Below are 72,089 nucleotides of genomic sequence, written 5' to 3'. Positions count from 1 at the left end.
GTCTCATTGAGATAAAATCTTTTTTTCAAGAGAGACCTGGTCCAACCAAGACTGCAGCTGAGGGGAACAATGTTTGAGACAAATATCAGACATACTGTAACACCTTACAGACATAGACACACCATAAAAATGTTGGGGTCGTAGTCCTCTGTAGCTCTACCAGCTGAGCTACAGAGGACTACTCCAGGGAAACAAATGGCACCCTATTCCCTTTATAGTGCACTACTTTTGACCAGGGCCCATACAGTGCCTTGCAAAATTATTCATACCCCTTGGATTTCTTCACACTTTATTGTGTTACAAAGTGGGATTAAAATTGATTTCATTGTAATTTTTTGTCAACAGTCTACACAAAATACTCTGTATTGTCAAAGTGGAAGAAACATTTTAACCGTTTTTAAAGATTAATAGAAATTAAATAACTAAATTATGGTCGTTGCATAAGTATTCAGCCCTCTGAGTCAATACATGTTAGAAACACCTTTGGCAGCGATTACATCTGCAAGTCTTCTTGGGTGAGTCTCCAAGTGCTTTACACACCTGGATTGTGCAATATTATCCCATTATTCTTTTCATAATTATACAAGCTCTGTCAAGATGTTGGGGATCATGGCTAGACAGCAATGATGCAGCCACCACCATGCTTGAAAATAAGGCGGCAGTTACTCAGTGATGTGTTGTGTTGGATTTGCCACAAACATAAGGCTTTGAATTTAGGCCAAAAAGTGTATTCCTTTGCTGTGTTTTTTGCAGTATTAATTTAGTGCCTTGTTGCATACAAGATGCATGTTTTGGAATATTTTTATTCTGTATATTTGTATTCTTTTTTTCACTCTGTCATTTAAGTCATTATTGTGGAATCACTACAATGTTGTTGATCCATCCTCAGTTTTCTCCCATCACAGCCATTGAACACTAACTGTTTTAAAATCACCAATGGCCTCATGGTAACATCCCTGAGCAGTTTCATTCCTGTCCTGCAGCTCAGTTCAGAAGGACGACATCTTTGATGTGTCTGGATGGTTTAATACATAATCCACAGCATAATTATTAACTTGACCTTGCTTAATTATAGATATATGCAATGTCTGATGTGTTATTGTTACCCTTCTTTGGGGCTTTCAAAAAGCTCCCTGGTCTTTGAATCTGTGCTTGAAATTCATAACTTGACTGGGGGCCCTTACAGATGTGGTATGTATGGGGGACAGAGGAAAATTCAAAAATCACATCAACCCCTATTATTTCACACAGAGTGAGTCCATGTAACTTTTATTATGTGATTTGTTAAGCCAAATGTTACTCCTGAACTCATTTAGGCTTGCCTGAACAAAGGGGCTGGATACTTGTGCAACAACTATATTTTAGTTATCAAATGTTTATTAATCTTTAAAAAATGTTACAATTTTTCTTCCACTTTGACATTACAGAGTATTTTGAGTAGATTGTTGCCAAAAGTTAAATACATTTTTATCACACTTTGAAATAAAATAAAATGTAAAGAAATACAAGAGGTATGAATACTTTTGCAAGGCATTGTATGTAGGGAATATGGTGCCATTTGGGATGCTGTCAAAATATTTGTGATGACTAACAGGAATTGAGGGCCCAGCATTTCTGCCAGAAGCACTGGGACAAACAGCACTGAACCACATTCATCAAAGTCTGTCGATTGTTAATTTGAATTTTGTTCGGTTTGAGTGAATTTGACAGAACAAAATGAATGTAAAATGTGTCACAACAACTGAAACCGGAAAGCAACCAGGTTGTAATGGACCATTATAAATTACCAGAAGAAGAAAAACAGACAGGTCAAGTATTGGCTTTTCTGCAAATATGTTGACGAAGACTTGATGAATCCATTAACTGAAAGTGATGAAGTGGAGATTATTTTCTTTATTCTTTAGGAACAATATAGGTGACTTCATGTTAACTAACTCAAAGTAACCCTCTATTATTGAGATTTTTCACTAAATGAATAAAACATATTTTGAAACTCTTATTAAAAAGGGACAGTCCATATTATAGTTGCCTTTGGTAATATATGCTTCGGTAATATACACGTACCTCCACTTAGTGGTCTCTGCATTAGTCACAATCCCCCAGTCTCTGAATTCATTTTCACTGGAGTTAGTAACAGTGTTATTACAAAGGTATAACAGCAACTGTAATGTTTTGTGTTACTGGGCATAGTACTGCAGTGTGTGCCAAACGGCTCTGAGCTTTAAAACCACTTCCAAAGAATTACCTGATACTTAAGGAATAATCAACCGTAAAAGCAGAGGAGGGGAATCGTCCATCTAGAAGACACTTATGTGGAGAGTGCATTTTGTGGCACTAAAGTGGCCATTACTAATCATTCAGATGATAAGAGATGTTTCATATTGTTGAATTAAACCTGTAGTATAATGTCATTAAATATGCAAAACATGTGGCATGGCTGGTCTAGAGGTAATGCTGCAGCCTCTGGGACACGTCTAAAGTTTCGGAATAATTTCCAATCCGGCCTACTGCCCTTTGACACAGCCTCTATCTTTCCCCACTGTCATTGTCTCTCTCTATCTGTTCAATACATATATATTTTTAATATGCTTTCTTTTTAAACATAAAAATATAAACAATTTAAAATATGCAAAACATCATATTTGTTTGGTGATAGGGTAGAGAAAACCTGTGGCCCTGTACATACATGAGAGCGGGGCATTGACAGACAGACAGTGACCTAGAAACCCCTCAGAAGCCAAGGCTCTGGAGCCCAGGGGGATCAGCTGGAGATGAGTGCTCCCTCCACTCCAACATCCAGATGCTCCTGATGCCTGCTGAACATACATGAGAGTGTCAGTTCAGCTGCAGAGTGTGAATACGTCACCAGGCAGCAATGTGCAAACAGCACACAGACACTCAGGTGTGGGCGGAAACACAACAAGAGAGCTGGGGACTGAAGTAGGGTGTGCCTGCATTGGCGGTGTGAGAGAAAGATCGAGAGTGAGACAGGGAGGGAGGGAGCGAGCGGAAGTTGTGGGCGAAGAGGAGGAGGAGGCCGAGAGACAAAACGTTGCTAGTGAAAGGCTGATAGAAATGCGGCGAATAGAGAAAAAGAGCGAAGGGCTGCAGAGGAGGGAGACACAAGGACAGGAGAGTGGTGGTGGGGAGGTCAGCGTGTGTCACAGAGAGAGAGAGACACTGCACAGCCGGCATTAAAGACTTCAATTAAATGGCATAGAGACAGAGGAGAATGGCCACAACACAGCAGACATTGAGGTCAGAGCAACTGACAGCGTGTCTGTAGATGATTGTCTGCTCAATTATGTACATACACAGTATCAATTATAAGGGCTATTATGTACTGTATAATACATGACCATATCATATCAATGGGAAGTATGAAATGTGGTCAGAACAAGGTAGAGGGATGGAAAGAATGATGTCTGGTCTCATCGGCTACCGGATGTTCACTTCAAAATAATTTCCCATCTAGGCTAAACGTTTCCTCATCTAAAGACGTTAGTTTCCCCATCAAAATGCAAAACAATGCTCATGTCAGGGTTTTCAGAGGTTGAGAATCAATCAAATACAAGCATAAACCGCCCCTAACACCACTCCACTACACCCCTCGCTCCTTCCATCCCATCCTCAAGCAAAGTGTCACAACTTCCGCCGAAGTTGGTGCCTCTCCTTGTGCGGGCGGCTATCGGCGGTCATCGTCACCGGCCTTCTAGCTGCCACCGATCTACATTTTCTGTTTTCCATTTGTTTTGTCTTGTTTGTACATACCTGGTTCCCATCACATTATGATTATTTCCCTATTTAACCCTCTGGTTTCCTCATGGTTTTGTGTTTATGACTGCTGTGAGCTGGTTTATTTCCCTGCGTGGAAATTAGATTGTTTCTTTTCGAGTAAAGTTTGTGTCCTGCGCCTGACTCCGTCCTACCGCTGCACACTGACACCTGACACAAAGTGTGAGGAAAATCTAACTAATACACTTTCCTACTGCATCACCAGATTGCTGTCAGATATCTACTGATAGCCACAGACTGAGTGACTGGAAATTACTGGAGGTGCTGTGTCACGATCGCCAATAAAGTAGGACCAAAGCGCAGCGTTGGGAGTGAACATGATGACTTTAATGTTGAAATAACGACAAAACAAAACACGATCCGTAACGTCCTCAGTACACCGACTGAACATAGAACAAAAACCCACAACTAACACAAGAAAACCTACATCTTAAATATGGCTCCCAATCAGAGATAACGAGCCGACAGCTGACACTCGTTACCTCCGATTGGGAGTCATTGAATACAAACAAGGAAACACAACCACAACCTAGAAATAGACACAACAGAACTCCCCACCTAGAAATAAACGTGACAGACATGCAACCATAAAACATCACCCAAAACCCAACAAAACAACATACACCCTGGCTCAAATACACAAGTCCTGGAGCCAGAGTGTGACAGTACCCCCCCCTAAAGGTGCGAACTCCGGGCGCACCAGCATACAGTCTAGGGGAGGGTCTGGGTGGGCGTCTGTCCACGGTGGCGGTTCTGCCCCTGGTCGTGGTCCCCATCCCACCTTAGTCACCACCCGCTTCCCTAGCCTCCTCCACATTACCACCCCCCAACTACACCCCACTGGGTTAAGGGGCGGCACCGGACTAAGGGGCAGCACCGGACTACGGGGAAGTACCGGACTAAGGGGCAGTACCGGACTAAGGGGCAGTACCAGGCTGAATGGCGGATACTGGCTGGACGGCTCTGGTGGCTCCTGGCTGGTCGGCTCTGGCGGATCCTGGCTGGACGGCTCTGGCGGATCCCGGCTGGACGGCTCTGGCGGATCCCGGCTGGACGGCTCTGGCGGATCCCGGCTGGACAGCTCTGGCGGATCCCGGCTGGACGGCTCTGGCGGATCCTGGCTGGACGGCTCTGGCGGATCCTGGCTGGACGGCTCTGGCGGATCCTGGCTGGACGGCTCATGGCTGGCTGATGGATCTGGCTGCTCATGGCTGGCTGACGGATCTGGCTGCTCATGGCTGGCTGACGGATCTGGCTGCTCATGGCTGGCTGACGGATCTGGCTGCTCATGGCTGGCTGACGGATCTGGCTGCTCATGGCTGGCTGACGGATCTGGCTGCTCATGGCCGGCTGACGGATCTGGCTGCTCATGGCTGGACGGCTCTGGCGGATCCTGGCTGGCGGAAGGCTCTGGCTGATCCCGTCTGGCGGAAGGCTCTGGCTGATCCTGTCTGGCGGACGGCTCTGGCTGGACAGGGCTGACGACGCACCCCGTAGGCTCGGGGCGTTGAGCAGGGACAGGCAGAACCGCACTGGGGACACACACCCCTGGCCCTACACGGGGATCAGGAACGGGCCGGACCGGACTGGAAACACCCCCCAGTACCTCTCGCCGTGCCTCCACACTTTCCATCCCCTTCGTAACCAGTGGCCCCCTTAAACTGGCGGCCATATCTGCCAACCTCTTGCACTCCTCCGGGCCGTACACCTTCTGCCCCGACGTCGTGAGCCCCCCCCTAAAAATTTTCTGGGGGTCTCTCCTCTCGGTGGACCAGGCCTCCATAGTCCTCTCCCAACCTTCGCTCTTCTGGCTCCACCACCCGTTATCCAACTGCTGCTTGGTCTCGTTGTGGTGGGTTTTTCTGTCACGATCGCCAATAAAGTAGGACCAAAGCGCAGCGTTGGGAGTGAACATGATGACTTTAATGTTGAAATAACGACAAAACAAAACACGATCCGTAACGTCCTCAGTACACCGACTGAACATAGAACAAAAACCCACAACTAACACAAGAAAACCTACATCTTAAATATGGCTCCCAATCAGAGATAACGAGCCGACAGCTGACACTCGTTACCTCCGATTGGGAGTCATTGAATACAAACAAGGAAACACAACCACAACCTAGAAATAGACACAACAGAACTCCCCACCTAGAAATAAACGTGACAGACATGCAACCATAAAACATCACCCAAAACCCAACAAAACAACATACACCCTGGCTCAAATACACAAGTCCTGGAGCCAGAGTGTGACATGCTGTCTGCACACCCTCCACTCTCTTGGACTGTGCTCAACTGATTAGGGGATGCAGGAAATCAAATTAGACTCAAGGACTGTGTTGACTGCAGTGTTTCCACTTCCGACAGACAGGTTAATGGCCGCTTTCAGGAAATGGCTCGCTCTCACTGGCCACCGTGGAGGGCTCTAGTCTACACTGAGAGGGAAAAAGTTGGAGTGTTGGATGGGTCTCAAAAATTCCAGCTCTGAAATGGCACCATATCCACAACTTTTGACCAGAGCCTTTTGGGTTCAAAAGTAGTGCACTATATAGGAAATATGATGCAATTTCAAGTACAGCCCATGTGTGGGATTCCCTTGAATGAACTCCCATCATAGTCCCTCAAAGTAATTTTGGTAGGCTACCACCTGCAGGGCTTCTGGTGTGAATGTCTCCCTTAGTGGTGGTGGCTGGTCAGAATGGACTACCGATCGATTTGGCTGTCTTTGACACTTTTTAACATCACCTTTTTGAAACGTATTGGAATCCTTCATGAACGCACTTTCTCCCTGCAACACTTACAGGGATAGTTTTAGCTTATTGAATTTTTATTTGATTGAAGTTTTTTGCATACATTTTTACAAAAGTGAAGCCGCTCCGAAATACCCCAAACCAAAATACATAAATAACAATCCCCACTTGTTTGTTCCCTGAGCCCTCCCCATCTCTTCCCCATACCCACCCACATGCCTACCCATCTCCACCCCTGCCCACCCGTCACCCTTGCTTAACCTATCCTAACCTGATGTGAGTCAAAAACTAAATAAGAAACGACAATAAAAGCTAAAACAAGCAAACAAGACACACAGACACACAAGACAAACATTTGACAGGTACTGATAGGGACAGGTAGACAGGACAGGACTGACAGGACAACATAATAGGGCAACAATATGTGATTATACAGACAGTAATCACAATATTTCACATTGTTCGTCCGCATAATTTAAATCTAACATTAATTTGCATGAGACAAAGCCCACTTGATCAATAGTTATTGCTCTAGTATCTTATGGTGCTATTGGTGCCAATGACATCTATAGTGCCACCAACTGGTCTGGTGCAGCCATCTAAGGTTGCAGTGGCTTTATATTCACACAGCTTCTAAGGACATATACATAAGGTTTACGTACCAAATTTCATTGCCCCATGTCCATCGGTTCAGTTCTAGTAGCCAGTTGTCATTGACCATGGTGGAATCATCTACACAGCTTGACCTTACCTGTTTTAGGCATTTGTCCCCCAAAAAAAGAAGAGAAAAAAAGGTCTGTAACACCATGGGCCAAAAAAGGTGACTGAAAAATGTGTTGTATGATGCAAGTTCCTTTACTTTACTAAATGAAATTAATTATTATCATTATTATTACAGTGGGGGTGTCACGCTCTGGTTCCGGGACTTGGTATTTTAGCCAGAGTGTGTTAAGTATTGTTGTGTTTGGGTTGGTTGGGTGGTTATTGGTTGTTTCTGTGTTTGGTTGAGTGACTCCCAATCAGTGGTAACGAGTGTCAGCTGTCGGCTCGTTATCTCTGATTGGGAGCCATATTTAAACTGTCATTGTTCACCTTGGGGTTGTGGGTTTTTGTTCATTGTTCAGTAGTTGTCACTGAGGACTTCACGATCGTGGTTTGTTTTGCATTCTCGTGTTGAATTATTAAAGTCACGATGTTCACTCCCAACGCTGCGCTTTGGTCATACTTCTTAGGCGATCGTGACAGAAAAACCCACCATCAAAGGACCAAGCAGCGTGTCCAGGAGTCGGCAGCCTGGATGTGGGAGCAGCGTCGGAGGGACGAGAGGCACCCCCAAGAAATTTTTAGGGGGGGGCACAGGGCATGGACGACGGGGCTGACAGAGGCAGAGAAGGGGCGAATTCAAAAGGCCACCAGGTTACGGGGCCCACTGGTCAAAGTAGGGAGAGGAGATGTAGAGGCACGGCGAGTGGTACTGGGTTGTATTACCAGTCCGGTCCGGCCCGTTCCAGTTCCCGGGGTAGAGCCAGTGGTGTGTGTCCCCAGTACGGTCCGGCCTGTTACGACCCCTCGCACCAAATGGACGGTGTGCGTCGCCAGCCCAGCCCGGCCTGTTCCTGCTCCACGTACTAAGCCTACGGTGTACGTGGCCAGCCCAGCCCGACCTGTTCCTGCTCCACGTACTAAGCCTACGGTGTACGTGGCCAGCCCAGCCCGACCTGTTCCTGCTCCACGTACCAGACCCACGGTGTGCGTCGCCAGTCCAGCCCGGCCGGTTCCTGCTCCACGTACTAAGCCTACGGTGTACGTCGCCAGCCCGACCCGGCCTGTTCCTGCCACACGCACAGAGCCTACGGTGTGCGTCGCCAGCCCAGCCCGGCCTGTTCCTGCTCCACGCACGAGACCTACGGTGTGCGTCGCCAGCCCAGCCCGGCCTGTTCCTGCTCCACGCACGAGACCTACGGTGTGCGTCGCCAGCCCAGCCCGGCCTGTTCCTGCCACCCGCACCAAGCCTACGGTGTGCGTCGCCAGCCCGACCCGGCCCATTCCGGCTCCACGCATCAAGCCTGTGGTGCGTTTCGTCAGCCCTGTCCGGCCCGGGCCCGCTCTCCGCACCAAGTCAAGGGTGCGCTTCGTCAGCCCGGTCCGGCCCGTTCCTGCTCCCCGCGCCAAGGCAGTGGTGCGCGTCGTCAGCCTGGTAAGGCCCATTCGTCCTCCACGCACCAAGCCAGGGGCGCGCGTCGGAGGTCCTGATCCAGCAAGCTGGGTCAGATCGGACCGGGGGCACTACGGGGGGAGTGAAGTGGGGTGGTGGTCAAGCCCGGAGCCGGAGCCGCCTCCGAGGAGCAACACCCACCCAGCCCTCCCCTATTTGGGTTTTGAGGCGCGGTCGCAGTCCGCGCCTTTAGGGGGGGGTACTGTCACGCTCTGGTTCCGGGACTTGGTATTTTAGCCAGAGTGTGTTAAGTATTGTTGTGTTTGGGTTGGTTGGGTGGTTATTGGTTGTTTCTGTGTTTGGTTGAGTGACTCCCAATCAGTGGTAACGAGTGTCAGCTGTCGGCTCGTTATCTCTGATTGGGAGCCATATTTAAACTGTCATTGTTCACCTTGGGGTTGTGGGTTTTTGTTCATTGTTCAGTAGTTGTCACTGAGGACTTCACGATCGTGGTTTGTTTTGCATTCTCGTGTTGAATTATTAAAGTCACGATGTTCACTCCCAACGCTGCGCTTTGGTCATACTTCTTAGGCGATCGTGACAGGGGGAAAAAAGTATTTAGTCAGCCACCAATTGTGCAAGTTCTCCCACTTAAAAAGATGAGAGACGCCTGTAATTTTCATCATAGGTAAACGTCAACTATGACAGACAAATTGAGGAAAAAAAATCCAGAAAATCACATTGTAGGATTTTTAATGAATTTATTTGCAAATTATGGTGGAAAATAAGTATTTGGTCACCTACAAACAAGCAAGATTTCTGGCTCTCACAGACCTGTAACTTCTTCTTTGAGAGGCTCCTCTGTCCTCCACTCGTTACCTGTATTAATGGCACCTGTTTGAACTTGTTATCAGTATAAAAGACAACTGTCCACAACCTCAAACAGTCACACTCCAAACTCCACTATGGCCAAGACCAAAGAGCTGTCAAAGGACACCAGAAACAAAATTGTAGACCTGCACCAGGCTGGGAAGACTGAATCTGCAATAGGTAAGCAGCTTGGTTTGAAGAAATCAACTGTGGGAGCAATTATTAGGAAATGGAAGACATACAAGACCACTGATAATCTCCCTTGATCTGGGGCTCCACGCAAGATCTCACCCCGTGGGGTCAAAATGATCACAAGAACGGTGAGCAAAAATCCCAGAACCACACGGGGGGGACCTAGTGAATGACCTGCAGAGGGCTGGGACCAAAGTAACAAAGCCTACCATCAGTAACACACTACACCGCCAGGGACTCAAATCCTGCAGTGCCAGACGTGTCCCCCTGCTTAAGCCAGTACATGTCCAGGCCCGTCTGAAGTTTGCTAGAGTGCATTTGGATGATCCAGAAGAGGATTGGGAGAATGTCATACGGTCAGATGAAACCAAAATATAACTTTTTGGTAAAAACTCAACTCGTCGTGTTTGGAGGACAAAGAATGCTGAGTTGCATCCAAAGAACACCATACCTACTGTGAAGCATGGGGGTGGAAACATCATGCTTTGGGGCTGTTTGCAAAGGGACCAGAACGACTGATCCGTGTAAAGGAAAGAATGAATGGGGCCATGTATCGTGAGATTTTGAGTGAAAACCTCCTTCCATCAGCAAGGGCATTGAAGATGAAACGTGGCTGGGTCTTTCAGCATGACAATGATCCCAAACACACCGCCCGGGCAACGAAGGAGTGGCTTCGTAAGAAGCATTTCAAGGTCCTGGAGTGGCCTAGCCAGTCTCCAGATCTCAACCCCATAGAAAATCTTTGGAGGGAGTTGAAAGTCCGTGTTGCCCAGCAACAGCCCCAAAACATCACTGCTCTAGAGGAGATCTGCATGGAGGAATGGGCCAAAATACCAGCAACAGTGTGTGAAAACCTTGTGAAGACTTACAGAAAACGTTTGACCTGTGTCATTGCTAACAAAGGGTATATAACAAAGTATTGAGAAACTTTTGCTATTGACCAAATACTTTTTTTTTCACCATAATTTGCAAATAAATTCATTAAAAATCCTACAATGTGATTTTCTGGAAAAATACATTCTCATTTTGTCTGTCATAGTTGACATGTACCTATGATGAAAATTACAGGCCTCTCTCATCTTTTTAAGTGGGAGAACTTGCACAATTGGTTGCTGACTAAATACTTTTTTTCCCCACTGTATGTATATATCTCTAACATAAATCTTATCATAACACGAGTCGACACACAGCTGAAACACAACAGAGACGTCTTTATTATTTTATTTTCTTGCGCACACACACACTCTCTTTCCTAACACACTGTCACGGATTCTGCCGAGGCTGCTCCTCCTCCTTGCTCGGGCAGGCTTCGGCGTTCGTCGTCCACGGAGTACTAGCTACCACCGTTGGATGTTTCGATGTTTGTTTGGTTTGGTCTGTCTGTTGCACCTGTGTCCGTTTGTGTCTAATTATGTGTCCTATAAGTTTTCTGCTTTGTGTATGTGAGTTTGTGTGTTGTTGTCCGCCTGTCCGTTGATGTCAGAGTTTTGTACTCATTTAGTTGGTGTTTTACGCACTGCTTGTGTAATCGCTCGCCACCAGTGTTTGAGGTCCGTTTATTTTTGTATTGTATATTTGACTAGTAAAGTCTGTTTGACTGAGCTTCTGTGTCCTGCGCCTGACTACGACACCGCATCCACATCAGCCCCATTGACACACACACACATGAAAAGAATGCATCCATTCATACGGTCCTCTAAAGCATGCTACCGTCGCTCCTTATTTCTCATCGTTCCTTCCTAAATTTCTGCTACCTCGAGTTGCAGATATTCAATGAGAGGTTACTTCGAACACATACCTCGTCAACTATATGTCGAGGGGTAACATGCAAATGAATGTATCTTCCACAACTCCAGTTCCCAGAACTGACCCGAAAGTTCACTCTAGTGACTTTCCTAGGATTTACGGCCCATCCTAATGATCGCCTCTTTTGAGGGCTTCCTTAAATCAGCGACGTCCTAGTCGTATACTTTTTCCTTATTTCCTGGCCTTATTCCTTCATGCTATTTCTGGACACTCCTTTTAATTTTATTCAAGCCAAATATCCGTGTGCCCAGTGTTAACAATTCCTATAGACACTCCCCCCTATTTGCGTTGTTCCCAACGCAAACAAGTTTAGAAATGTAGAACGGATTCTCATCACACAGCAAATAAGAGCAAGGTGCACACACAAGTTTTTAAACGGTACACCTCCTCAACGCACACACACAGCACACGAACTGACCAGCGCCCAAAATTGTGAGAAATCTCACCTTATCTGCCGGCGTCTTGAGCGGGAGTCACTTCGTAGCTCATGAATGGAACGCTGAGAAAAGACGCAACACGTCCCAAATCCTCGTCGCCATTCTGTGGTGTCGAGACAACGATGCTGATATGCTGTGATGACAAGAAATCCGCTGACACTGTCCTTGATTATAATGGTGTATTACATCAAAGATTACAGTATCAATTTACAGACTCCTGCAGACATCTGGAGAACAACTGACCCAATCTCTAATATGTTATTCTCCCAGTCCTTTGTTCCAACCATGGTATTTATAATATGTAACATAATATGGGTGGTTTTTTATAGACCAATCCCTGGCCTTTACACATCCGAATCTCCTCTGTCTTAGGGGGCCCCTATAGTAATGTTTTCCAGATGTTTCCGCTAGCAGAGACAAATTCCTCTAACACACCATTTGCAAACGTCAGCAAAATCATAATCTGTTTAGATACTACAACGACAATATGGTTTTCTGTGAATAGCTTCCATGTCTAGTTGTAATGTTAAGTTAGTTCAGAAGAATTAAGCCGCTTAACTTAATGACCGTTGTGTGAGCTAACGTTAGCTATGGCGCAGCCATGATGGCAATGTGGCGCAGTGACAATCTTAGTTTGGGAGAACCCTGGCATAGTGACCATATCTTGATTTTAAATACTTTAAATGAGCACTTCCGAGGTTTGCGGTAATTCCCGGGACTCTCGGGATAAATATGAATTATTCCCGGTATTGAAACTTGGTAGATTTTCTGGAAAATATTAATCCCTAGTGCTAATATTTTCCTTGAGTAAGAAACGTACATCACTGAATCATGCAGCAACACTGAATCCCTTAAAGGGAAATTTCACCGCTGCTCTATTTCGCTATATGTCCATTAATACTGTTGTTGATCCATCCTCAGTTTTCTCCTATCACAGCCATTAAACTCTGTAACTGTTTTAAAGTCACCATTGACCTCATGGTGAAATCACTGAGTGGTTTCCTTCTTCTCCTGCAACTGAGTTAGGAAGGACGTGTGTATCTTTGTAGTGACTGGGTGTATTGGTACACCATCCAAAGTGTAATTAATAACTTCACCATGCTCAAAGGGATATTCAATGTCTGCTTTTTTTTTTACCCATTTACCAATAGGTGCCCATTGGGGTTTGTGGTTGAATCTGTGTTTGAAATTCACTGCTCGACTGAGGGACCTTACAGATAATTCTATGTGTGGGGTACAGAGATGAGGTAGTCGTTCAAAAATCATGTTAAACACTTATTGCACACAGAGTGAGTCCATGCAACTTATTATGTGACTTGTTAACCTTTTACTGCAGTGGGCTAAATCAGGGTCACAGAGTGTTTCTTGGTAGTCTTAAACAAATCTAGGCTTAAAAAAAGACACAGGTACCATGTCAGATATAGAGTTAAAATGTATTCAATTATGGGTTTCTATCCCAGTATTACACTTTATATACATCACAAAAGACTGAACTATAACAAAACCGTTTGACATAGAAACACTGGATTTTCAGTGTTAAAAAAAGTAATGTTTATTAATTATACAATTTTGAAAAATATGAATAACATTCCACCCATGAGGCCGCTAGAGGGCGATTTCGTCATTTGACTACAGGAAAATTAAGCACATTTTTACTCCTGAACTTGCCATAACAAAGGGGTTGAATACTTATTGACTTAAGACATTTTAGCTTCTAATTTTTAATTCATTTGTACATTTCTAAAAACATAATTCCACTTTGACATTATGGGGTAATGTGTGTAGGCCTGTGACACAAAATCTCAATTTAATCCATTTTAAATTCAGGCTGTAATACAACAAAATGTGGATAAAGTAAAGGGGTGTGAATACTTTCTGAAGGCACTGTGGCTAGACTGGAAAAACACCTAAATAGTGTCTAGCGGTGAAGTTTCCGTTTCATCATGTGCTTTCATATCACAGCCAATTGCTGATGTCCCAATGCCACCAGGTCTTATATGCACAGCAGAAGCAGGTTAAAGTGAACCCATTGGGAACTTCAGAGCACGTGAAGGGGAGAGACTGTGAAGGTAAGGTTAACCCAGAGTCATATACAGTGCCTTTGGAAAGTATTCATACCCCTTTACCTTTTCCACATTTTGTTCCGTTACAGCCTTATTCTAAAATGGATTAAAAACTATTTTTTCCTCAGCAGTCTGAACACAATACCCCATAATGACAAAGCGAAAACAGGTTTAAAAAAAATAGAAAACGGAAATATCATATTTACATAAGTAAAGACCCTTTGCTATGAGACTCGAAATTGAGCTCAGGTGCATCCTGTTTCCATTGATCGTCCGTGAGATGTTTCTACAACTTGATTGGAGTCCAGCAGTGGTAAATTCAATTGATTGGACATGATTTGGAAAGGCATACACCTGTCTATTTAAGGTCCCACAGTTGACAGTGCATGTCAGAGCAAAAACCAAGCCATGAGGTCAAAGGAATTGTCTATAGAGCTCCGAGACAGGATTGTGTCGAGGCACAGATCTGGGGTAGGGTACCAAAAAATCTCTGCAGCATTGAAGGTCCCCAAGAACACAGTGGCCTCCATCATTCTTAAATGGAAGAAGTTTGGAACCACCAAGACTCTTCCTAGAGCTGACCGCCCGGCCAAACTAAGCAATAAGGGGGAAGGGCCTTGGTCAGGGAGATGACCAAGAACCCGATGGTCACTCTGACAGAGTTCCTCTGTGGAGATGGGAGAACCTCCCAGAAGGACAACCATCTCTGCAGCACTCCATCAATCAGGCCTTTATGGTAGAGGCCACTGGTGTCCCCCAGGGCTCAGTTCTAGGCCCTCTCCTATTCTCGCTATACACCAAGTCACTTGGCTCTGTCATATCCTCACATGGCCTCTCCTATCATTGCTACGCAGAAGACACACAACTAATCTTCTCCTTTCACCCTTCTGATAACCAGGTGGCGAATCGCATCTCTGCATGTCTGGCAGACATAACAGTGTGGATGACGGATCACCACCTCAAGCTGAACCTCGGCAAGACGGAGCTGCTCTTCCTCCCGGGGAAGGACTGCCCATTCCATGATCTCGCCATCACGGTTGACTACTCCGTTGTGTCCTCCTCCCAGAGTGCGAAGAGCCTTGGCGTGACCCGGGACAACACCCTGTCGTTCTCCGCTAACATCAAGGCGGTGACCCGATCCTGTAGGTTCATGCTCTACAACATTCGGAGAGTACGACCCTGCCTTACACAAGAAGCGGCACAGGTCCTAATCCAGGCACTTGTCATCTCCCGTCTGGATTACTGCAACTTGCTGTTGGCTTTGCTCCCTGCCTGTGCCATTAAACCCCTACAACTCATCCAGAATGCCGCAGCCCGTCTGGTGTTCAACCTTCCCAAGTTCTCTCACGTCACCCCGCTCCTCCCCACACTCCACTGGCTTCCAGTTGAAGCTCGCATCTGCTACAAGACCATGGTGCTTGCCTACGGAGCTGTGAGGGGAACGGCACCTCTGTACCTTCAGGCTCTGATCAGTCCCTACACCCAAACGAGGGCATTGCGTTCATCCACCTCTGGCCTGCTGGCCCCCCTACCTATGCGGAAGCACATTTCCCGCTCAGCCCAGTCAAAACTGTTCGCTGCTCTGGCACCCCAATGGTGGAACAAGCTCCCTCACGACGCCAGGACAGCGGAGTCACTCACCACCTTCCGGAGACACTTGAAATCCCATCTCTTTAAGGAATACCTGGGATAGGATAAAGTAATCATTCTACCCCCCCTTACCCCACCCCAAAGAAAAAAAAAAAATATATATATATATATATATTGTAAAGTGGTTATCCCACTGGCTATAAGGTGAATGCACCAATTTGTAAGTCGCTCTGGATAAGAGCGTCTGCTAAATGATGTAAATGTAAATGTAGAGTGGCCAGACAGAAGCCACTCCTCAGTAAAAGGCACATGACAGCCCGCTTGGAGTTTGCGAAAAGGCACCTAAAGACTCTCAGACCATGAGAAACAAGATTCTCTGGTCTGATGAAACCAAGATTGAACTCTTTGGCCTGAATGCCAAGTGTCATGTCTGGAGGAAACCTGGCACCATCCCTACGGTCATGCTGTGGGGATGTTTTACAGCGGCAGGGACTGGGAGACTAGTCAGGATCTAGAGAAAGATGAACGGAGCAAAGTACAGAGAGATCATTGATGAAAACCTGCTCCAGAGCGCTCAGGACCTCAGACTGGTGCGAAGGTTCATCTTCCAACAGGACGACGACCCTAAGCACACAGCCAAGACAACGCAGGAGTGGCTTCGGGACAAGTTTCTGAATGTCCTTGAGTGGCCCAGCCAGAGCCCGGACTTAAACCCGATCAAACATCTCTGGAGAGATCTGAAAATAGCTGTGCAGCGACACTCACCATCCAACCTGACAGAGCTTGAGAGGATCTGCAGAGAGGAATGGGAGAAACTCCCCAAATACAGGTGTGCCATGCTTGTAGCGTCATACCCAAGAAGATTCGAGGTTGTAATTGCTGCCAAAGGTGTTTCAACAAAGTACTGTGTAAAGGGTCTGTATACTTACGTAAATGTGATATTTCCGTTTTTTATTTGTAATACATTTGCAAAAAAATCTAAAAAACAGTTTTTGCTTTGTCATTATGGGGTATTGTGTGTAGATTGATGAGAGAAAAAAACAATTTAATCTATTTTAGAATAAGGCTGTAACGTAACAAAATGTGGAAGAAGTCAAGGGGTCTGAATAGTTTCTGAATGCACTGTACATCTAGATAGTTGGGCCAATGCGGTTTCTGTCTGAACGTTCCGAGAGCGCTACTTTCTCCTCCATAGCGTTGCTAAATGATGATTGATCCTTTCGCATTGTGCTGTTTATTTCTGATAGTTTTCTAAACTGATGAAGAAGTCCAGTGAAAGCAGATATGCAATTTGTTTGACAACACAGTCCAGCCTTGGACACATTATCCCCAATGTGTTTCAATAAAAATGACTGTTCAATTTGCTGCTCTGTTTTGTTTGTTTACAGCGGGTCAAATGGAATTGTTGGAGGCGCTCTCGTATCTCCATAATTTAGAGAATAAAGGCACTAACATGGCATCCGTTCTAAAACATGCCTCAACTATCTTAATTTATGGTTCTGGGTTAACCTATTGGGAATTTACTCTCAGAACATTCACAGCACATCAAGAAGAGAAACTATGGGCAGAGGAGTAGCCTCTACAAAACTGCAGGATGTTCACAAGGCAGGGCATAAGATTGAGTTGAGAGCAGACCATCAAGCCTTCAAAAGCCTTTGACTTTGTCTGCACAGATGCAAGCACTTATGCAAATTAAAATGGAGGGAGTATTATAAGAGCAAATTACTCGACTCTCTAGCATCCTCTCACCCTCCCTCTCTCTCTCTCTCACCCACTTTCTCTTTGTTGTTGTCTCTGTGTCAGAGTTGGAATCGTTCAGCTTTGTTTGCTTCCTTATCCTATTGTGCATGTTCCTGGACCGAGAGGCGTATGAAAAATAGGCTAAGGTTAGGTATGTCCATAGAGTACAGACAGACTGTGTTACTAGAGCAAAAAGCAATAGCACCATAGCATTGAAAGTGAACTTCATCCAATAAAGAGTATCTCATGTCTATGGCACACTGAAGTACTAGTATTTTGCTCCATGATAACTAATCTCAGAGTAACCTACATTTAAATTTGCTCTATGCAGAAATTGCTCAGCCATTTCCTGGTTGCTAAAACTCTAGTAGTTCACCTAATTTTAGTTTATGTGACAAAATAAGCTAGTATAGTGTAGTGAATCATTGTACCATCTAAACCACTGTGAAATATATTTTCCATAACCAAAAATATTGTTGTTTCAGCTGTTTGAAGCTGGTGTACAAAACCGAAACTAAAAGAAGCAAAAACAAAACTTAAGAACTGGAAGCATAGAAGTACCTCACATAGAACATATCCTTAGACTTGCTTTCAAGTAGAATGATAGATCTATAACTCACATTTCTATGTGAATTGGGTCATTGCACAAAAAGTTACATTGTTAAAACAACAACAAAGCAGTCACCCTGCCACTGTTTTGGTAAATGACTGAGTGGATATAACCACTCTAAAATTCATAGACAGAGCTATGGATGCAAGGACTGACCATACTTTCACAGAGGAAGTTGCAGATATGTGTATAGGCTGTGTACACAATAACACTGTTGTATCTGTGTCAGAGGTGATCACTATGGATGTTTCTGGACCGAGAGGCGTATGAAAAGTAGGTTAAGGTAAGAGTAAAATGCAATAGCATTGAAGGTGAACAACATCCAATAAAGAGTATCTCATGAAGAAGATAAGTAGCAGGAGCATTACTTGTGATCCCCCAGACACAGGTGATCAAACCCAGACACAGGTAGGACAAAAGCTATTTAATTGTCTCTCCACTGTATATCATGATGAAGGCATAAGCCAATACTCATTGGTGTATATAATGTTTTAGCCCGTACATTAAAGGCTTTTAAACTTTCAAACCCACACGAGTGCCTGGACTTTGATCAGAGGGTCCCAACCTAGGGTCCGCGCCAGAAATACAATTGCCGATTGTTTATAACGATCTAAAACTATGCTTACATCCACGATGCTTTAGGCTAGAAACAAGCAGCAAAATGCTAGAGGAAGACGCAACTCTGATGCACATGAGAATACATACAGTTGTTCTTCCTTTAAAAGGTTTGAGCATATGCCGTGACCGTTTGTGGTAGATGGTGGCAGATTGTGGTAAATTGCATCATTCTGTCATTGCACCACACTATCACAAGGGGGAGTTAGAACGCTGATCTATCAGTAGTCTAAACTGTGGCACAAATTGACTATCTTGTGGTCCTCTGTAGCTCAGCATGGTAGAGCACGGCGCTTGTAATGCCAGGGTAGTGGGTTCGATCCCCGGGATCACCCATATGTAAAAATGTATGCGCACATGACTGTAAGTCGCTTTGGATAAAAGCGTCTGCTAAATGGCATATTATTATATTATTATCTTTTCGTAAATTAATGGAGGTGTAAATGTTTCAGTCCGAGAGTCTCTCTTCTCTGGCACTTGAGCCCTGCATCAGGCAAAAAATAAATAATAGCTGCCGGTGGTCCTGGAGTTGAGAGAGAACTTGGGTAAATACAATGGCGCAATTACACTTGACATGTGGACTTTCAAAAAATAGGCACGTGTGCTTTTGGTTTCTCTCCCTCTAAAAACAGAAATAAATTATTCTAAATGAATTATTTACCACAGTGAGAAAGAGTGATAGCCCCTTTATATAAAGTGAGTTTCCTTTTTTGCTGATGTGAAGAAGAAACTGAATGAAAGAGTCCAGCGAGGACAGGGAGGGGAAAAAGTTTGCCCATATTTTTAAGACCTGAGCTACTTCATTTATTTATGAAATGTACATTCACACCTCCATTAATTTACAAAAGGATAGTCTAATAGTTCGGCTAGGTGTGAAAAATCCCCCAATTTGTGCCACAGTTTAGACTACCAATAGATGCGGTCAGTCAGAGTTGATTCCTATTGTAAAGTATTGCCTAATGGACAAAAAAGGGCAAACTTGAAATGTATTCAATGCATAAGCACCCTAAAGTTTTACATTTCTATCTCAATATCACAGACAAGATTTGCCCTAATGAAAAATGCATCAACCCCCTGCAAATATATAAATTTATTATAATCCACATAATAATTGCTAAAGACAATCAGAAAGAATGTGTCTTTAACCATGCATTATAATTTAGGCAATTTTAATATTTGTTTAGGCTTGGCATATTTAGTAGGCTATTTCGCAGCATAAAGCTATATTTGTCAGCATAAAGCTGAGCGACTCACTCATTCATGGATTTGGATCTAAATAAATAAGTACCAACAATCTTTCTGATAGTCTTTAATAAATAAATGTTTTGACCAAGTGAATCTGCTCATATTGTGTGTGTTGAATTATATGAAATAAATCAAATAAATCCTTTTCATAATGAATAATCAGATGTGTGTTGCAAGATTGTCATTTTTCCTATTATTATTATTTTTTTAAAGATTTTATTTGATCTTTTTAGAAAATACAAAACATACACATACAAACAACAACTACATCACACCTGCCCAGGCCCTCCTGCTCACATCCCCCATCTCCAGCGCCCGCATCACTCTCTGCCACATGGCCTCAAACTGTAGCGTTTTGTTTCTCTCCATCGCCCACTTTTTGTTTGGGTTTTTTCTTCCTATTGATGGCTGTCCACCTCCGTTTATGCTGCTGTATTTACAGTGCATTCGGAAAGTATTCAGACCCCTTGACTTTTTCCACATTTTGTTACATTACAGCCTTATTCTAAAATTGATTAAATAGTTTTTTCCCCTCATCAATCTACACATAATACCCCATAATGACAAAGCAAAAAACTTTTTTTTGAATTGTTGCACATAAAAAAAATTCAGAACTGAAATATTACATTTACATAAATATAATATAATAATATAATATGCCATTTAGCAGACGCTTTTATCCAAAGCGACTTACAGTCATGCGTGCATACATTTTTTTTTTTGTGTATGGGTGGTCCCGGGGATCGAACCCACTACCTTGGCGTTACAAGCGCCGTGCTCTACCAGCTGAGCTACAGAGGACCACATAAGTATTCAGACCATTTACTCAATACTTTGTTGAAGCACCTTTGGCAGCGATTACAGCCTTGAGTCTTCTTGAATATGACGCTACAAGCTTGGCACACCTGTGTTTGGGGAGATTCTCCCATTCCGGTCTGCAGCTCCGCTCAAGCTCTATCAGGTTGGATTGGAAACGTTGCTGCACAGCTATTTTCAGGTCTCTCCAGAGATGTTCGATCAGGTTCAAGTCAGAGCTCTGGCTGGGCCACTCGAGGACATTCAGAGACTTGTCCCGAAGCCACTCCTGCCATGTCTTGGCTGTGTGCTTAGGCTCGTTGACCTGTTGGAAGGTGAACCTTCGCCCCAGTCTGAGGTCCTGAGCGCTCTGGAGCAGGTTTTTGTCAAGGATCTCTCTGTACTTTGCTCCGTTCATCTTTGCCAGAATTGTGCTGCCTGTCTAAACACAGCCAGTGTGGGCTATAAGAAGCATGGCTTCACGAGTTGTAAAGACCTTATCACATAAGACTTCAAATAGACTATCATTTATTATCTATAAAGGTTGCCATCTAAGGAAAATTCAAAACCCTTTTAGTGCAACTATTGCCTTGGCTTAAACAAACTAAAAATATATTCTTAATTTTACAAAACAGGGCTCATGGGAGAGGTTTTAAACTTCATGACCCACCTGTCATCAAAATCCCTCTTCTCCGAAGACATCAGTAAATGCACTAGCTAAATAAATATTGCCATAATTCTGCTTTGATAAACAGACCGACAATTGGTTTCTTGGATTGAGCCACTTATAAACCCACTGGTCCCTCTGCTGTGTGTATTTTGTTCCCTTTAGTGTCCAATAACCACAGCCAAGATAAAAGTAACATAAGATTGATTCTCTTCTGCAAATTGAAATTCAAAGTGGCGCCCGTAATTTATGAACTATTTTTGCCTGATCGGCAATTCAAAACCAAATTTAAAGAACAACAAGAGTGGATTTGCAGGCAATTTGACAATTCACCTTAGAGCACTGTCATTATTTATTTGATTTCTTAATGTAACATTAATGTAGACATGTTTTTGCTTTTAGTCACATGAGAAGCTTGTGTGGCAGTGGCACACTTTGTACTGAAAACTTCTCTATTGATCAACTGATGTTTTCATACTGAAGTACTAGTATTTTTCTCAGTGATGACTCACCTTAGACTGTAACTTGCTCTTACCTACTTTTAACACTTGCAATGGTCACATATACCATGAACAAAACAAATAAGTATAGTAAAGGCAGCCAGTAGTTGGAGGAAAAGGCATTAGCAAATGTTAGTTAACTTCAAAGCTTGGGGCTGTGTGATCATTTTACTTTCTTGAAGTATAATTAAATGTAAAATGTTAGGCCTATTTGTTTCTCTGTTCATATTTACTGAGTCAATGCAGATATAAACAGTAGATAAACTGCCTGAGGAAACCTATTCATCAGCATACTCATCAGGAGTCTAATAGCCGGGTAGCCATGGAACATTCTCACTTCCCCTGCCTAACCCAACCTTGTTAAATCTCTGGTCTCTACATGACTAATTGAACACCCCCAGTCTGTGCCATAGTCTGTCATATAGTGCTAATGTCCAGTGGAATCATTAATAGATGAAAAGGACAATAACAATATTCTAGTCCTATTTGGGGGTTTCAAATTAAAATGATGATTTGCGGTAGTAGTAACTTGGTCTGATTGGCATCTGGGCATTGACTCTGTTAATCACACGAAACAGATGTCTTGGAAGTTTTCAGCCATCTGTCTCTATCGTATGTGCCCTGTGGAATATCCTATCCCATTCCCTGTCACAGTTTGTAAAGCAGTTCCACTCATACTGTATCCATTTTTCCTCCCATGCAGCCATCTGCAGTGGAACTGTGTACAAAGTCTACACACTACTGTCCTTGTCTTGAAGTGACTGGGTGAGAATCATAATAAGTGTTCAATGCCTGTGAAAGTCATTGACATTGGTATTGAGTATCTGGGCGGATTGATCAATTCATAGTCTCCCATTCATTTTTTATTGATTGATTTGTTATTTCAGTGTCTTGCATCTTTCAGATGCCCAGCCCATGTGAGCGTAGGCCTACTCATATTCACTAAAATGTCACTATTCTTTCCTTTTCTTGTGCTGGCGAGACACTGGTCAAACACTTTTGTGACCTCCACTTCTGTGTACTTTATCTTTGCAAGGACTGATCCAACTCATGGTTTAGAGTCAGAGGGAAAGTGCCTATTCACAAGCTCTTCACTGCCCCCTCAGGTTCAAATGGTCAGCAACATGCACTTCCGTCTGCCCTTAGCCAGCTCTCTGCTTCTCTGAATGATACCTAGCGCTCTCTCTCTCTCTCTCTCGCACTCTCTCACACAAACACATGCACCAACAAACGCATGGACAACTAGTTCAAAAACCGATATGCAGTTAGATAATTGTACTGGTCTATATGCACCCTATTGTGAGAGAAGATGCTCACCCAGGGACAGGAGGAGAAAAGGAAGAAGAAAGAAAGTACCACTTACTGAGCGTATCTACAGAGCCTTGATTAGGCCCAAACTACTTTACATCATTTACATTTTACATTTTTTACATTTTTAGTCATTTAGCAGACGCTCTTATCCAGAGTGCATTCATTATTTTTTAAATATATTTTTTCATACTGGCCCCCCGTGGGTACTTGTCACAACTTCTCGAGAATCATTTGTAAAGGATGAATTGATTGTTACTGCTAGTTACTCGACAACGTTACGAAACCAGCCAAACTAAGTGCTGACCTTGATCACACTTGAGTAAAAGTAAAAGTTACCTTAATAGAAAATGACTCAAGTAAAAGTGAATGTCACCCAGTAAAATACTACTTGAGTAAAATTCTGAAAGTATTTGGTTTTAAATATACTTAATATCGAAAGTAAATGTAATTGCTATAATATACTTACAGTGGGGGAAAAAAGTATTTAGTCAGCCACCAATTGTGCAAGTTCTCCCACTTAAGAAGATGAGAGAGGCCTGTAATTTTCATCATAGGTACACGTCAACTATGACAGACAAATTGAGAAAAAAAATCCAGAAAATCACATTGTAGGATTTTTAATGAATTTATTTGCAAATTATGGTGGAAAATAAGTATTTGGTCACCTACAAACAAGCAAGATTTCTGGCTCTCACAGACCTGTAACTTCTTTAAGAGGCTCCTCTGTCCTCCACTCGTTACCTGTATTAATGGCACCTGTTTGAACTTGTTATCAGTATACAAGACACCTGTCCACAACCTCAAACAGTCACACTCCAAACTCCACAATGGCCAAGACCAAAGAGCTGTCAAAGGACACCAGAAACAAAATTGTAGACCTGCACCAGGCTGGGAAGACTGAATCTGCAATAGGTAAGCAGCTTGGTTTGAAGAAATCAACTGTGGGAGCAATTATTAGGAAATGGAAGACATACAAGACCACTGATAATCTCCCTCGATCTGGGGCTCCACGCAAGATCTCACCCCGTGGGGTCAAAATGATCACAAGAACGGTGAGCAAAAATCCCAGAACCACACGGGGGGACCTAGTGAATGACCTGCAGAGAGCTGGGACCAAAGTAACAAAGCCTACCATCAGTAACACACTACGCCGCCAGGGACTCAAATCCTGCAGTGCCAGACGTGTCCCCCTGCTTAAGCCAGTACATGTCCAGGCCCGTCTGAAGTTTGCTAGAGTGCATTTGGATGATCCAGAAGAGGATTGGGAGAATGTCATATGGTCAGATGAAACCAAAATAGAACTTTTTGGTAAAAACTCAACTCGTCGTGTTTGGAGGACAAAGAATGCTGAGTTGCATCCAAAGAACACCATACCTACTGTGAAGCATGGGGGTGGAAACATCATACTTTGGGGCTGTTTTTCTGCAAAGGGACCAGGACGACTGATCCGTGTAAAGGAAAGAATGAATGGGGCCATGTATCATGAGATTTTGAGTGAAAACCTCCCTCCATCAGCAAGGGCATTGAAGATGAAACGTGGCTGGGTCTTTCAGCATGACAATGATCCCAAACACACCGCCCGGGCAACGAAGGAGTGGCTTCGTAAGAAGCATTTCAAGGTCCTGGAGTGGCCTAGCCAGTCTCCAGATCTCAACCCCATAGAAAATCTTTGGAGGGAGTTGAAAGTCCATGTTGCCCAGCGACAGCCCCAAAACATCACTGCTCTAGAGGAGATCTGCATGGAGGAATGGGCCAAAATACCAGCAACAGTGTGTGAAAACCTTGTGAAGACTTACAGAAAACGTTTGACCTGTGTCATTGCCAACAAAGGGTATATAACAAAGTATTGAGAAACTTTTGTTATTGACCAAATACTTATTTTCCACCATAATTTGCAAATAAATTCATTAAAAATCCTACAATGTGATTTTCTGGATTTTTTTTTCTCATTTTGTCTGTCATAGTTGAGGTGTAGCTATGGTGAAAATTACAGGCCTCTCTCATCTTTTTAAGTGGGAGAACTTGCACAATTGGTGGCTGACTAAATACTTTTTTCCCCCACTGTAAGTATCAAAAGTAAAAGTAAAAGTATAAATCATTTCAAATTCCTTATATTAAGTAAACCAGACGGCACCATTTTCTAGTTTTTCTTTAATTTACGGATAGCCATCAGCACACTAACACTCAGACATCATATACAAATGAAGCATGTGTGTTTAGTGATACACCAGATCAGAGGCAGTAGGGATGACCAGGGATGTTCTCTTGATATGTGCGTGAATTGGACCATTTTCCTGTCCTGCTAAGCATTCAAAATGTAACGAGTACTTTTGGGTGTCAGGGAAAATGTATGGAGTAAAAAGTACATTATTTTCTTTAGGAATGTAGTGAAGTAAAAGTAAAAGTACAGATACCCCAAAAAAGCATTTTTACTTAAGTACTTTACACCACTGACTCTAGCTAACTATTACTTTGTACTGTAGCCTATATATTGACTCCGGAAATGTCACAAAAATAAAATTGTATTATCTTTTCTCCGCACGTGACCCAACCAATTTTTCTCAAGTGGTTGTCCTTGCAAAGAAGAGGTTAAAAAAGGTACTACTCTAAGATTATTCTTTTAACCTCACAGTTGAAGTATGTGTACATGGTCACTGTAGCTTCCCCTCACCTTCAGTGAAACTTGCAATGTGCAGGTACTGATGTATGGTCTTAATTTGATCACTATTTTGTTTATGAGAATTTTTCTGCACAGAAGGAAATGCAAACTTGTTGTGTATTTGAGTTTTAAAAAGGCTTCTAAAGTTTGTCATTTCCACTTAGACATTTCAGATTTGATTTGTAGATTTGTATTTGTGGTCCTCTGTAGCTCAGCTGGTAGAGCACGGCGCTTGTAACGCCAAGGTAGTGGGTTCGATCCCCGGGACCACCCATACACAAACATTTATGCACGCATGACTGTAAGTCGCTTTGGATAAAAGCGTCTGCTAAATGGCATATTATATGATTATTATTATTTGCCCTAACGAAAAGTGTAACCCCTACAAAAATGTCCATTAATTATAATCCACATATAATCCACATAATTGACATTTCCTGTTGCTGCAGGATTATTTTCCTGCTGTAGCAAATTGGCTCAAATTACAATCCTACCACTTTTTTCTTCCATAATTAACCAGTTGGGACTGAATTATTATCTGTCAGTCAGAGACAGTGGTCAGTGAAAAGTTTGGAATTTCTAAACTTTGTCCTGTTATTTTCTTCAGAAATAATCATCCTCTATCCGCAATTTGAATCTTCCCTCTCGCTCTTCATCATGCCAATCAAAGAATCAAGTAAAACGCTGTGTGTTTAGTCAGTTTGTAATAGCTCAGGGCCCATGGCTTACATGTTCTTATTAAGTCATTTGGCATTGGTTCCTTATGTATTTACAAGCAACATTTGGATTTTAAATACTTCCACTGGTAAACTGTTATTAATTATTAACAGTGATGCTCAATTTAAGTGTGACAATGTTACTAAAGGAATAATGATGGCTAACTGGGATGTAGTTAAAGCCAACTCTTTTCAAGTAACATTTGCTCGTCTTACAGTCTGTTATAAGTGTATACCATTAGATCATATTCTGCATGTCTGTTTTATGTGAGTTATTAACAGTCTCAGTCTTTATGTAATCAAGGTGTGCTATGAGTGTATAATTAAAAGATGTCATCTGAAATGGCTCCCATCTCATATTTTTGGATACCTGGTCTGTGTCACAAATGGCAGAGCCATACGAGTCCTGGTCAAAAATAGTGCACTATATAGGGAATAGGGTGCCATTTGGGTGGCAACCCCTCCACTTTCGCCTCCATGTTCTCTAAAGTGATCTCCATGTTCTCTAAAAGGATAACCTGACATTCAAACATTGGCAAGCTGGACCACTTTCAACAAGAGTAGAAGTCCAAAGAACCTACAGTAACTCTCTTCTTCACCACAGAGTAAACAACCATCTAGATACATCTTATGTAAGTCAAAAAGCTTTTAAAAGATATTGATAGATAAGTAGACCTACTGGACCAGTGATTTTCCCACTAGCTCATTAGAGGGGAAGAGATGCGATGTGTTGTGTTTCTTGGGAACAGTATTTCCTGTATTGTAGGAAAACTGCCATCAAATGCTTCTGGCATAATATATGAGCAGAAAATAAAATAAAAAAGAGAATAGAAGAAAGTCTATAACACTGACCATATATTTAATTCAGTAAGAACGCACAATAATCCTCTAGGAAACGCTTAAGATGGACAACTTCCGATTATATTAAACCAAAAGACTTACAAAATGGGGATTACAGAGAGTGCGTCATTCGATTCATGGCATTCTCATGAACAAAAGAAAAACTGGACCCTAAGTGGCAAGAAATCTAAATGACTGATGCTGATGATGAAAGCACACTTGTATGAAGAACAAGGGCCACTTTAGTGGTCACTGAAATAACTGTCTTATCGTCTGAAACGATCAGCTGCTTTGTTTGTTTATTTGTTTGTTTATTCAACCGCATAATACCAAATAATCACAGAACATGCTAACCTTGCAAAACAGAGAGTGTTTTGTCAAACTACACATTCCTCCCCTGTATTTCTATCGAGGATACAGGTCACAATTGTACAGAATGTTGCAGAAGTGCTTGTGTCATGTTGTGTTGAGCCCCTGTAAACAAGTAGCTGCCTGCAGCCTAGCTGAACGTACATGGCATTGTCAGGAGGGCTAGGTATGCAAGATAGATACATACACTACCGGTCAAAAGTTTTAGAACACCTACTCATTCAAGGGTATTTCTTTATTTTTACTATTTTCTACATTGTAGGATAATAGTGAAGATATCAAAACTATGACATAACACATGTGGAATCATGTAGTAACCAAAAAAGTGTTATAAAAATCAAAATATATTTGAGATTTGAAATTCTTCAAAGTAGCCACCCTTTGCCTTGATGACAGCTTTGCACACTCTTGGCATTCTCTCAACCAGCTTCACTTGGAATGCTTTTCCAACAGTCTTGAAGGAGTTCCCACATATGCTGAGCACTTGATGGCTGCTTTTCCTTCACTCTGCGGTCCGACTTTGAAGAAACTTTAAAAGTTCTTGAAATGTTCTGTATTGACTGACCTTCATGTCTTAAAGTAATGATGGACTGTCGTTTCTCTTTGCTTATTTGAGCTGTTCTTGCCATAATATGGACTTGGTCTTTTACCAAATAGGGCTATCTTCTGTATACCCCCCCTACCTTGTTACAACACAACTGATTGGCTCAAACGCATTAAGAAGGAAATTAACTTTTAAGAAGGCACACCTGTTAATTGAAATGCATTCCAGGTGACTACCTCATGAAGCTGGTTGAGAGAACGCCACAAGTGTGCAAAGCTGTCATCAAGGCAAAGGGTGGCTATTTGAAGAATCTCAAATATAAAATATATTTTTGATTTGTTTAACACTTTTTTGGTTACTACATGATTCCATATGTGTTATTTCATAGTTTTGATGTCTTCACTATTATTCTACAATGTAGAAAATAGTAAAAAATAAAGAAATACCTTTGAATGAGTAGGTGTTCTAAAACATTTCACTGGTAGTGTATGTTAGATTGATATGCTATAGATAGACAATTAAAGGATGTGGGAGCATGTTTAAAGGATGTGGGAGCATGTTTAAAGGATGTAGGAGCATGTTCAGGGTCTCTTTTATTACTCTGAAATGACATGGCCATGATACATTCAGGGTGTGATAAGACTATTCCATAGGAAAGTACATAGCATTGTCAGGAGGACTAGGTATTTACGTTAGATACACATGTTAGATACATGTTGTAGAGAGAGCCAATTAAAGCATGTGGGAGCATGTTCTGGGTCTCATTAATTGTTCTCAAAGGACATGACCATGACACCTACAGCAACAGCCACTTTTGTCACATGATCATTTGGCACACTGTCCCATTCTCTATTCCTTTCGCTAGGATTACTTCACTTCAGATCCAATAGTCTACTAGACTACTACTGGATCAGCAGCAAGCCTCTGTGGGCATATGCCACAGTCAGGCCTTAGGGAGGGATTATGGGGTGGGTGGCTCCAGAAAAACAGCTGTATTGCCCCTGGGGAGAGGAAGACACTGCCCATCTGGGGTCTACCCAGCTGCCAAGGTCAGCAATTGGGTGGAAGATGGTAGGTACAAAATGTTCTGGGTGCCATTGGCCTAAACAGGGCTCTAGTGGAACTCCAGGTTGTACTATGCAGTTCCTGTATGTGCTCATGAGTCATGAAGAGCAGAGTGCTTCAATAAGGGCTCACAAGAGGTAACTAAGAAACAGTGCATTGTGTGTGTGTGTGTGTGTGTGTGTGTGTGTGTGTGTGTGTGTGTGTGTGTTTGTGTTTGTGTGTGTGTGTGTATGTGTCAGAGGTTTAGTTAGATTAATTATTGAATGTATTTGATCAGTAATTTATTGTTCTCTAAAGAAATGTCCTTAATTTATGCCACATCAATGTGTTTGAAATCTTTGTGATATTATAAAAGGAGGCAATTAAAGTAGCCAATAACTGGATTCAAGATAATCAATGCATTTGAACTGCATTTATTGTAAGAAATGTGCAATATAAATAAAGTTTGATTGATTGATGCCATAGAAAGACTGCATTCTTTAACAAAGTTCAGACAAACTCCCCAACACACTTTCTCATCTACTGCCACCAGACTTCCAAGTCTAGAGAATCATGGACATTAATAATCCAATGTGATTTCATGGATTATTAGAGTGGATAGTGGATATAATAATCTACCCACATACCCACTCAACTTCTATGATGGAATTCACACCCTTCACATTAACAAGGTGGTGTCTGAAGAAGCCCTTGTGTCTGTCTGTGACGTCCATGACCACTGTAAGCACCCAGAGAGAGCGTCATTCGCTCCCCTTTGACCAGGACCTTGAAATCTATGAATCAGTGGTTAAAGAGAGACAATTAAGAGGTTACGGTAGTGTAGTAAACTGTGGGTGGCGTGCACTAAGCAGAAGCCTGATGCTTCAACAGATACAGTGTGAGTAGTGAACGAGTGGAAGTTTGAGATGCAGCAAAATGCATTTGTTGCTGTCTAAAATGAATGAAAAGTGAATATACTGTATATGCCTCTTTGCTTTGTAAATGTCATGCAGTATTTCAAACTAATTTGAGATTAAGTGGTAACGTACTGAGTGTTTGAAATGTTATTGCTGTTTTTGGTAAGATCTTGTTTAGTGGACATGCCCGTGATGTTGTAATAAAGTTGAAATGCAAACTTTTGAATATAAACACACACTGTATGTCACGGAATCAGCCGAGGCTGCTCCTCCTCCTTGCTCGGGCAGGCTTCGTCGTTCCCGGAGTACTAGCTGCCACCGATCTATGTTTCTGTGTTGTCTTGATTGTGTACACCTGTTTCCTATTATGTTGTATTGTATTCCCTATATAACCCTCTGTCGTTCATTGTGTGTTGTGTGTGATTGTTCTCGTCATTTTCGGCAGTTGCTATTGTGCGGGTATTCTCCTCCCTGTTTGGAGGTTGTTTTGTATTCTGGTTACTTTGTTAGTAAAGTATGTTTCCAGTAGCTCGGTGTCCTGCGTTTGACTTCGCCTACTGCATTCACGTCGCACTTTGACACTGTAGTGTTTGATTTAACCTCAGTCATGTTTCATAAGAACATAAAATGATCCATGTATTATGCCTGAAATGCCATTAGGCCTTAAAAGCCACAAGCAATGCAATTTGAACTAATCAACATGGGAATTACAAACGCATCAGCAGTCCTTTCCACTGTCAGTTCCTCTCTCTGTCTTAACCATGCCACGAAGTCAGTATCACAAACAGAAAGTAATGTGCTTCATGCAGGTTAATCAACGCATTGATTTGCAGTGTTGTATCATTCAAATTAGCACTGCTTGTCTCTGGCAGATGAATAGCAGATACAGATGAATTAAGTTGCACTTCACATGTAAATGCCCCAATGATTCAAAATAGTCTTCATGACAGTCAGGCATACTGTATTGAAAATTATGTTCAACAGGTTTCTGAATAGCTCTCTTCTGACAGTGAGTAGACAATTGCCAGACCAATGCAGACACATCCCTCACTAGTTAAATAACTTGTTTTACTGTCTGTCCTCATATATAACATGTCATGATATTGCATGTTCACCTAGGTATATAATCAAATTCTGTATCTAATCCTTGTGTATAATTGCTATGGGGTAACAGATGACTCGCAATGCATGGTGAATTTGGTACAGATTAGATTAGATCAATTGGATTATTCCACCGGGGGAAATTACAGTAGCAGAGACCAGATAGGGGGAGAGAGTTGCTGAGAGAAGGATAAGCATATTATGTCACAATATTGTATGTTGTCCTAGGTATATCATTTATTTACATATTTAATCAATGGATTCACTTCCTGTGCTATGGTATTTCAGATGACACTCATGTCTACACCTGTTGTATTCGGCGAATGTGACAAATAAAATGTCATTTGATTTGATATGATGTAGGCCTACAGTATGGTTAGGTAAATGTTAGGTAAGGTAAGGTAAGGTAAGTGAAGGATGATGGTAGCTGAGTCCAGACAGGGGGAGGAGTTGCTGAGAGAAGGATGAGCAGAGATGAGATGTGCTTGTGACACTGACAGGAACACATGTACTACTTCATACAATGGCATTGTATCCTTCCTTGGACAGCAGAATATACAATTTTATTTGCATTGTCAAGTTAAAGAAGAAGGGACATTTCCCAATGCCATTGAAAATAACTGTTCGTAAATGGTGGTCTCTGGGTATTAATGCATGTTCTGATAGATGAATGTCTATCTGTCCATAGTTTTATAGCGCTCTATAGCTCTACACTGCCATCTAGTGGCGATCCTGCATCTTTAAATCAGCTAACTTCCTGTTCAGAGCTCATTCCCAATACAAGCGATCTGAAGAACGGCAACATAGAGACGAGCTCCATCTTTCTTAATTACTAGTCCAGGGGTAGGCAACCCTGGTCCTGAGGCACTCCATGTTTTTTATTTAACTGACCTGGAAGATCAGGTCCCTTAAGAAAAAAGATTGCAGTCAGAGTGCAGTCAGAGTGCAGTATAACTGCATTACACTGTAGTATAACTGTAGTTAGATTGCAGTATAACTGCATCCAAAAGTGTTATTTTGGAGGCAGTATTTGCAGCATAATGCAGTTCAGAGGAGGCTGGTGGGAGGAGCAATAGGAGGACAGGCTCATTGTTATGGCTGGAATGGAATAAATGGAACAGTATCAAACACATGACTCTGTTCCATTTATTCCATTCCAGCCATTACAATGAGCTCGTCCTCCTTTAGCTCCTCCCACCAGCCTCCTCTGAACTGCAGTATGCTGCAAATACTGCTTCTAAAATAACACTTTAGGAAGTTTGCAATATAACTGCACTTCAACTGGGCCTTGGATAAAGATAAGTCTAAGTAGGTACCTTTTGTTTTTGAGTCATTAGTGCATGCTTTCGTTAATTCAAGCTGTGCTTTCTAGAAGGGGTTACATGTTTATTTCTAGCCTTATAAGTTGTGATGATGCTAAACTAATGGGTGCTAACTATTCACATAGGGATTGCATTGACTTTTAGCCTGCTAGGTATCTTTTGGCTATGCAACTTAGCTTCTGTGTTTGTAATGTATCTAGCTAATTCAAGTGTTTGGCTATCCTTTAGTTATGAGATTATACCATTGTAATTATGTTTCATGTATGCATCGTTTGTGTATTCATCATTTAGTGGCACTTTTTCTGTCATACAATGTCATATTTCTGCAAGTAATTTCTGGTACTGGCTAGCTAGGACTTATTGTTACGTTTAAGTTTTAATGTCAGGTGCACAAGTACAGCTTAATGCCTTTCTTGCAAGCTCTAAACCCAACAATGCAGTGATAAATAACAATGTAATACTAAAAATAACATAAGGTAAAACAAAAACACAATAAATAAAAATAAGAAATAAGAAGAACACGAGAAAGTATACTACTGTATACAGTGGGGGAAAAAAGTATTTAGGCAGCCAGCAATTGTGCAAGTTCTCCCACTTAAAAAGATGAGAGAGGCCTGTAATTTTCATCATACATACACGTCAACTATGACAGACAAAATGAGAGAAAAAAAATCCAGAAAATCACATTGTAGGATTTTTAATGAATTTATTTGCAAATTATGGTGGAAAATAAGTATTTGGTCAATAACAAAAGTTTCTCAATACTTTGTTATATACCCTTTGTTGGCAATGACACAGGTCAAACGTTTTCTGTAAGTCTTCACAAGGTTTTCACACACTGTTGCTGGTATTTTGGCCCATTCCTCCATGCAGATCTCCTCTAGAGCAGTGATGTTTTGGGACTGTCACTGGGCAACACAGACTTTCAGTCGTCCTGGTACCTTTGCAGAAAAACAGCCCCAAAGCATGATGTTTCCACCCCCATGCTTCATAGTAGGTATGGTGTTCTTTGGATGCAACTCAGCATTCTTTGTCCTCCAAACACGACGAGTTGAGTTTTTACCAAAAAGTTATATTTTGGTTTCATCTGACCATATGACATTCTCCCAATCCTCTTCTGGATCATCCAAATGCACTCTAGCAAACTTCAGACGGGCCTGGACATGTACTGGCTTAAGTAGGGGGACACGTCTGGCACTGCAGGATTTGAGTCCCTGGCGGCGTAGTGTGTTACTGATGGTAGGCTTTGTTACTTTGGTCCCAGCTCTCTGCAGGTCATTCACTAGGTCCCCCCGAGGGATGTAGCTCAGTTGGTAGAGCATGGTGTTTGCAACGCCAGGGTTGTGGGTTCGATTCCCACGGGGGGCCAGTATGAAAAATTAAAATGTATACACTCACTAACTGTAAGTCGCTCTGGATAAGAGCGTCTGCTAAAATGACTAAAATGTAAATGTAAAATGTTCTGGGATTTTTGCTCACCGTTCTTGTGATCATTTTGACTCCACGGGGTGAGATCTTGCATGGAGCCCCAGATCGAGGGAGATTATCAGTGGTCTTGTATGTCTTCCATTTCCTAATAATTGCTCCCACAGTTGATTTCTTCAAACCAAGCTGCTTACCTATTGCAGATTCAGTCTTCCCAGCCTGGTGCAGGTCTACAATTTTGTTTCTGGTGTCCTTTGACAGCACTTTGGTCTTGGCCATAGTGGAGTTTGGAGTGTGACTGTTTGAGGTTGTGGACAGGTGTCTTTTATACTGATAACAAGTTCAAACAGGTGCCATTAATACAGGTAACGAGTGGAGGACAGAGGAGCCTCTTAAAGAAGAAGTTACAGGTCTGTGAGAGCCAGAAATCTTGCTTGTTTGTAGGTGACCAAATACTTATTTTCCACCATAATTTGCAAATCAATTCATAAAAAATCCTACAATGTGATTTTCTGGAGAAAAAAAATCTAAATTTGTCTGTCATAGTTGACGTGTACCTATGATGAAAATTACAGGCCTCTCTCATCTTTTTAAGTGGGAGAACTTGCACAATTGGTGGCTGACTAAATACTTTTTCCCCCCACTGTGTACAGGGTTAGTCCAGTAGCCTGTGATGGTTAGTGTATGGACTCATGCCATATTCATACTGTATTCCTAGTCGACTAAAGTCTTTCTTTGTTTGCTGAAATTAATACTTTTTAAATAAACGTTAATCAAATACCACCACCAACTGTTTCCTTGTTGAGATTCAATGTGCACATGCGCTGTTGCCATCTTAGAGCAACAGTAATGAGCAAACAGTCGGTGGTTGTATTTGATTAAAGTTTATTGAAAGCAAACAAAGAAAGGCACGCAACTACAAAGGACAATCATAGGTACAAGGTTTGAGGTATTGACCTTGGACGAATCGATGTAGTCGGAGCTAGATTCCACAAAGCCTGGTCCACGCAGTTGGTGAAGTTCATCAGAAACTTCCTTCACCATGGACTGGAGTTTAGTCCTCTAACTGTATTCCTTGCTATTCATTATTTGTATACACTTGTATTCTGTGAATGTGTGCAGATCATTTTCTAATAATATTTACTTTATTCTGTATTTTACAGTTTTACAAATTACTTTCACTACAGATTCCAAATGGTACTCCTGCCTCCGGGGTCTTTTGGGAGTTGTTAGCTGTCTGCCAAGCATTGTACAGTTGAAGTCGGAAGTTTACATACACCTTAGCCAAATACATTTAAACTCAGTTTTTCACAATTCCTGACATTTAATCCTAGTACAAATTCCCTGTCTTAGGTCAGTTAGGATCACTACTTCATTTTAAGAATGTGAAATGTCAGAATAATAGTAGAGTGAATGATTTATTTCAGCTTTTATTTCATTCATCACATTCCCTGTGGGTCAGAAGTTTACATACACTCAATTAGTATTTGGTAGAATTGCCTTTAAATTGTTTCACTTGGGTCAAACGTTTCATGTAGCCTTCCACAAGCTTCCCACAATAAGTTGGGTGAATTTTGGCCCATTCCTCCTGACAGGGCTGGTGTAACTGAGTCAGGTTTGTAGGCCTCCTTGCTCACACATGCTTTTTCAGTTCTGCCCACACATTTTCTATAGGATTGAGGTCAGGGCTTTGTGATGGCCACTCCAATACCTTGACTTTGTTGTCCTTAAGCCATTTTGCCACAACTTTGGAAGTATGATTGGGGTCATTGTCCATTTGGAAGACCCATTTGCGACCAAGCTTTAACTTCCTGAATGATGTCTTGAGATGTTGCTTCAGTATATCCACATAATTTTCCTTCCTCGTGATGCCATCTATTTTGTGAAGTGCACCAGTAACTTTTGCAGCAAAGCACCCCCACAGCATGATGCTGCCACCCCCGTGCTTCACGGTTGGGATGGTGTTCTTCGGCTTGCAAGACCCACCCTTTTTCCTCCAAACATAACGATGGTCATTATGGCCAAACAGTTCTATTTTTGTTTCTTCAGACCAGAGGACATTTCTCCAAAAAGTAAGATCTTCGTCCCAATATGCAGTTGCAAACCGTAGTCTGGCTTTTTTATGGCGGTTTTGGAGCAGTGGCTTCTTCCTTGCTGAGCGGCCTTTCAGGTTATGTTGATATAGGACTTGTTTTACTGTGGATATAGATATGTTTGTACCTGTTTCCTCCAGCATCTTCACAAGGTCCTTTGCTGTTGTTCTGGGATTGATTTGCACAAAGTACGTTCATCTCTAGGAGACAGAACGCGTCTCCTTCCTGAGCGGTATGATGGCTGCGTGGTCCCATGGTGTTTATACTTGCATACTATTGTTTGTACAGATGAACGTGGTACCTTCAGGCGTTTGGAAATTGCTCCCAAGGATGAACCAGACTTGTGGAGGTCTACCATTTTTTTTCTGAGGTCTCGGCTGATTTCTTTTGATTTTCCCATGATGTCAATCAAAGAGGCACTGAGTTTGAAGGTAGGCCTTGAAATACATCCACAGGTACACCTCCAATTGACTCAAATGATGTCAATTAGCCTTTCAGAAGCTTCTAAAGCCATGACATCATTTTCTGGAATTCTCCAAGCTGTTTAAAGGCACAGTCAACTTAGTGTATGTAAACTTCTAACCCACTGGAATTGTGATACAGTGAATTATAAGTGAAATAATCTGTCTGTAAACAATTGTTGGAAAAATTACTTGTGTCATGCACAAAGTAGACGTCCTAACAGACTTGTCAAAACTATAATTTGTGGAGTGGTTGAAAAACAAGTTTTAATGACTCCAACCTAAGTGTATGTAAACTTCCGACTTCAGCTGTACCTCACACACGTTGTGAGGGCAGAACAATGTATATTGTGTAATAGTTATAAAGTGCAAGAGCAGAACCAAGAAAAGCTTTCACATGTTATGTCCATTGGGAAGCAAAATGCTGCAATTATTTCAAAGTAAACTCAAACTGTTCTGTTTGTTGAGGTTCTTTTTTTGTGTTGAGTATGTGAAAAATCTATGATCAACTTTCACTGACATTAAAGATATTCTTCACTTCTGAAAATCTTAATTTTAACACGGTTGTGGGGGAACTCAGATGACAAAAGAAAATTGTTATTTCATTCGTTCATGAAAAAATAACACAAATAAAGTGATTGATTGATTCACAATGTCTCCATTGAATCAAGTATGACTCATAGCCGGGCTATTTAAGGGTGTGTGAACTAGTATGATTGGTAGTTGTCCTTAAACTGCAATAATGGTATGGTAACACAAACAGTTGCTAATGATGACGAATAAGCAGAGGTGATTGGACGTCTCTTTGTCTCCAGGGCCAAATACCAGCAGGAGGGATGACTTGTTTTGGATCTGCTGTCGCTGTGGTATTTATTCATGATTATACAATTCAATCACATACTCAAACTACTAGTCATATTTTTTTAGCAACGTTTTAGTAATGCCACAGGAGTATTTTCAATTAATTGCTGAAGTTGTTGTTTTTCAAGATTCAAACGTCACAGTTAGATGTCTTGAGTGAATGTAATGTTGTGTATTGGTCACACAATACACAGCTCCTCACAATGTCCACTGATTTCAACTGAAACTTCTACAGGGCTAAAGGGGTGTTTTGCTGAATTATGGCAAATTATTACACTCTTATTCCTATTTTATAATGATGTCATAAATGTTATTAACAAAGTAATATCCTTTGAAAGTACTTTTTAGTCCAGGAATATGTGCTTTATCTGTTTCTGGGAAACTTGCCTTGAAGACCCTAATAGCACTAACATAATTACATTAGGTAAAAGGCTGCCTATGAAGGGTCCAAATCCACACTGAGCACTCCGTTGAGTTTATCAAACCATTAAATTCAGTCTCAGCCTTAGGAAGTATGGAGAACTTCCAAAATCAACCATTCCTACAGGCCTCGATCAATATAAACAGAGAAATAAATGATCCAGTAGATAAATCTATTGCGGCCCTGGGGCCTGTCTTTTGTATAATGATTCAGAGTCACAATTATTCCCAAGTGCACGAGCAAGATACCATGTAAATGACTAAAATGTAATGAGAAAATAAAAAGCGAGAGACAATTGGCATGGAGTTAACATGGGTAATCTCGGTGTGACTCGGCTTCCTGCACTTTCAAGGCTTCGAGGCAATTTAATATTTGACAAGAATATGTTTTTTTGTCAGCTCTGTGAATTGCATTTGGTAGGTGGTTGTCAGTTTCCTTCCATTTGGCGTTTCTGCTACCTGGGCTCAGTAAAAGGGGATAAAAGTATTCACACCCCTTGACTTTTTCCACATTTTGTTGTGTTACAAGGTGGGATTAAAATGTATTTAATTTGTCAATGATCTACACAAATACTCTGTAATGTCAAAGAGTAAGAAAAAAATGTTGTAAAAAAAATATATAGATATTACATAACTATTCAACCCCCTAGAATCACCTTTGGCAGCGATTACAGCTGTGAGTCTTTCTGGGTAAGTCTCTAAGAGCTTTGCACACCTGGATTGTACAATATTTGCACATTATTATTTTAAAAATTCTTCAAGCTCTGTCAAGTTGGTTGTTGATCATTGATGGACAGGCATTTTCAAGTCTTGCCATAGATTTTCAAGCCGATTTAAGTCAAAACTGTAACCAGGAACATTCAATGTTATTGTCCTGCTGAAAGGTGAATTTGTCTCCCAGTGTCTGTTGGAAAGCAAACTGACCCAGGTTTTATTCTAGGATTTTGCCTGTGCTTAGCTCTATTCTGTTTCTTTTTATCCTAAAAAAAAAAACTCTGTAGTCCTTGCCGGTGAAAAGTATACCCATAAAATGATGCAGCCACCACCATGCTTGAAAATATGAAGTGTGGCACTCAGTGATGTGTTGTGTTGGATTTGCCCCAAACATAACGCTTTGTATTCAGGACATAAAGTTAATTTCTTTGCCACATTTTTTAGTGCCTAATTGCAAACAGGATGCATGTTTAGGAATATTTTTTATTATATACAGGCTTCCTTCTTTTCACTCTCATTTAGGTTGATATTATGGCGTAACTACAATGTTGTTGATCCATCCTCAGTTTTCTCAGATCACAGCCATTAAACTCTGTAACAGTTTTTAAGTCACTATTGGCCTCATGGTGAAATCCCTGAGTAGTTTCCTTCCTCTCTGGCAACTGAGTTCGGAAGGATGCCTGTATCTTTGTAGTTACTAGGTGTATTGATACACCATCCAAAGTGTAATTAATAACTTCACCATGCTCAAAGGGATATTCAAAGTCTGATTAAATGTTTATACCTATTTACATTTACATTTTCGTCATTTAGCAGATGCTCTTATCCAGAGCGACTTACAAATTGGTGCATTCACCTTATGATAGCCAGTGGGACAACCACTTTACAAATATATATACAGTGGGGAGAACAAGTATTTGATACACTGCCGATTTTGCAGGTTTTCCTACTTACAAAGCATGTCGAGGTCTGTAATTTTTATCATAGGTACACTTCAACTGTGAGAGACGGAATCTAAAACGAAAATCCAGAAAATCACATTGTATGATTTTTAAGTAATTAATTTGCATTTTATTGCATGACATAAGTATTTGATACATCAGAAAAGCAGAACTTAATATTTGGTACAGAAACCTTTGTTTGCAATTACAGAGATCATACGTTTCCTGTAGGTCTTAACCAGGTTTGCACACACTGCAGCAGGAATTTTGGCCCACTCCTCCATACAGACCTTCTCCAGATCCTTCAGGTTTCGGGGCTGTCGCTGGGCAATACGGACTTTCAGCTCCCTCCAAAGATTTTGTATTGGGTTCAGGTCTGGAGACTGGCTAGGCCACTCCAGGACCTTGAGATGCTTCTTACGGAGCCACTCCTTAGTTGCCCTGGCTGTGTGTTTCGGGTCGTTGTCATGCTGGAAGACCCAGCCACGACCCATCTTCAATGCTCTTACTGAGGGAAGGAGGTTGTTGGCCAAGATCTCGCGAGACATTGCCCCATCCATCCTCCCCTCAATACGGTGCAGTCGTCCTGTCCCCTTTGCAGAAAAGCATCCCCAAAGAATGATGTTTCCACCTCCATGCTTCACGGTTGGGATGGTGTTCTTGGGGTTGTACTCATCCTTCTTCTTCCTCCAAACACGGCGAGTGGAGTTTAGACCAAAAAGCTCTATTTTTGTCTCATCAGACCACATGACCTTCTCCCATTCCTCCTCTGGATCATCCAGATGGTCATTGGCAAACTTCAGACGGGCCTGGACATGCGCTGGCTTGAGCAGGGGGACCTTGCGTGAACTGCAGGATTTTAATCCATGACGGCGTAGTGTGTTACTAATGGTTTTCTTTGAGATTGTGGTCCCAGCTCTCTTCAGGTCATTGACCAGGTCCTGCCGTGTAGTTCTGGGCTGATCCCTCACCTTCCTCATGATCATTGATGCCCCACGAGGTGAGATCTTGCACGGAGCCCCAGACCGAGGGTGATTGACCGTCATCTTGAACTTCTTCCATTTTCTAATAATTGCGCCAACAGTTGTTGCCTTCTCACCAAGCTGCTTGCCTATTGTCCTGTAGCCCATCCCAGCCTTGTGCAGGTCTACAATTTTATCCCTGATGTCGTTACACAGCTCTCTGGTCTTGGCCATTATGGAGAGGTTGGAGTCTGTTTGATTGAGTGTGTGGACAGGTGTCTTTTATACAGGTAACGAGTTCAAACAGGTGCAGTTAACAGGTAATGAGTGGAGAACAGGAGGGCTTCATAAAGAAAAACTAACAGGTCTGTGAGAGCCGGAATTCTTACTGGTTGGTAGGTGATCAAATACTTATGTCATGCAATAAAAATCATACAATGTGATTTTCTCTCACAGTTGAAGTGTACCTATGAGAAAAATTACAGACCTCTACATGCTTTGTAAGTAGGAAAACCTGCAAAATCGGCAGTGTATCAAATACTTGTTCTCCCCACTGTACATATACTCAATTAGTATTTGGTAGCATTGCCTTTAAATTGTTTAACTTGGGTCAAATGTTTCGGGTAGCCTTCCACAAGCTTCCCACAATAAGTTGGGTGAATTTTGGCCCGTTCCTACTGACAGAGCTGGTGTAACTGAGTCAGGTTTGTAGGCCTCCTTGCTCGCACACACTTTTTCAGTTCTGCCCACAAATGTTCTATAGGATTGAGGTCAGGGCTTTGTGATGGCCACTCCAATACCTTGACTTTGTTGTCCTTAAGCCATTTTGCCACAACTTTGGAAGTATGCTTGGGGTCATTGTCCATTTGGAAGACCCATTTGTGACCAAGCTTTAACTTCCTGACTGATGTCTTGAGATGTTGCTTCAATATTTCCACATAATTTTCCTTCCTCATGATGCCATCTATTTTTTTGGGGGGTGGGGTAAGGGGGGGTAGAAGGATTACTTTATCCTATCCCAGGTATTCCTTAAAGAGGTGGGGTTTCAAGTGTCTCCGGAAGGTGGTGAGTGACTCCGCTGTCCTGGCGTCGTGAGGGAGCTTGTTCCACCATTGGGGTGCCAGAGCAGCGAACAGTTTTGACTGGGCTGAGCGGGAACTGTGCTTCCGCAGAGGTAGGGGAGCCAGCAGGCCAGAGGTGGATGAACGTAGTGCCCTCGTTTGGGTGTAGGGACTGATCAGAGCCTGAAGGTACGGAGGTGCCGTTCCCCTCACAGCTCCGAAGGCAAGCACCATGGTCTTGTAGCAGATGCAAGCTTCAACTGGAAGCCAGTGGAGTGTGCGGAGGAGCGGGGTGACATGAGAGAACTTGGGAAGGTTGAACACCAGACGGGCTGCGGCGTTCTGGATGAGTTGTAGGGGTTTAATGGCACAGGCAGGGAGCCCAGCCAACAGCGAGTTGCAGTAATCCAGACGGGAGATGACAAGTGCCTGGATTAGGACCTGTGCCGCTTCCTGTGTAAGGCAGGGTCATACTCTGCGAATGTTGTAGAGCATGAACCTACAGGATCGGGTAACCGCCTTAATGTTAGCGGAGAATGACAGGGTGTTGTCCAGGGTCACGCCAAGGCTCTTTGCACTCTGGGAGGAGGACACAACGGAGTCGTCAACCATGATGGCGAGATCATGGAACGGGCAGTCCTTCCCCAGGACGAAGAGCAGCTCCGTCTTGCCGAGGTTCAGCTTGAGGTGGTGATCAGTCATCCACGCTGATATGTCTGCCAGACATGCAGAGATGCGATTCGCCACCTGGTTATCAGAAGGGGGAAAGGAGAAGATGAACTGTGTGTCGTCTGCGTAGCAATGATAGGAGAGGCCATGTGAGGATATGACAGAGCCAAGTGACTTGGTGTATAGCGAGAATAGGAGAGGGCCTAGAACTGAGCCCTGGGGGACACCAGTGGTGAGAGCACGTGGTGCCCTTCTTTGGTAAACCTCCCTGGTCTTTGTGGTTGAATCTGTGTTTAAAATTCACTGCTCGACTGAGGGACCTAACAGATAATTAATTGTGTGGGGTACAGAGATGAGGTAGTCATTCAAAAATCAAAAAACTATTATTGCACAAGGAGTGAGTCTATCAACTTATTAAGCAAATTTTTACTCCTGAACTTATTTAGGCTTGCCATAACAAAGGGGTTGAATATTTATTGACCAACACATTTCAGCTTTTCATTTTGTATAAATTTGTAAAAAAATATCTAAAACCATATTCCACTTTGACATTATGGAGTATTGTGTGTAGGCCAGTGACACAAAATCTAAATTTAATCAATTTAAATTCAAGTTGTAACACAACAAAATGTTGAAAAAGTCAAGGGGAGTGAATACTTTCTGGAGGCACTGTATTCTACCCCGCATTGTCACTCTCTTTTTCCCAATTTTCTTGCACCTAGCATCCATCTGTTTACATGTGCTGCAGAGCCATTTCCTTCAAGTATTGCAGTGCTCATAATTGTATGATATCATAACCGACCCCCTACTCTAGATGTACTGTGGGTACATTGGATACAGGAAGTGATGAATATGACCTTTGTCCTCTTTGTACACTCATTCTGGTTACAAACCTTTCTAATTCACCTTTACATAGAAAAATACTGAAGGGCCATCCCAAATGACACCCTATTCCCTATATAGTGCACTACTTTTGACCAGGGTCCATAGGGAATAGGGTGCCATTTGGGACAGCCTGGCACTGTATCACCCAATGACTCAGCCAGCCAGCCTTGGCAAAACCTGTTCAAAAGACACATGACCCACTCTACATGACACATTTAATTAATGTGTTTTTGCCCTTCACACATGTATGGACAGACCTTTCTCACACTGTATGTGACTATTCAATTGGGAATATTGTATGAATGTGTCATGTAAAGAATGTGAACATGTATGAATAAGTGCAAGTTGTGCATACACTGTGTGGTCCAATTTGTATTGGAGTTTTGCTTCCGGTCATAAAATTGTTATTACAGGCTGAGCATGTGAATTCAAAACTAAGAACACGCACCCGATCTGCGTCATAATTCTATTAAAACCTTAGCTGGACTAAGCTGCTCGTAGCGAGTAAAAGTTAGTCTATAATGAGTATGATTGTGCAGAGTGCCATCAGACATAGTGGAAGCACAGCTAGGCCTGATTAGCCAGTCTTTTTAATAGATGAGTACTGGTCTTCAGAGAACAGCATGGACCAGGAAACCATCAACCTCAACCATTCACTTCCAGAAGAATTACACTTTAATTGATAAGCCTGCTCAGCGTTAGCGTGTGAGTTTCTTTTTTTTACTGCTGCAGAACTGAGAGGAAGAGGCAGTAGTAGTCGATAACAAGCTCACACTATAGTTAGCATTTCCCAACCTTTGACTCAGACTGGCATAAACTAGTACAGATGATAAGAACATAATTGGAACATCATGACGGATTTCTCAGTTAAATGAAGGGGGATCAAAAGTCTCAATCATTATACTGTACTTTAAGCACGCTTAGGGCTGAATCCTAATTTGAAGCCTGCACTCTCAAGTCTCATTGACGTCATCACACAATATTTATGCCAAATTTCAACTTTACTCGCCATGACTGTTTTTTTTTAAGGAACTGCAGCCAGAAGCGCTCTCCCCCACGGGATAGAGGTCAGGGGTCACAGTGATTCAGCGCTTCTCCTGGCGGCCCTCCAGTTTGGCCCCCGCCACCCAAAGGCAGCAGGAAAGAGGATGATTGCTTTTTATCAACACAAACTAAGTTGCCGAAACACCACTTGCCTTATCATCATGCCCACTTCGATGACCTGCTAGCCTACGTCTTGGCCCTTTCAAGTCAGGTGACTCTATATATATACTTTATTTATTTGTCACTTATTTAAAGCAGCCTGCAGAGCGGTCTTTAAGTTTTATTGTCACGTGCACAAGTACAATGAAATGCCTTTCTTGCTCCTTCCCAACAATGCAGATAAAGTCAAGTAGAACCAAAACACACAAGAAATAGAAATACGAAGAACACGAGAAAGTCAGCTAGCTAAATACAGGGTCAGTTCCAGGGTCAGTGTAAATACCATATTTACAATGTGCAGGGATACTGGAGCGTTAGGGGTAGATATGTATAGGGGTAAGGAGACTAGGCATCATTATATACACTGCTCAAAAAAATAAAGGGAACACTAAAATAACACATCCTAGATCTGAATGAATGAAATAATCTTATTAAATACTTTTTTCTTTACATAGTTGAATGTGCTGACAACAAAATCACACAAAAATGATCAATGGAAATCAAATGTATCAACCCATGGAGGTCTGGATTTGGAGTCACCCTCAAAATTAAAGTGGAAAACCACACTACAGGCTGATCCAACTTTGATGTAATGTCCTTAAAACAAGTCAAAATGAGGCTCAGTAGTGTGTGTGGCCTCCACGTGCCTGTATGACCTCCCTACAACGCCTGGGCATGCTCCTGATGAGGTGGCGGATGGTCTCCTGAGGGATCTCCTCCCAGACCTGGACTAAAGCATCCGCCAACTCCTGGACAGTCTGTGGTGCAACGTGGCGTTGGTGGATGGAGCGAGACATGATGTCCCAGATGTGCTCAATTGGATTCAGGTCTGGGGAACGGGCGGGCCAGTCCATAGCATCAATGCCTTCCTCTTGCAGGAACTGCTGACACACTCCAGCCACATGAGGTCTAGCATTGTCTTGCATTAGGAGGAACCCAGGGCCAACCGCACCAGCATATGGTCTCACAAGGGGTCTGAGGATCTCATCTCGGTACCTAATGGCAGTCAGGCTACCTCTGGCGAGCACATGGAGGGCTGTGCGGCCCCCCAAAGAAATGCCACCCCACACCATGACTGACCCACCGCCAAACCGGTCATGCTGGAGGATGTTGCAGGCAGCAGAACGTTCTCCACGGCGTCTCCAGACTCTGTCACGTCTGTCACATGTGCTCAGTGTGAACCTGCTTTCATCTGTGAAGAGCACAGGGCGCCAGTGGCGAATTTGCCAATCTTGGTGTTCTCTGGCAAATGCCAAACGTCCTGCACGGTGTTGGGCTGTAAGCACAACCCCCACCTATGGACGTCGGGCCCTCATACCACCCTCATGGAGTCTGTTTCTGACCGTTTGAGCAGACACATGCACATTTGTGGCCTGTTGGAGGTCATTTTGCAGGGCTCTGGCAGTGCTCCTCCTGCTCCTCCTTGCACAAAGGCAGAGGTAGCAGTCCTGCTGCTGGGTTGTTGCCCTCCTATGGCCTCCTCCACGTCTCCTGATGTACTGGCCTGTCTCCTGGTAGCGCCTCCATGCTCTGGACACTACGCTGACAGACACAGCAAACCTTCTTGCCACAGCTCGCATTGATGTGCCATCCTGGATGAGCTGCACTACCTGAGCCACTTGTGTGGGTTGTAGACTCCGTCTCATGCTACCACTAGAGTGAAAGCACCGCCAGCATTCAAAAGTGACCAAAACATCAGCCAGGAAGCATAGGAACTGAGAAGTGGTCTGTGGTCACCACCTGCAAAACCAGTCCTTTATTGGGGGTGTCTTGCTAATTGCCTATAATTTCCACCTGTTGTCAATTCCATTTGCACAACAGCATGTGAAATGTATTGTCAATCAGTGTTGCTTCCTAAGTGGACAGTTTGATTTCACAGAAGTGTGATTGACTTGGAGTTACATTGTGTTGTTTAAGTGTTCCCTTAATTTTTTTGAGCAGTGTATGATAAACAGAGTAGCAGCAGCGTATATGATGATTATATGTGAGTGTGTTTGTGTGTAGTCAGTAAGAATGTGTGTGTGTGTGTATTGGAGTGTCAGTGTGAGTGAGTAAATGGGTAGAGTCCTGTGAGTGTACAGAGAGTCCGTGTAGCCATTTTGTTAGCTATTTAGGAGCCTTATGGCTTGGGGATAGAAGCTGTTCAGGAGCCTGTTGGTGTCAGACTTGATGCTCCGGTACATGCAGAAGCAGAGAGAACAGTCTATGGCTTGGGTGGCTGGAGTCTTTAACAATTTTACGGGCCTTCCTTTCACACCGCCTTATATAGAGGTCCTGGATGGCAGGGAGCTTGGTCCCAGTGAGGTACTGGGCTCTCCGCACAACCCTCTGTAGCGCCATGCCCATCGAGGGTGGTGCAGTTGCCATACCAATTTTTATTTTATTTTTTTATTTAACCTTTATTTAACCAGGTAAGCCAGTTGAGAACAAGTTCTCATTTACAACTGCGACCTGGCCAAGATAAAGCAAAGCAGTGCGATAAAAACAACAACACAGAGTTACATATGGGGTAAAAAAACTAAGTCAAAAAATACAACAGAAAATATATATATACAGTGTGTGCAAATGTAGCAAGTTATGGAGGTAAGGCAATAAATAGGCTATAGTGCAAAATAATTACAATTAGTATTAACACTGGAATGATAGATGTGCAAGAGATGATGTGCAAATAGAGATACTGGGGTGCAAAAGAGCAAAATAAATAACAATATAGGGATGAGGTAGTTGGGTGGGCTAATTTCAGATGGGCTGTGTACAGGTGCAGTGATCGGTAAGGTGCTCTGTCAACTGATGCTTAAAGTTAGTGAGGGAGATAAGAGTCTCCAGCTTCAGAGATTTTTGCAATTCGTTCCAGTCATTGGCAGCAGAGACTGGAAGGAATGGCGGCCAAAGGAGGTGTTGGCTTTGGGGATGACCAGTGAGATATACCTGCTGGAGCGCAGACTACGGGTGGGTGCTGCTATGGTGACCAATGAGCTAAGATAAGGCGGGGATTTGCCTAGCAGTGATTTATAGATGGCCTGGAGCCAGTGGGTTTGATGACGAACACCAAGCAGTGATGCAGCCAGTCAAGATGCTCTCAATGGTGCAGCTGTATAACTTTTTGAGGATTTGAGGGCCCATACCAAATGTTTTCAACCTCCTGAGGGGGAGAGGTGCTGTCGTGCCTTCTTGACGACTGTGTGGACCATTTTTAGTGCTTAGTGATTTGGACACAGAGGAACTTGAAGCACTCGACCTGCTCCACTACAGCCCTGTCGATGTGGATGGGGGCGTGCTCGCCCCCCCTCCTCCGTTTCCTGTAGTCCACGATCAGCTCCTTGATCTTACTGACATTGAGGGAAAGGTTGTTGACCTGGCACCACACTCTCAGATCACTGACCTCCTCCTTGTAGGATGTCTCATCGTCGCAATTGATCAGGCATACCACCGTCGTGTCATCAGCAAACTTGATGATGGTGTTGGAGTCGTGCGTGGCCACGCAGTTATGGGTGAACAGGGAGGACATGAGGGGACTAAGCACACACCCCGGTGGGCCCCCTGTGTTGAGGGTCGGAAGTGATGTTGCCTACCCTCACCACCTGGGGTCGGCCCGTCAGGAAGTCCAGGATCCAGTTACAGAGGGAGGTGTTCAGTCCCAGGGTCCCAAGCTTGGTGACGAGCTTGGAGGGGACTATGATGTTGAACGCTGAGCTGTAGTCAATGAACAGCATTCTCACATAGGTATTCCTCTTATCTAGGTGGGTGCGGGCAGTGTGGAGTGCAATTGAGATTGTGACGTTTATGGATCTGTTGGGGAGATATACAAATTCTGGAGTGTGTCTAGGGTGTCTGGTATGATGGAGTTGATGTGTGCCATAAACAACCTTTCAAAGAACTTAATGATTACATATTTGAGTGCTACATGGCTGTACTCATTGTGGCAGGTAGCCTTAGAGTTCTTGGGAATAGGAATGATGGTGGTCAGCGTGAGACGTGGGGATTACAAACTGGGACAAGGAGAGACTGCCAGCTGTTCTGCAGATGCTCTGAGAACGCGCCTTGAGATACCGTCCGGCGCCGCAGCCTTGTGAGTGTTGACCTGATTAAAAACTTTACTCACGTCGGCCTTGGAAAGCGAGATCACCCAGTCCTCTGGGTCGGCGGGGGCCCTCATGCACGGCTCAGTGTTGTTTTTATTTTCCATGAATGGTATATTTTTTGGAGTCAAATCAAATTGTATTTGTCACATGTGCTGAATACAACAGGTGTAGACCTTACCGTGAAATGCTTACTTACAAGCCCTTAACCAACAATGCGGTTTTAAGAAAAATATGAGTTTAGAAAAGAGTTACATAAAAGATTAACAATAAAATAACTAACTATAACGAGGCTATATACAGGGGATACCGGTACCGAGTCAATGTGCGGGGGTACAGGTTAGTCGAGATAATTTAGGTAATATGTACGTACATGTAGGTAGGGGTAAAGTGACTATGCATAGATAACAGCAGAGTAAAAAGGGGGGGGGGGGGGGGGTCAATGAAAACAGTACGGGTAGCCATTTGATTAGCTGTTCAGCAGTCTTATGGCTTGGGGTATAAGCTGTTAAGAAGCCTTTTGGACCTAGACTTGGCACTCCGGAACTGCTTGCCGTGTGGTAGCAGAGAAAACAGTCTATGACTAGGGTGGCTGGGTCTTTGGCAATTGTTAGGGCCTTCCTCTGACACCGTCTGGTATAGAGGTCCTGGATGGCATGAAGCTTTGCCCCAGTGGTGTACTGGGCTGTACACACTACCCTCTGTAGCGCCTTGCAGTCGGAGGCCAAGCAGTTGCCATACCAGGTGGTGATGCAGGCAGTCAGGATGCTCTCGATGGTGCAGCTGTAGAACTTATTGAGGATCTGAGGACCCATGCCATTTATTTTCTCCTGAGGGGGAATAGGCGTTGTCGTGCCCTCTTCACGACTGTCTTGGTGTGTTTGGACCATGATAGTTTGTTGGTGATGTGGATAGCAAGGAACTTGAAGCTCTCAATCTGCTCAACTACAGCCCCTTTGATGAGAATGGGGGCGTGCTAGGCCATCCTTTTCCTGTAGTCCACGATCATCTCCTTTGTCTTGACCACATTGAGGGAGAGGTTGTTGTCCTGGCACCACACTGCCAGGTCTCTGACCTTTTCCTTTTAGGCGGTCTCATCGTTGTCGGTGATCAGGCCTACCATCGTTGTGTCGTCGGCAAACTTCATGATGGTGTTTGTATCGTGCTTGGCCATGCAGTCATGGGTGAACAGGGAGTACAGGAGGAGACTGAGCACACACCCCTGAGGGGCTCCCGTGTTGAGGATCAGCGTGGCAGATGTGTTGTTACCTACCCTTACCAACTGGGGGCAGCCCGTCAGGAAGTCCAGGATCCAGTTGCAGAGGGAAGTGTTTAGTCCCAGGGTCCTTATCTTAGTGATGAGCTTTGAAGGCACTATGGTGTTGAAAGCTGAGCTGTAGTCAATGAACAGCATTCTCACGTATGTGTTCCTTTTGTCCAGGTGGGAAAGGGCAGTGTGGAGTGCAATAGAGATTGCGTCATCTGTGGATCTGTTGGGGTGGTATGCGAATTTGAGTGGGTCTAGCGTTTCTGTGATGATGGTGTTGATGTAAGCCATGACCAGCCTTTCAAAGCACTTCATGGCTACAGACGTGAGTGCTACGGGTCAGTATTCATTTAGGCAGGTTACCTTGGTGTTCTTGGGCACAGGGACTATGGTGGTCTGCTTGAAACATGTACAGTGGGGAAAAAAAGTATTTAGTCAGCCACCAATTGTGCAAGTTCTCCCACTTAAAAAGATGAGAGAGGCCTGTCATTTTCATCATAGGTACACGTCAACTATGACAGACAAATTGAGAATTTTTTTTCTCCAGAAAATCACATTGTAGGATTTTTAATGAATTTATTTGCAAATTATGGTGGAAAATAAGTATTTGGTCACCTACAAACAAGCAAGATTTCTGGCTCTCACAGACCTGTAACTTCTTCTTTAAGAGGCTCCTCTGTCCTCCACTCGTTACCTGTATTAATGGCACCTGTTTGAACTTGTTATCAGTATAAAAGACACCTGTCCACAACCTCAAACAGTCACACTCCAAACTCCACTATGGTCAAGACCAAAGAGCTGTCAAAGGACACCAGAAACAAAATTGTAGACCTGCACCAGGCTGGGAAGACTGAATCTGCAATAGGTAAGCAGCTTGGTTTGAAGAAATCAACTGTGGGAGCAATTATTAGGAAATGGAAGACATACAAGACCACTGATAATCTCCCTCGATCTGGGGCTCCACGCAAGATCTCACCCCGTGGGGTCAAAATGATCACAAGAACGGTGAGCAAAAATCCCAGAACCACACGGGGGGACCTAGTGAATGACCTGCAGAGAGCTGGGACCAAAGTAACAAAGCCTACCATCAGTAACACACTACTCCGCCAGGGACTCAAATCCTGCATTGCCAGACGTGTCCCCCTGCTTAAGCCAGTACATGTCCAGGCCCGTCTGAAGTTTGCTAGAGTGCATTTGGATGATCCAGAAGAGGATTTGGAGAATGTCATATGGTCAGATGAAACCAAAATATAACTTTTTGGTAAAAACTCAACTCATCGTGTTTGGAGGACAAAGAATGCTGAGTTGCATCCAAAGAACACCATACCTACTGTGAAGCATGGGGGTGGAAACTTCATGCTTTGGGGCTGTTTTTCTGCAAAGGGACCAGGACGACTGATCCGTGTAAAGGAAAGAATGAATGGGGCCATGTATCGTGAGATTTTGAGTGAAAACCTCCTTCCATCAGCAAGGGCATTGAAGATGAAACGTGGCTGGGTCTTTTAGCATGACAATGATCCCAAACACACCTCCCGGGCAACAAAGGAGTGGCTTCGTAAGAAGCATTTCAAGGTCCTGGAGTGGCCTAGCCAGTCTCCAGATCTCAACCCCATAGAAAATCTTTGGAGGGAGTTGAAAGTCCATGTTGCCCAGCGACAGCCCCAAAACATCACTGCTCTAGAGGAGATCTGCATGGAGGAATGGGCCAAAATACCAGCAACAGTGTGTGAAAACCTTGTGAAGACTTACAGAAAACGTTTGACCTGTGTCATTGCCAACAAGGGGTATATAACAAAGTATTGAGACATTTTTGTTATTGACCAAATACTTATTTTCCACCATAATTTGCAAATAAATTCATAAAAAGTCCTACAATTTGATTTTCTGGAATTTTTTTTCTCATTTTGTCTGTCATAGTTGACATGTACCTATGATGAAAATTACAGGCCTCTCTCATCTTTTTAAGTGGGAGAACTTGCACAATTGGTGGCTGACTAAATACTTTTTTTCCCCACTGTAGGTATTACAGACTCGGCCAGAGACAGGTTGAAAATGTCAGTGAAGACACTTGCCAGTTGGTCAGTGCATGCTCTGAGTACACGTCCTGATAATCCATCTGGCCCTGCGGCCTTGTGAATGTTGACCTGTTTAAAGGTCTTACTCACATCGACTACGGAGAGTGTGATCACACAGTCGTCCGGAACAGCTGGTGCTCTCATGCATGCTTCAGTGTTGCTTGCCTCGAAGCGTGCATTGAAGTCATTTAGCTCTTCTGGTAGGCACGTGTCACTGGGCAGCTCGCGGCTGGGCTTCCCTTTGTAGTCCGTAATAGTTTACAAGCCCTGCCACATCCGACGAGTGTCGGAGCTGGTGTAGTAGGATTCAATCTTAGTCCTGTATTGATGCTTTTCCTGTTTGATGGTTCGTCGAAGGGCATAGCGGGATTCTTATAAGCATCCGGGTTAGAGTCCCGCTCCTTGAAAGTGGCAGCTCTACCCTTTATCTCAGTGCGTGGCCGGTAATCTATGGCTTCTGGTTGGGGCATGTACATACGGTCACTGTGGGGACGATGTCATCGATGCACTTATTGATGAAGCCGGTGACTGATGTGGTATACTCCTCAATGCGTTCGGATGAATCCCAGAACATACTCCATTAAAACAGTCATGTAGCTTAGCATCTGCGTCATCTGACCACTTCCGTATTGAGCGAGTCACTGGTACTTCCTGCTTTAGTTTTTGCTTGTAAGCAGGAATCAGGAGGATAGAATTATGGTCAGATTTGCCAAATGGAGGGCAAGGGAGAGCTTTGTACGTGTCTCTGTGTGTGGAGTAAAGGTGGTCTAGAGTTTTTTTCCTCTGGTTGCACATGTGACATGCTGGTAAAAATGAGGTAAAACAGATTTAAGTTTTCCTGCAATAAAGTCCCCGGCCACTAGGAGCGCCACCTCTGGGTGAGCATTTTCTTGTTTGCTTATGGCCTTATCAATCAATCAAATGTATTTATAAAGCCCTTTTTACATCAGCAGATGTCACAAAGTGCTATACAGAAACCCAGTCTAAAACCCCAAACAACAAGCAATGCAGATGTAGGAAAAACAGTTCGTTGAGTGCAGTCTTAGTGCCAGCATCGGTTTGTGGTGGTAAATAGACAGCTATGAAAAATATAGATGAAAACTCTCTTGGTAAATAGTGTGGTCTACAGCTTATCATGATATACTCTACCTCAGGCGAGCAAAGCATTGAGACTTCCTTAATATTAGATTGAGAGAAACCAGCTGTTATTGACAAATAGACACAGACCACCAGCCCTTGTCTTACCGGAGGCAGCTGTTCTGTCTTGTCGATGGACGGAAAACGTAGCCTAATATACTTAACTGTATATTATCGATGTCATCATTCAGTCACGACTCGGTGAAACATAAGATATTACAGTTTTTAATGTCTTGTTGGTAGGATAGTCTCGAACGGAGCTCATCCAGTTTATTTTTCAATGATTGCACATTGGCCAATAGGACGGATGGTAGAGGTGTGTTACCCACTCGCCAACAAATTCTCACAAGGCACCCGGACCTGCGTCCCCTGTATCGGCGTCTCTTCTTCATGCCAATGATGGGTATTTGGGCCTGGTCCGGTATCAGCAGTAAATCCTTCGCGTCCGACTCGTTAAAGAAAAAAATCTTTGTCCAGTTCGAGGTGAGTAATCACTGTTCTGATATCCAGAAGCTCTTTTCGGTCATAAGAGACTGTGGCAGAAACATTATTTATAAAATAAGTTAAACTTCGCGAAAAAACACACAAAATAGCACAATTGGTTAGGAGCCTGTAAAACGGCAGCCATCTCCTCCGGCGCCATTGTATCTTTATGGTATTTTTGATTAACTGAAGGGTTAAATAAAAAGTTACTATATTTTCTCTTAAATCTAACCCAATTTCCATTCCACAAGTGCTCCATAAATGGTTACATATGTGTGCAGGCCTTTGATTGGGGTGGATGCATAATCTTTTATATCTCTTAGTGGTTATTAGTTCAATTTTTTGTAATATAATAATAATAATAATATGCCATTTAGCAGACGTTTTTATCCAAAGCGACTTACAGTCATGCGTGCATACATTTTTGTGTATGGGTGGTCCCGGGGATCGAACCCACTACCTTGGCGTTACAAGCGCCGTGCTCTACCAGCTGAGCTACAGAGGACCACACACTATAATAATAGAGCACAATATTCACTTGGCTATGATTTAACCCTCCAATTTAATGATTGTCAAGGAGCAGTATTCATCCTGCTTTTCTAAATTAGAAATTGAGATACATGCTGCCCCAGGGCATGCGTGGTACAACTGCTCAATTTGCTTAACTCAGTATCCCCCCCAATAATACCTGATTCAACACTTTGTAAAAGCACCTTTGGCGGTGATTACAGTCTTAAGTCGTCTTGGGTATGTCTGTATCAGCTTTGCACATCTGGATTTGGGGATTTTCTCCTATTCTTCCTTGCATATGTCTCAAGCTCTGTTAAGATAGGTAGGGAGTGGTGGTGAAGACCAATCTTCAAGTCTTTCCACAGATTTTTAATGGGATTCAAGTCTGGTCTTTGGCTGGGCCACTCAAGGACTTTCACATTCTTGTTCTGAAGCCATTCCAGCGTTGCTTTGGCTGTATGCTTGGGGTCATTGTCCTGTTGGAACGTAAATCTTCGCCCCAGTCTAAGGTCGTTTGCACTCTGAAGCAGGTTCTCAATAAGGATTTGCCTGTATTTGGCTCCATTCATTGTTCCCTCTATCTTTACATGTCTCCCATTCCCTGCCGCTGAAAAGGATTCCCATAGCATGATGCTGCCACCATCATGCTTCACGGTAGGGATGGTGTAAGATGGGTGATGAGCTGTGTCTGGTTTTCTGCAGACACAGTGCTTTGCATTCAGGCCAATGAGTTACATTTGTCTCATCAGACCACAATCTTTTTCCTTATGTGCTAAAACTTCACGTGCCTTTTTGCAAACTCCAGGTGTGCCTTTTTCTCAGAAGTAGCTTCCGTCTGGCCACTCCCATAAAACCCAGACTGGTGAAGTGCTGTAGAGACTGTTGTCCTTCTGGCAGGTTCCCCCATCTTAGCCAAGGAACTGTGTAGTTCTGTCAGAGTGGTCATTGGGTTCTTGGTCACCTCCCTGACCAAGGTCCTTCTTGCCCGGTTGCTCAGTTTGGACAGATGGCCAGCTCTAGGCAGAGACCATTTCCCAATGATGGAGACCACTGTGCTCTTGGAAACTATCAACACTCTATATAATACAGTGCCTTGCAAAAGTATTCATCCCCCTTGGCGTTTTTCCTGTTTTGTTGCATTACAACCTGTAATTTAAATGGATTTTTATTTGGACTTCATGTAATGGATATACACAAAATAGTCCAAATTGGTGAAGTGAAATGAAATAAATAAATAATGGAAAAGTGGTGCGTGCATATGTATTCACACACCTTTGCTATGAATCCCATAAATAACATCTGGTGTAACCAATTACCTTCAGAAGTCACATAATTAGTTAAATAAAGTCCACCTGTGTGCAATCTAAGTGCCACATGATCTCAGTATATATATACACCTGTTCTGAAAGGCCCCAGAGTCCGCAACACCACTAAGCAAGGGGCACCACCAAGCAAGCGGCACCATGAAGACCAAGGAGCTCTCCAAACAGGTCAGGGACAAAGTTGTGGAGAAGTACAGATCAGAGTTGGGTTATAAAAAAATATCTGAAACTTTGAACATCCATCTTTAAATCCATTATTAAAAATTGGAAAGAATATGGCACCACAACAAACCTGCCAAGAGAGGGCCGCCCACCAAAATTCACGGACCAGGCAAGGAGGGCATTAATCAGTGAGGTAACAAAGAGACCAAATATATCCCTGAAGGAGCTGCAAAGCTCCACAGCGGAGATTGGAGTATCTGTCCATAGGACCACTTCAAGCCATACACTCCACAGAGCTGGGCTTTATGGAAGAGTGGCCAGAAAAAAGCCATTGCTTAAAGAAAAAATAAGCAAACACGTTTGGTGTTCGCCAAAAGGCATGAGGGAGACTCCCCAAACATATGGAAGAAGGTACTCTGGTCAGATGAGACTAAAATTGAGCTTTTTGGCCATCAAGGAAAACGCTATGTCTGGCGCAAACCCAACACCTCTCATCACCCCAAGAACACCATCCCCACAGTGAAGCATGGTGGTGGCAGCATCATGCTGTGGGGATGTTTTTCATCGGCAGGGACTGGGAAACTGGTCAGAATTGAAGGAATGATGGATGGCGCTAAATACAGGGAACTTCTTGAGGGAAACCTGGTTCAATCTTCCAGAGATTTGAGACTGGGACGGAGGTTCACCTTCCAGCAGGACAATGACCCTAAGCATACTGCTAAAGCAACACTTGAGTGGTTTAAGGGGAAACATTTAAATGTCTTGGAATGGCCTAGTCAAAGCCCAGACCTCAATCCAATTGAAAATCTGTGGTATGACTTAAAGATTGCTGTACACCAGCAGAACCCATCCAACTGGAAGGCGCTGGAGCAGTTTTGCATTGAAGAATGGATAAAAATCCCAGTGGCTAGATGTGCCAAGATAATTGAGACATACCCCAAGAGACTTGCAGCTGTAATTGCTGCAAAGGGTGGCTCTACAAAGTATTGACTTTGGGGGGGTGAATAGTTATGCACGCTCAAGTTCAGTTTTTTTGTCTTATTTCTTGTTTGTTTCACAATAAAACATATTTTGCATCTTCATGTTGTGTAAATCAAATGATACAAACCCCCCCCAAAAATCATTTTTAATTCCAGGTTGTAAGGCAACAAAATAGGAAAAATACCAAGGGGGGTGTATACTTTCCATTTAGCAGACACTTTATCCAACGCAACAGTCATGCATGTATACATTTTATGTATGGGTGGTCCCAGGAGTTGAACCCGCTATCCTGGCATTGTAAGCAACATGCTCTACCAACTGAGCTAATGATGGAGACCACTGTGATCTTGGGAATTTTCAACACTATAGAAATTGTTTTATAGCCTTCCCCAGATCTATACCTTATCACAATTCCATCTAGGAGATCTATGGACAGTTCCATGGACTTCATGGTATAGTTTCTGCTCTGACATGCACTGTCAACTGTGGGACCTTATATAAACAGGTGTGTTTCTTTCTAAATCATGTCCAAACAATTTAATTGTCTGCAGGTGGACTCCAATTAAGTTGTAGTGACATCTCAAGGATGATCAAAGGAAAGTGGATGCACCTGAGCTCAATTTGGAGTCTGATAGCAAATGGGGTGTGAATACTTACAGTACCAGTCAAAAGTTTGGACATACTCATTCAAGGGTTTTTCTTTATTTTTACTATTTTCTACATTGTTGAATAATAGTGAAGACATCAAAACTATGAAATAACACATATGGAATCATGTGTGGGATTTGTGGGATCTTATTCCGTGTAGGTTTGTGTTGTATGACCGAGGACTTCACGTTTCGTTTTGTTGTTTTGTTATTGTTAGTAGTACTCAATAAAAGATGTACGCATTTCACACTGTGCCTTGGTCCACTCATTACGACGAGCGTGACAGAAGATCCCACCATACAAGGACCAAGCAGCGTGTGCAGGAGCAAACGCCGGGTGAGGAGCTGGAGAGGTTGGCGATGGCCCAGGTGGGCCAATGGTGGTCCTGGGAGGACATGTTCGCGGGCAAAGTGCCATGGGCTAAAGTTAAAGCCCTGGCGAGAGAGGAGGTACGGCGCCAACAGTGTCGTCGTCGGACAGGCGAGAGGCAACCCCAATAATTTTTTTGGGGGGGACACACGGCATGGACGACGGGGCTGCTGGAGGCAGCTACAGGGCGAGTTTGTGGACTAGGAGAGGAGGCCACCAGGTTACGGGGGCCATTGGTCAGGAGGGAGAAGGAGAGTGTGGAGGCACGGCGAGAGGAACTGAGTAGGCAGCAGAGGGAGCGGAGGTTTATGAGGAAACCCAGTCCCGCTCCTCGCACCAAGCAAGTGGTGTGTGTCACCAGTCCGGTCCGGCCCGTTCCTGATTCCCGCACAAGGCCAGTGGTGTGTGTTCCCAGTATGGTCAGGCCCATTCCTGCTCCCCGCACTAAGTTAGTGGTGCGTGTTCCCAGTACGGCCCAACCCGTTCCTGCTCCCCGCACTAAGTTAGTGGTGCGTGTTCCCAGTCCGGCCCGACCCTTTCCCGCTCCCCGCACTAAGTTAGTGGTGCGTGTTCCCAGTCCGGCCCGACCCGTTCTTGCTCACGGTACTAAGTTAGTGGTGCGTGTTCCCAGTACGGCCCAACCCGTTCCTGCTCCCCGCACTAGGTTAGTGGTGCGTGTTCCCAGTACGGCCCAACCCGTTCCTGCTCCCCGCACTAAGTTAGTGGTGCGTGTTCCCAGTCCGGCCCGGCCTGTTCCTGCCCCTCGCACCAAGCCTGTGGTGCGCGTCGCCAGCCCGGCCCGGCCTGTTCCTGCCCCTCGCACCAAGGCTGTGGTGCGCATCGCCAGCCCGGCCCGGCCTGTTCCTGCCCCTCGCACCAAGCCTGTGGTGCGCGTCGCCAGCCCAGCCCGGCCTGTTCCTGCCCCTCGCACCAAGCCAGTGGTGCGCGTCGCCAGCCCGGTCCGGCCTGTTCCTGTCCCTCGCACCAAGCCTGTGGTGCGCGTCGCCAGCCCGGCCCGGCCTGTTCCTGCCCCTCGCACCAAGCCAGTGGTGCGCGTCGTCAGCCCGGTCTGGCCCATTCCTGCTCCCCGCACCAAGCCAGTGGTGCGCGTCATCAGTCCGGCACAGCCCGTGCCTGTTTCACCGGTGCCTGGTCAGGTACCGGTCAGCTGCTCCACACCGGAGCCTAAGCAATCCGCTCCACCGATGTCCAGTCCAGCTCCAGCCAGCGGGACCAGACCAGGGGCGCTACGGGGGGGTAGTTAGAGAGTGGTGGTCACGCCCGGAGCCGGATCCGCCTCCGAGGCGGAATGCCCACCCGGCCCCTCCCCTGTTGGGTTTAGTTGGCGCGGTCACAGTCTGCGCCTTTGGGGGGGGGGTACTGTCACGCCCTGGCTCTGGGGACTCTTATATGTTGAGCCAGGGTGTTAGTTTCTATGTGTAGTGTCTATGTTTTGTTTTCTATGTGTTCTTTTCTAGATCGTGTATTTCTGTGTTGGCCGGGGTGGTTCCCAATCGGAGGCAGCTGTGTCTTGTTGTCTCTGATTGGGAACCATACTTAGGCAGCCTGTTGTGCACTTGTCATTTGTGGGATCTTGTTCCGTGTAGGTTTGTGTTGTATGACCGAGGACTTCACGTTTCGTTTTGTTGTTTTGTTATTGTTAATAGAACTCAATAAAAGATGTACGCATTTCACGCTGCGCCTTGGTCCACTCATTACGACGAGCGTGACACAACACAACTGATTGGCTCAAACGCATTAAATTCCACAAATTAACTTTTAAGAAGGCACACCTGTTAATTAAATGCATTCCAGGTGTCTACCTCATGAAGCTGGTTGAGAGAGCGCCAAGGGTGTGCAAAGCTGTCATCAAGGCAAAGGGTGGCTATTTGAAGAATCTCAAATAGAAAATATATTTTGATTTGTTTAACACTTTTTGGGTTACTACATGATTCCATATGTGTTATTTCATGGTTTTGATGTCTTCACTATTATTCTACAATGTAAAAAGAAAGAAAAACCCTTGAATGAGTAGGTGTGTCCAAACTTTTGACTGGTAGTGTACGTAAATGAGATATTTCTGTATTTCAGGAAATGCAAACTTGTAGTGTATTCAAGGTTTAAAAACGCTTGAAAAGTTTGGAATTTTAAACATTTCCCTAACGAAAAATGTATCAACCCCTACAGAAAATGTCCCTTAATTATAATCCACAAAATAATTCACATTTCCTGTTGCTTCAGGAATGTTTTCCTGATGTAGCAAACTGTCTTAAATTAAGATCGTACATCTGTAGCACACATTCTCATTTACAAAAATGACATGGTGAAGAGTTGAAAGGGGAGTAAAGAGGGGTTGAATGAGCAATGGAGATGGATGTAATGGTGCTCCAAGCTGTCACGGATTCAGCCGAGGCTGCTCCTCCTCCTTGCTCGGGCAGGCTTCGGCGTTCGTCGTCCCCGGAGTACTAGCTGCTACCGATCTATGTTTCGGTGGTCGTCTTGTTTGGTCTTTATTGTTTACACCTGTTTCCCATTATGTTACATTGTATTCCCTTCATAACCCCCTGTCTCTCATTGGTTATTGTGTGTGATTGTTTTCCGTAAGGTCGGCATTGCTGTTTGTATGCGAGTATTGTTTCCTCCCTGTTAGGAGGTTTTGTTTTGTATGTTCCTTTACTGTGTAGTAAAGTACGTCTGCCAGTAGCTCGGTGTCCTGCGCTTGACTTCGCTCACCGCATACACATCACCTTGACACAAGCAGGTTGCCATTACAGAACTGCACATTGAGACAGGATGTTTGTCTCGCTCAAGAGCCTTAAATTGTTATCTTCAGCAGCAAGCGCTTCCCAATAATTATATCCTAATGAATGCTATGTTAGTATTGGATTGTACTGTAGTTATGGCTGTAATTGACCTCACCTATGCAGCACAGACTGTTGCCCCTCCTCTTCCACCTCCTGCACTAGGCTACCTGCTCGGTCTTGTGCAAAAGTTGTTTAAAGTGCATCAAATGAAGAATAAACTGATCTACAAAAGCTTGCAATATTGAAATACTGTTTCTTATCTGTCAGAGAGCTTGCACAAAATGTTAGAATTGAATAATATTAATCACAACCTTGAGAAAAATGTGTTTTTGAAGTAGCTAGAGGGCTACATGACTTACACACGGATGAATAACCTAAGTCACACCCTTACAAATACAACTCCTCTGTGAATATTATCAGGGGACCGGAAATTCATTTATTTCTTAAAGATATTCTAACCAAGCTGCATAAATGAACATGCTAATGTCACTCACTCACTCATTGTTTTGTATGCAGTCATTAAAAACTGTAGTTGTTCATAGAATTATCACTGCTGTTGAATATGCAGCAGACGGTGCCGGGGAAAGCCTGTGCGTCATGGTTTCACTGTAGACTGAAGCCTTGGGGGTTGAGGTGGGGAGGGTTGAATGGTGGGCCGGCAGGTTGCGTATCTATCATCATCTATGCCACCATGACTACCACCTACTGATTCATTCTCTACACACAGGTAAACACTTCACAGTTTTAAATGTTACACACAATAGATTTAGTAGGATAGGAGGCCTCCTACAGATGGTGATTACTGTTTGTTATTTTGCAGAGACACCATTAACTCCTCATTATGATCATGATCCTCCAATGTGCATTCTTCAGCACAGTACAAAATTAATCTTCCATTAATTGATTTTATACCATGGCATTGTTGAATACTCGTTTCTGATTGTCTTCAAGGGCATTCTAGAGCGTGCATTATTTCCCTATAACGCACGGTATATCAGCACGGTAGAATTCAATGGTTATAGTTCTTACATGTTCTATGTTTGAGCTGCGTTTGAAAGCAAAAGTCGAATTGAAAACATTATTGGCATTGTTGAATTAGATTTTCATGATAGCAAGCTAGGACTGTTGGTTTGGTTATCTAAACTAGCAAGTCTGTTTTGTATTTGTATTTATTATGCCAAGGCAGCAGCTACTCTTCCTGGGATCCAGCAAAATTAAGGCAGTTCACAACACACTGTGTGCCCTCAGACCCCTACTCCACCACTCCCACATATTTACAGTACAAAATCCATGTGTACATGTGTGTATAGTGCGTATGTTATCGTGTGTGTGGATGCATGTGTCTGTGCCTATGTTTGTGTTGCTTCACAGTCCCCGTTGTTCCATAAGGTGTTTTGTTATCTGTTTTTTAAATCTAATTTTACGACTTTCATCAGTTACTTGATGTGGAATAGAGTTCCATGTAGTCATGGCTCTATGTAGTACTGTGCACCTCCCATAGTCTGTTCTGGACTTGGGGATTGTGAAGAGACCTCTGGTGGCATGTCTTGTGGGGTATGCATGGGTGTCCGAGTTATGCGCCAATAGTTCAAACAGACACCTCGGTGCATTCAACATGTCAATACCTCTCATAAATACAAGTAGTGATGAAGTCAATCTCTCCTCCACTTTGAGCCAGGAGAGATTGACATGCATATTATTAATATTAGCTCTCTGTGTACATCCAAGGGCCAGCCGTGCTGCCCTGTTCTGAGCCAATTGCAATTTTCCTAAGTCCTTTTTTGTGGCACCTGACCACACGACTGAACAGCAGTCCAGGTGTGACAAAACTAGGGCCTGTAGGACCTGCCATGTTGATAGTGCTGTTAAGAAGGTAGAGCAGCGCTTTATTATGGACATACTTCTCCCCATCTTAGCTACTGTTGTATCAAATGTTTTGACCATGACAGTTTACAATCCAGGGTTACTCCAAGCAGATTAGTCACCTCAACTTTCTCCATTTCCACATTATTTATAACACGATTTAGTTGAGGTTTAGGGTTTAGTGAATGATTTGTCCCAAATACAATGCTCTTAGTTTGAGAAATATTTAGGACTAACTTATTCCTTGCCACCCACTCTGAAACTAACTGCAACTCTTTGTTAAGTGTTGCAATCATTTCAGTCACTGTAGTAGCTGATATGTATAGTGTTGAGTCATCCGCATACATAGACACTCTGGCTTTACTCAAAGCCAGTGGCATGTTATTAGTAAAGATTGAAAAAGGTAAGGGGCCTAGACAGCTGCCCTGGGGAATTCCTGATGCTACCTGGATTATGTTGGAGAGGCTTCCATTAAAGAACACCCTCTGTGTTCTGTTAGACAGGTAACTCTGTATCCACAATATAGCAGGTGGAGTAAAGCCATAACACATACGTTTTTCCAGCAGCAGATATAGATCGATAATGTCAAAAGCCGCACTGAAGTCTAACAAAACAGCCCCCACAATCTTGTTATCATCAATGTCTCTCAGCCAATCATCAGTCATTTGTGTAAGTGCTGTGCTTGTTGAATGTCCTTCTCTATAAGCATGCTGAAAGTATGTTGTCAATTTGTTTACTGTAAAATAGCATTGTATCTGGTTTTCCAATAGTTTACTAAGGGTTGATAACAGGCTAATTGGTCGGCTATTTGAGCCAGTAAAGGGGGCTTTACTATTCTTAGGTAGCGGAATGACTTTTGCTTCCCTCCAAGCCTGGGGGCGCACACATTCTAGAAGGATTAAATTGAAAATATGGCAAATTTGAGTGGCAATATCGTCCGCTATTATCCTCAGTAATTTTCCATCCAAGTTGTCAGACCCCGGTGGCTTGTTTTTTTCACCTCTTCCACACTCATTTCACGGAATTCAAAATTACAATGCTTGTATTTCATAATTTGGTCAGATATACTTGGATGTGTAGTGTCAGCAATTGTTGCTGGCATGCCATGCCTACATTTGCTAATCTGAGCCATCTGATTCAATGAATGATGGAGCTGAGTTGGCCTTTTATCCCTAAATTTTATTTAAGGTGCTCCAAAGCTTTTTACTATCATTCTTTATGTCATTTATCTTTGTTTCATAGTGTAGATTATTTTTCTTTTTATTCAGTGTAGTCACATGATTTCTCAATTTGCAATACGTTTGCCAATCGGTTGTGCCGCAAGATTTATTTGCCATTCATTTTGCCTCATCCCTCTCAACCATACAATGTTTACATTCCTCATCAATCCACGGGGATTTAACTGTTTTTACAGTCCTTTTCTTAATGGGTGCATGCTTATTAGTAACTGGAATAAGCAATTTCATAAATGTGTCAAGTGCATTGTCTGTTTGCTCCTCATTCCACACCACGGACCGACATATATTCTTTACATCAATAACATAGGAATCACTACAAAACTTATTGTATGACCTCTTTTACACAATATTAGGCCCAGCCTTTGGAACTTTGGTTTTCCTAGATATGGCTACTATATTGTGATCACTACATCCAATGGATTTGGATACTGCTTTCAAACAAATCTCTGCAGCATTAGTAAAGATATGATCAATACATGTTGATGATTTAATTCCTGTACTGTTCGTAACTACCCTGGTAGGTTGACTGATAACCTGAACCAGTGGCAGGCACTGGTTACAATTTGAAGCTTTCTCTTGAGTGGGCAGCCTGATGAAAGCCAGTCAATATTTAAATCATCCATAAAGTATACCTCTCTATTGATAGCACATACATTATCAAGCATTTCACACATGTTATCCAAATACTGACTGTTAGCACTTGGTGGTCTATAGCAGCTTCCCACCAGAATGGACTTTAGGTGAGGCAGATGATCCTGTAGCCATATTACTTCAACAGTATTTAACATGAGATCCTCGCTAATCTTCACAGGAATGTGGTTCTGAATATAAACAGCAACACCTCCAGCATATGCATTTCTGTAAATGTTATAACCTTGTATTGCTACCATTGTATCATCAAAGGTATTATCTAAGTGAGTTTCAGAGATAGTCACAATATGAATGTCATCTGTTACTAGCAAATTATTTATTTCATGAACCTTGTTTCTTAAGCTACATATGTTAACGTGGGCTATTTTGAGCACTTTTCTTCTGGGATGCTTACTTGTTTTTATTGCTTTACTGGGAAGCTTAGCAGCAGTAGAGGTGCTCATGTTCTTTATGTTAGTGCAGGGTGAGCTGCACACAGTGGACTTCCTCCTAGGGCACACAGGATCAGTGCTAACAGTATAAATCTGGTTCTTAGGCACATGATTACTGCATACAATAGCTGTAGGATCTGCAGAGGCATTCAGGGCAGTTATAGGGACATAAATTAGGTTACATATATTGTGTCTACCGATGCCCCTGGTGTACTGTACATTTGCTGAAGCATTATGACAACTCTGCATCACAATGGTAGGGATTAGCAGAGCTGGGCTTGGGTCATTGATAAGTCATTGTCTCAACGCAGCCTTATAATGCTGTGAAAGGATCCAGGAACCCAAATGATTTGGGTGGATCCCATCCTACTTATAAAACGTGTTTTGTTTCCAAAAAGGTATCGAAATTGTCAACAAAAGTTACACCCATTGAGCTGCAATAATCACGTAGCTAGTTGTGAAGAGCAAGAATGTCACGCCCTGGCTCTGGGGACTCTTGTATGTTGAGCCAGGGTGTTAGTTTCTTTGTGTAGTGTCTATGTTCAGTTTCTAGTTCATGTGTTTTCTAGGTTGGCCGGGGTGGTTCTCAATCAGAGGCAACGAGAATCAGCTGTTGCTTGTTGTCTCTGATTGGGAACCATACTTAGGCAGCCTGTTGTGCACTTGTGTTTTGTGGGATCTTGTTCCGTGTTGGTTTGTGTTCATGACCGAGGACTTCACACTTAATTTTGTTGTTTTGTAATCATTGTTTAAGTACTCATTAAAAGAGATGTACGCATATCACGCTGCGCCTTGGTCCAATCATTATGACGATCGTGACAGAAGATCCCACCAATACAGGACCAAGCAGCGTGTCCAGGAGCAAACGCCGGAGGTAACGTTAGTGGATGTCCTCCTCGGTTGGGGGCAGATCACGGAGGAGGAGGCCGTCCGTTACTGGAGGGCGATGAAGGGGGAGACCCAGGCAGGAGAGGAGAAGCGGCGCCAACCGGGCCGTCGTCGGACAGGCGAGAGGCACCCCCAATAATTTTTTTTGGGGGGGCACACGGCATGGACGACGGGGCTGCTGGAGGCAGATAAAGGGCGAGTTTGTGGACGAGGAGAGAAGGCCACCAGGTTACGGGGGCCATTGGTCAGTAGAGGGAAGGAGAGTGTAGAGGCACGGCGAGAGGTACTGAGGTGTGTTACCAGTCCGGTCCGGCCCGTTCCTGATCCCCACACAAGGCCAGTGGTGTGTGTTCCCAGTACGGTCCGGCCTGTTCCTGTCCCTCGCACCAAGCCTGTGATGCGCGTCGCCAGCCCGGCCCGGCCTGTTCCTGCCCCTCACACCAAGCCTGTGGTGCGCGTCGCTAGCCCGGCCCGGCCTGTTCCTGCCCCTCGCACCAAGCCTGTGGTGCGCGTCGCCAGCCCGGCCCGGCCTGTTCCTACCCCTCGCACCAAGCCAAAGGTGCGCGTCGCCAGCCCGGCCCGGCCTGTTCCCTACCCTCGCACCAAGCCAATGGTGCGCGTCGCCAGCCCGGCCCGGCCTTTTCCTGCCCCTCGCACCAAGCCAATGGTGCGCGTCGCCAGCCCGGCCCGGCCTGTTCCTGCCCCTCGCACCAAGCCAATGGTGCGCGTCGCCAGCCCGGCCCGGCCTGTTCCTGCCCCTCGCACCAAGCCAATGGTGAGCGTCGCCAGCCCGGCCCGGCCTGTTCCTGCCCCTCGCACCAAGCCAATGGTGCGCGTCGCCAGCCCGGCCCGGCCTGTTCCTGCTCCCCGCACAAAGCCTATGGTGCGCGTCGCCAGCCCGGTCCGGCCCGTCCCTGCTCCCCGCACCAAGCCAATGGTGCGCGTCGCCAGCCCGGCCCGGCCTGTTCCTGCTCCCCGCACCAAGCCTGTGGTGCGCGTCGTCAGCCCGGTCCGGCCTGTTCCTGCTCCCCGCACCAAGCCAGTGGTGCGCTTCGTCAGCCCGGTCCGGCCCGTCCCTGCTCCCCGCACCAAGCCAATGGTGCGCGTCGCCAGCCCGGCCCGGCCTTTTCCTGCTCCCCGCACCAAGCCAGTGGTGTGCGTCGCCAGCCCGGCCCGGACTGTTCCTGCTCCCCGCACCAAGCCTATGGTGCGCGTCGCCAGCCCGGCCCGGACTGTTCCTGCTCCCCGCACCAAGCCAGTGGTGCGCTTTGTCAGCCCGGTCCGGCCCATTCCTCCTCCCCGCACCAAGCCAATGGTGTGCGCGTCGTCAGCCCAGTCCGGCCTGTTCCTGCTCCCCGCACCAAGCCTATGGTGCGCGTCGCCAGCCCGGTCCGGCCCGTCCCTGCTCCCCGCACCAAGCCAATGGTGCGCGTCGCCAGCCCGGCCCGGCCTGTTCCTGCTCCCCGCACCAAGCCTATGGTGCGCGTCGCCAGCCCGGCCCGGACTGTTCCTGCTCCCCGCACCAAGCCAGTGGTGGGCTTTGTCAGCCCGGTCCGGCCCATTCCTGCTCCCCGCACCAAGCCAATGGTGCGCGTCGTCCGGCCTGTTCCTGCTCCCCGCACCAAGCCAGTGGTGCGCTTCGTCAGCCCAGTCCGGCCCGTCCCTGCTCCCCGCACCAAGCCAATGGTGCGGGTCGCCAGCCCGGCCCGGCCTGTTCCTGCCCCTCGCACCAAGCCAATGGTGCGCGTCGCCGGCCCGGCCCGGCCCGGCCTGTTCCTGCCCCTCGCACCAAGCCAATGGTGTGCGTCGCCAGCCCAGCCCGGCCTGTTCCTGCCCCTCGCACCAAGCCAATGCTGCGCGTCGCCAGCCCGGCCCGGCCTGTACCTGCTCTCCGCACCAAGCCTATGGTGCGCGTCGCCAGCCCGGTCCGGCCGGTCCCTGCTCCCCGCACCAAGCCAATGGTGCGCGTCGCCAGCCCGGCCCGGCCTGTTCCTGCTCCCCGCACCAAGCCAGTGGTGCGCTTTGTCAGCCCGGTCCGGCCCATTCCTGCTCCCCGCACCAAGCCAATGGTGCGCGTCGTCAGCCCGGTCCGGCCTGTTCCTGCTCCCCGCACCAAGCCAGTGGTGCGCTTCGTCAGCCCGGTCCGGCCCGTCCCTGCTCCCCGCACCAAGCCAATGGTGCGGGTCGTCAGCCCGGTCCGGCCCGTTCCTGCCCCTCGCACCAAGCCAATGGTGCGCGTCGCCAGCCCGGCCCGGCCCGGCCCGTTCCTGCTCTCCGCACCAAGCCAGTGGTGCGCTTCGTCAGCCCAGTCCGGCCCGTCCCTGCTCCCCGCACCAAGCCAATGGTGCGGGTCGCCAGCCCGGCCCGGCCTGTTCCTGCCCCTCGCACCAAGCCAATGGTGCGCGTCGCCAGCCCGGCCCGGCCTGTTCCTGCCCCTCGCACCAAGCCAATGGTGTGCGTCGCCAGCCCAGCCCGGCCTGTTCCTGCCCCTCGCACCAAGCCAATGCTGCGCGTCGCCAGCCCGGCCCGGCCTGTACCTGCTCTCCGCACCAAGCCTATGGTGCGCGTCGCCAGCCCGGTCCGGCCGGTCCCTGCTCCCCGCACCAAGCCAATGGTGCGCGTCGCCAGCCCGGCCCGGCCTGTTCCTGCTCCCCGCACCAAGCCAGTGGTGCGCTTTGTCAGCCCGGTCCGGCCCATTCCTGCTCCCCGCACCAAGCCAATGGTGCGCGTCGTCAGCCCGGTCCGGCCTGTTCCTGCTCCCCGCACCAAGCCAGTGGTGCGCTTCGTCAGCCCGGTCCGGCCCGTCCCTGCTCCCCGCACCAAGCCAATGGTGCGGGTCGTCAGCCCGGTCCGGCCCGTTCCTGCCCCTCGCACCAAGCCTGTGGTGCGCGTCGTCAGTCCGGCACAGCCTGTGCCTGTTTCACCTGTGCCTGGTCAGGTACCGGTCAGCTGCTCCACACCGGAGCCTAAGCAATCCGCTCCACCGATGTCCAGTCCAGCTCCAGCCAGCGGGACCAGACCAGGGGCTCTACGGGGGGGTTGTTAGAGGGTGGTGGTCACGCCCGGAGCCGGATCCGCCTCCGAGGCGGAATGCCCACCCGGCCCCTACCCTCTTGTGTTTGTGTGGCGCGGTCACAGTCCGCACCTTTGGGGGGGGGGGGGGGGGGGGGGGATGGGGATTTTCTATGTTTAGTTTTCTATGTTTTTTGTTCTAGATCGTTTAGTTCTATGTTGGCCAGGGTGGTTCCCAATCAGAGGCAGCTGTAGCTCATTGTCTCTGATTGGGGATCATACTTAGGCAGCCTCTTGGCACCAGTTAGTTTGTGGGATCTTTTTCCGTAAAGGTTTGTGTTGTTGTAACCTCAGGACTTCACGTATCGTTTGTTTTGTTCATGTGTTGTGTACTAAATAAAATGTACGCTTATCACGCTGCACCTTGGTACCACGAGTCATCAGTCAACGGTCGTGACAATATTGCTCTCGGACTCTTATTTGTATGGAGATCTCGGAAATGTACTGTAACCTCATAACATTTCGTATCTCCCTATGTTACGGTTTGAAAACAGTTTTCATGGGCACACATCCAAAATAATGTATGTAATTGCAAAATCCAATGATTCAAACAGAAAGAGGAACTTTAGTGTGATTAATAAAAAAAAAATCGATACTGTCATTAACAGGGTTTTTCAATAATTATGCATAATAGTTGTTTGATGCGTGTTTTCTGTCTAGCTCTTTAGTTATGTGGGGACATTATCATGCAACATCAGCTGGGTAGCTGTTGTGCTTTGGTTTCAGCAAGCACATCTAATAATTCCTCAAGCTACTGTAAGTATTTCACTTTTTTTTAAACAGTTTTTATTCAATACCTTTATTAAAGAACTAACGTCCCTCTGAATCCCTTCAGGTAGATTAGCTAATGGTGCAATCAGATAGATTTCACTAGAGCCCAAATCAAGCCTCAGAGATGATTGCGAGAAACTATATTTTTACATGTCATGCTGATCAGTGTTGCATATTAATATTTTTGAATCATACATTTTTTTATTTGATTTGTTTAACCTTTATTTAACCAGGAGAAGCACCTTGAGACACAGAGTCTCGTTTGCAAGGGAGACCTGGCTAAGAAGGCAGCAATGGGCTACAAGAGAACTTTAGTATGCATAGCATATCGGCATAGCAAGTTCTCAGTTCTGGAGCCTGGACTTGTGAAGGGTTTGCACCAGGTGGAAGGTTATGAAACAATTATGAGAGATTACATATATAACAAATAAAAGGTGCAAACTTTGCATCATAGTGCAAACATTGATGCAAGCCATAAAGTTACATATACAGAGCCATGGTAAGTCCTAATGTGCCCTATGGGGGCTATCTCATTTAAAGACTGATGGGTGAAGTGGCTTCCACTGTCGGCCTCCCAAATGGCACTCTGTTTCCTATATAGTACACTACTTTTAGCCAGAGCCCATAAGCGACCAAAATAAGGCTCTGTTCAAAAGTAGGGCACTATGTAGTGAATAGGGTGCCATTTGGGATGCAGTCACTGTTTCGTTTAATAACCAACTTAATTAAATGCACCTCCACAGATATTGAATACATACATTTTCCTTATGAAAGATATTACACTGGGTTAACATATGCCTTCGCTGCATAAAAACCTGTCCTTGGTGCCGGTGTCCCTGGTTAATATTCCAGACACAGAAGAACAGACACTCACCATCTGCTCTTTCAAATTCAATGCCTCGACACAATCCTGTCTCGGAGCTCTACGGACAATTCCTTCGACCTCATGGCGTGGTTTATGCACTGTCAACTGTGGGACCTTATATAGACAGGTGTTTGCCTTTCCAAATCATGTCTAATCAATTGAATTTACCACAGGTGGACTCCAATCAAGTTGTAGAAACATCTCAAGGATGATCAATGGAAACAGGATTCACCTGAGCTCAATTTCGATTCTCATAGCAAAGGGTCTGAATACTTATGTAAATACGTTTTTTATGTAATCTTTTTTACATTTGAAAACATTTCTAAAAACCTGTTTTTGCTTTGTCATTATGGGGTATTGTGGGTAGATTGATGAGGATATTTATTTATTAAATCAATTTTAGAATATGGCTGTATAAAAAGTCAAGGGGTCTGAATACTTTCCGAATGCACTGTAAATCTTACAGACATAATTCACCCGCAATCTGAAAGACTGTCAAGTTTTCCGACTTCAATAGGTCTATTAAACTGATTCTGAGTAAGAAGCTATAATAGGTCCATACATGTTCATGAACAGTGGCATTCCACAGTACAGAGCAAAGTTTTCCATCATGGCATCAGTTTGCTATCTAGTCGGGGATATGTCAAACAATGGAAGAATAGACGGGTGGGTTGACAACGTTACGGCAATAATGTGCATGCAACTCAGAGGTAAAAGGATGTGTGTTGTTGTCTTCTGAACAGTCAGATAGCATGCAACAATGACAAGAAGCTGCTGTGTGGTGAATCGTAGATGGCTTGTTTCAGCTAGATGTATCTTGTTCTTTATACCATCTCTTGTCGTGTTTTGACTCGTACACTGTAACAATGTATTTGAGGGCTTATTGGGAAAATGTATTCATGTTTTCAATAAACAATAGCAGACGAAATATAGCTTACGTGTCAATAATCCTTTGATTGTAAGCCAACCCTCTGTTTTTGCCTCGTAGTTGCGCACGCATCGGTTTTGTTGGTAAACACCTTACCCGTCTATATGAATATTCATTGATGGAGAGCATCCAGTTGCTGCACCTGCATAAACTACTGGAATCAAACAACACCATGCCATTGCTTTATCAGATAAGTGTCACGTTCTGATCGTGCATATCAGTGATAAAACATTTATGAAAGTAAGTAATCATATCTGTTGTCATTGAAATTGACTATTTTTGTCTGAACGGTATGCATTATATTGACTGGCTTTGCATGTGGAGTATGTAGACAAGGAGGCAAGGGAATGCTTTTAAGAGACAAAGGGAGAGAGAACCAATGCGTGTGACTATGGAGACTGCAGATGGAGAGTGTGTGTGTGTGTGTAACTGTGCAGACTGCAGACTAACAGACACCCAGTAGGTGAGGAATCCTTCCATAGTCAGGGTGTCACAAATGTGCAGGTTTCTGGATGAGCCTCCAGGATATTAGAATGAAGAAAAAAAAAAAAGGTGAGAGGTGGAGAGGTCCTGGCACTCAACTCTTCACTTTAATTGCCTGCACAGTAAGCTGGTGCTTAAGTGATTGCCGTAGGCGTTAATTTTCTCTGATATTCTCTGCAGCTTCCGCCTCCCTTAACATTCCATTGACGTCATTGGGAGAGAAAAAAACAGAGCTAGCCTCCCCGATTTCTCACAGACCCTTTTCCATTCACACACACACACACACGCACACACACACACACACAGAGAAAAACCCTGCGTGGGCTGATTGCAGTTATTGAGCACTGCGTCTGTCTGAATGACAGCACATTAACAGACTGAACAGAAACAGACGTCAATGACCAGATAGAGAGAGGGAGGGTTGAGGATGCAGAGAGAGCGAGGGAGAGCAAGAGAGAATGAATGAATGAAAGACAAAGAGAGCCTATTGATCTTGACAGTATGTGAGAGATGATCGGAACAGGGAGAAAGAGAGGCTCGATCAGAAGGGGTCGACACACAGGGTCTCCAGAGATGGAAAGGTGGAAGTAAAGCGAAAAGCTAGGATTCAATAAGAAGATGAAATTTAATAAAATAGCAGCCATCTCTGAGGCCATTGCTGCTGTCGATTGCATCTCAAACAAGAGATAGTCACCAGGCTTCACAAAA

This window comes from Coregonus lavaretus, assembly GCF_964263955.1.
Source record: "Coregonus lavaretus genome assembly, chromosome: 7".
In the NCBI taxonomy this organism is placed as follows: domain Eukaryota; kingdom Metazoa; phylum Chordata; class Actinopteri; order Salmoniformes; family Salmonidae; genus Coregonus; species Coregonus lavaretus.
This window is presented reverse-complemented; position numbering follows the sequence as displayed.